This window comes from Marmota monax, unplaced genomic scaffold (genome assembly GCF_021218885.2).
Source record: "Marmota monax isolate L192 unplaced genomic scaffold, Marmota_monax_Labrador192_F-V1.1 WCK01_AAM20220418_F8-fsc00022, whole genome shotgun sequence".
In the NCBI taxonomy this organism is placed as follows: domain Eukaryota; kingdom Metazoa; phylum Chordata; class Mammalia; order Rodentia; family Sciuridae; genus Marmota; species Marmota monax.
Window position 1 is genome coordinate 104,493 of NW_026695215.1, and position 72,089 is coordinate 176,581.

General features: G+C 44.8%; 2 long non-coding RNA genes across 2 annotated transcripts; both read left to right on the forward strand.

The window, feature by feature from the left end:
* Positions 1-14,731: 14,731 nt before the first annotated feature.
* On the forward strand, positions 14,732-16,821 carry LOC124084603 (uncharacterized). Its single transcript, XR_006849155.1, has 2 exons — positions 14,732-14,866; positions 15,897-16,821. It is a non-coding gene; the product is annotated as an uncharacterized LOC124084603 (long non-coding RNA).
* A 7,594-nt stretch (positions 16,822-24,415) lies between these two features.
* LOC124084616 (uncharacterized) lies at positions 24,416-39,598 on the forward strand. Its single transcript, XR_006849162.2, has 2 exons — positions 24,416-24,577; positions 39,117-39,598. It is a non-coding gene; the product is annotated as an uncharacterized LOC124084616 (long non-coding RNA).
* The last annotated feature ends 32,491 nt before the right edge of the window (positions 39,599-72,089 follow it).

The window sequence follows — 72,089 nt, forward strand, 5'->3', positions numbered from 1 at the left end:
ACCATGGCAGCCCTAGTTTGCTGTTGATATAGGTGCATTCATCCTTTTGTGAGATAAGGGATTAAAAATAACTACTTCAAGGATCATGGTGAAGTTTGAAATACGCAGGTTTGGGAGCACTCTTTGTAAAACATGAGCATAGCATAAAGACAAGATGATCCACATCTTGAGCACACACCCCTGGGCTGCAGGGCGCCGAGTCTCACGCCAGCACTTCTTACTGCTCTCTTGGGCCAAGACCATCTCACCTACTAAATTCTTCATCACAGAGCAGATCTTTCTGTTTAAGGTGAGTTGAGCCAAACCTCATCCAGTGTCAGCCTGGGGGGTGGGGGATCTGTTGAAGCAAAGTCAGCCTAATTAAACTTGAGAAAAGTGAATCCTGCTTTCCCACTGATGGAGGGCTTTGTCACTCTTCAGAGCCCCAGATGGGTGCCGTCCCTACCTGCAGTTCTCCATTGAGAAGACATTCCCTCCTTCCTCTGGCCCTGACAGCACACTCAGACCTCCTGGAGCTGAGGAGTAATTCTTATTGCAAAACATCTGAGATGCTGAGAAGTGTCACTGCCTGTCCTCTTGACCAGCATGGGCCACATGCTGATTGTGCAGATGCCTGACCCAGTGTAAGGCCCCCAGGGTCCCAAGGCCCCTCCTGTCTGAAGCAGCTGGCTCCTTCCTGGCTTGACGCCTCCTGCCCATCTTTATAGCCCTCCATTACCCACTCCCCAACTTTTTTTTCTTAGTACTTGGTAAATACGTAGGGCAATTTACAGAGTTAAATATTTCTAAGAATCTTGCTTTTATACGGTTATTAGAAAGGAGTTCTTTCTTCTACCTTTCCTATTTTTTTTTTCTTCTCCCTTTTCTCCACTCTTGAAAGACCACAAGATAAGTCTTTAAAGCCACTTTGATTAGACAAAGAGGTCTCTGTCTCCTTTGGCATGGGAAAGATTGTGAGTGTGGTGGCAGTGGTCAGAAAAGTCAAAATAAAAAGGAATAAGCAAGTGTAAACAGTTTCAGCAGCCTTTTCCAGTAGATTTAAATAGCCACAAATAATATATGTAAGAAAAAAAGAAGTTGATTCTTACAAACAGTTTATTCCAACAACAGAAATAAAATGCTAAATGCATTTCACTTGGTAGTATATTCTCCATTTACTGTTTCTTTTCACAAAAGCTTTTTTTCTTTTTCTCTTTCTTCCATTTCTCTCATATCACTATGGTACATAGAGAATATTTAACTTGAGGCTGAATCTATTTTCTCAATTTTTTGTCAATATTCTCTAGAGAAATATTATTAAAAGCAGACCTTTACAAAATTGGCTTTAATGGTAATTGTTTTCTTTGAATATGAGAAGGATATTTTGATTTCCCAAATGCACGTTCACTGAATTTTTTAACTGAATCCTTTCATGACTTTTTTTTTCTTTCTTTCTTTTTTCTTTCCTTAAAAGAAAACTTACATTGTCTCCCAAAGAACACTAAAGCTTGAGACTCCATGATGTGTGTCTTGCATGGAATAAAAGTGGAGGCAATATCCACATGGTTCTTGCATTCTGCTCCAGCTCCCACAGGTCACCAGTCTCCAGCTGGGAGGGTGTGAGGAGCATCATTTTGCCAAGCCCTGTGAGCCCACTCCTTACACAGAATGCAAGCCGACAAAGTTTCATGAAGGGCCCATGAGAGTGACCACAGGCCCTGGCCTCAGAAACCTTACAGCACAAAGTAAGAGTGTCCAGACAGAAGAACTTCTGGAATTTTTAAATTTTTTTTTAACTTTCCTAGCAATAAATATCATTTGACTCTGCTAACCAATATTTATCAGAGCCAACTTTGACATTTGTTGCAGTGCTATAAGTGTTTTAGGTTTCTTTAGCCCTGCCTGGGAAGGACTTCTCAGATATATATTGGATTTCATTGTATTATATATAAATCTGAGCATTGGTTAATAAGAGAAAGAGATTAAAGCTGATACTGGTTCATGAAGACACTGGATAAAGCATAAGAAAATCTCACAAGGCAAGAAGGAAGATAGCCTTTGGACTGGTCTCCCTTGTTCGAGTATTAACAGTAAGTCATGAGTGATCGAAGAAGACTCACAAACTACATGGTCCCCGCCAACAGGACCCAACACAGCCTCGTCAGGGAGGCTAGTTCAGTTGCTAGGAGTCCTGTGTTTCTTCTAGCAGTTATACAAACAGAAGAGCTTGCTTTTTCCAAAGGCTGAGGAAGAGGGAGAGTTGCCAACACAATTACCAAAATATTAATGAAAACCCAGCCCAGTTAGCCACAGGACTGAGCTGTTGGGAGTTGTTGCCCCAGGCACCAGGAAAGGGCTCCTCAAGGCCCCTCCACCAAGGAGGGAGAAGGCCTCTCCACCAAGGAGGGAGAAGGCCTCAACAGCCACACCCCTGAACACTGCTGAGACTAAAGGTCACTTCCCTCCAGGCCAGAAGACAAGATAGGGGCCCTGTCTGCTTTATGCCCCCAGAAACTCCCAGGAGGCCTGGGGCCCGGGAGCTGGGTAAACAGTGCTATCAGATTTTGGGAGCCTAAAATGCTACCTCCACTCACCTTAGATGTGAGGGACCAAACAGAGATGGAAATGTTTGGGAGAGACATAGGAACTGTATGACCAAGTCCCTATTTCATTCTCACCAATCTGTTAACAAAAAATAACCTTAAACATTTAAAGGTTTCAGATATGATATGAAAGTAGAGAGAAGGACAGAACATTTCCTTTGCACCCATCAATCGGCTTCAACAATGAGCTGCTCATGGACCATCTTCTTCACTGTTTTGAAGCAAATCTCAGACAGGTTTTAGAGAATCATTTTTTACGTTATAAAATTATTTTCCACTTTTCAGAGGTCAGGGAATCCAAATGAAAAAAAAGAAAAAAGAAAAACGAAAACTTCAGTAAAAATCCTTCCTGTGGTAGAGATGAATCATATAAACTTGCTGTAACCCAAGCAAAATATTCATTAAGTCCTCAAAATTGATGTTACTTTTCATCCAACAATTTCTTTTTAGTGTCCCTTAGATGAAAAGGAGGCCCCATGATTCTTACAGAGCAACCCCTGCCCAGCTAGGAAGCACAAGATTGACAGGACCTGCATTCCTGAGGAGACTAGATAAACTAAATACTGGGATAGCTATGGGCCATATTACCTTTCAAACTGCCATTTAAAACATAATCTAGCAGCCCATCTTTTCAAACTACAGTGAGGCTCAAAAACAAAACAAAACAAACAAACTGCTTAAGGACAAACATCCTCTTACCTAAAGAAATTGACTTTTCTTTCCTTTAAGTCAAAATTCTATTTTTTGACTAATTGAAGATTCCCTCTGTCTGTAAGGCTGGCCTTAGGCCTGAGCCTAAGCAACTCCATTTTAAAACTCTAGTTTGAAACACCTACGGAGCCATCCAGTGTGGCCCTCAGGCACAAACAAGTCACTTCTCCCCACCCTGACAAGCTCAGAGTGAGGTCTCTGGCGTGTTGTCCTCCCCCCATAAGGAGAAAGGCAAGAAAATCAGGGTGGGGACCACCAGACCAGATGCTTTAACTCCAGGGTAAATGATGTCACTGATACACCCAGTGGCAGCTGATAGGGATTGAAAGGTGGTCAGAAGCCCCCAAATTGAGTATAAATGAAGGAGCAAATGAACAGACATTCAGCCAGCTGACACTGATGCCCTCATGCCTGATGATGCCTGATGAGGACCTGGACTGACATCCCAACACTTCTGCTGATCCTCTGTGTCTTCCTCACCACTCCCAAACTCTACAGCCACATCTAGACCCAGTGAGAGCCACAACTTCTCCCTAAGGACTCTCTCCTCAGCCAGCCATCAGCTCCACCCCAGGAGAAGCCTGCCTTGGTTCTGATTACCACTGTCTGAGTGAGTGGGCATCTGCTGGACTCAGAGCCTAAGGCTTGAGACTTTTGATCTGACACTTGAGCTGAGCATGCAGAGGGAATGTCTGTCACGAGCCTGTCACAATTGTGTTTGCAGTGCTTAGAATTAAGCCAAAACTCTTTGCTGTGAACTGATTATGTCTATTGCAGTGCCTAGCATTAAGAATTGTTATTTTCTTGGGCTGGGGATGTGGCTCAAGCGGTAGCGCGCTTGCCTGGCATGCATGCGGCCCGGGTTCGATCCTCAGCACCACATACAAAACAAAGATGTTGTGTCTGCCGATAACTAAAAAAATATATATATTAAAATTCTCTCTCTCACTCTCTCTTTTAAAAAAAAAGAATTGTCATTTTCTTGATTAAGAACCTATAGAGTGGAATTATATTGAGTGTTTTGAGTAAATAAAGCATTGAAAAGGGCAGAAACGCGTGGACACTCTTTATTTCTCCCCCTTGTCTACATAAGCCACACCTTTTGCCATCACGACACTGTCCCAACTTAATTCATCAAAAGTATGCATTTCTGGGCCTCAATTAGACCCAGATCCTCACAGGAGCAAAGCCCAAGAGTGGGACAAGATAGTTCACTCTCTCTGGGCCTCAGGGCCAGACCTGTGCTAAATCCTTTCTGATGTCTTCAAATCTTTGAGTGTTTGCACACTTATTAAAAAGATTGAATGTGTTTCAGGTGCACGACTTGACACTTTCCTATCTAAATACATGTGACATGGTTACTAGAGTCAAGCGAGGTAACACCTCTGTCACCTCATATAGGTACTTTTTGTGGGGTGGAAGTATCTACAATCTACTCTCAGAAAACACCCAGAAATGCATATTTTTGAAGGATTAGGTTGGGAGTTTTCTGAGAGTGGATTGTGGGACGGTCCAGTCTTGACTGGAGCCCCATGTTGTACACTAGTTCTCTGTGCCTCCTTGTCCCACTTAACTACAACTTCACCGCCTGTGACTGCATGTTCCCATCTCCCCATCCCTTCACTCCAGTGACACTACTTTCTAAGCACTGTCTTTTTTAAGTTCCATATAGCAATGAGGTGACTCGGTGTTCGTCTGCCAGTGTCTGGCTTCCTTCACTTAGCCCCAAGTCCTCTGCCAACGTTCACTCATGTTGTCACAAATGAGAGAAGCCCTTTCTCCTTTCCAGGGTGAATGATATTCCATTGAGTGTATTCACCACAACTTCCTCCTCGGCTCTGCCTTTGATGGACACAGGTTGCTTCCGCATTGCGGTTATTATGAACAGGGCTTCAATGAACATGGGAACATGGTTATCTTTACGAGGTGGTGACTTCATTTCCTTTGGGCATATGCCCAGAAGAGAGATTGCTGGGTCCCATGCTGGTTCTATTTTTAATTACTTGGGAACCTTTATACCACCTTCCAGCAGCTACACCATGCTATGTTCTAACCCACAGTGTACAAGGTCCACCTTTCGCCACATCCTTGCCAACAGCTGTTATCTCTTGTCTTTCTGATAAAAGCCTGCACATAGTTTCATTTTATGGAGAGGCTGTATTAACCACTAAAGCTCTCTAATTCACAACCAGGCACACTTCCCATGTCCATTCACTGAGGCAGTTGTAGAAATTAAACCCTGTAGAGGAAGACTAGCCACCTTTTCATTATCTTCCAATGTCTTAAACACAAACTAATGATTTGCTACATGATGCCTTGTGGCCTTGAGTGAAATATTGTTAAAACTTGTTATGTTGAGAAAAATTGACTAAAGGGAACTCAAATCAAGAGGAAAGAAATGTTTCTAGAACTTTCCATGAGCTAGTATTCTTCAACTTGAAAAATATATATATAAATAAATACTTCTTTCATTTCTTTATAGATGTTTTTCTTTGAAAAAGGACGACCTCTACAATTACTTGTATCATGAAGAGATCTCAGTACCATCTTTTCTGATAATTATGGGGCTATATTCCATGCCCACCTCCAATATTAACAGACCATGACATGTAATCCTATAGAGCCAAGAGGTGCTCAGAGGCCCCCAAACAGAAGGCCTGAAAATCAAAGAGAAACAAACTCTTCAGCATATTTTAATGATAAAATAACACCCATTCACAGACCCTCTAGGGGCTTAAAATCCAAAATGCCTGTTTATAAATGACAAAATTTCAGTCCAAGGCACCATGTCAATACCCCAAAGTTTTCAGTGGAAAGAACCATTTGCTTACTTCAATAAACACACACTGAACATCTACTCTGTAGCTGGCAATGAAAGATGTTTTGGAATAAATCGAGGAGACAGCTCCTGTCCTAGCAGAGCTGTTCCCAGTGCAGCAGGGGTGACCAGAGTAAGCAGACCTGGGAAGGTCAGAGCCCAGGGAGCAGGAAACTGGGAAGGACCTCCCCGGGTGGGTCTCCAGGAAGGGGAAGGGGCTGGTCTGGTCAGAGAAGGAAAGAGCCTGTTCCCTAGGTCTATCACATGAGGTAGCCTACTATTAAGATATTTGGGTTTGAGTTCTGTCCCCACTTCCCCTGTGGAAGATCCTTTCGCTAGGTCAGGACCTGGTACTGCAGAGGGAAAGCCGGACCGGCCTCCTTGAAATGCCTCACGCCGACCACAAGGGGGCGCGGGTGAGAGGCGGCCGAACCGGGCAAATCCCTGCTCGCTGGGGCGACGCTTGCGGAGTCCCCGTTGTTCCGCGTGTGTTCTCTTTAACAAGTAGGTAGAAAATAGAAAAATATGGAAAACACGGACCCATTTTTCTCAAGGATCTATTGAGCTCCTATGTTTACCATGTAGATTTCTAAGTAACACTGCTGTCATACTTCCTGGTCTGGTTTGCACCTTGGTATTTTTCTCACTCATCCAGTTCTGTAGCCAAGCTCCGACTTGCAGGTACCCACTGTCTGGAAAGAGTTAAGGACAAGAGTGCCCAGGGCAGGGCAGATGGCATTCAGCTGACCACAGGGGATCGTCTTCAGGACAGGCGTGTAGAGGACTCAGGGTCTGTTTTCAATGCACGCATCGCGTCCTGGAGCGCAGGGCGGCCAGAAGCACAGAGCTGGGGGAGGGTGGTCGGAGCTCAACCCCTCCTGCGGAGTCTGGTGGCCACTGTGCATTAGGGGAAGAGACCAGCCTGGAGTCAGGACCAGGCTAGAGCTTTGGCCTGGCTGCTAAAGGCCCGGGTATGCTGGACAACTGACTTAGTCCACCTAGGTCTACATTCTCTCTGCAGGAAATAACCATAGCTAGTATTGGTTGAGCACCTACAATGAACGCAGCCACTGTCCTAAGACATTTACCAGAGGCGAGAGAGTAGATCTGTGTTGTTGTTGTTGTTGTTGTTTTTTAACTTTGTTTATGTGAAACAGAACCATTTGACAAAACAAAGCCTCAGGGGGCTACCAGTACATAGAGCAGATTGAATGGCAGACCTCTTTTCAAGTTGAGATGTATAACATTTCCCCAGGAGAGCATTGAAGAAACCCCCCCCCCCCATTTCCACTGCATCACATTTTAGTCTATCACACATGTGAGTAGTAAGAATTTTCTTGTTACTCGGGATTGAACTCAGTGCCACTTGACCACTGAGCCACATCCCCAGCCTATTCTGTATTTTATTTAGAGATCAGGGTCTCACTGAGTTGCTTAGCACCTTTGCTGAGGCAGGCTTGGAACTCATGATCCTTCTTCCTCAGCCTCCTGAGCCACTGAGATTACAGGCATGCACCACTGCGCCTGGCTAGCTTGGCTTTTAAAATAGCAAATTCAATCAAATATTTGTGGTCCTGTAAATGACTTCTGTGGGTCCTTGGTTTCCAGAGAACACAGTTAAAAGCCACTGGATGAGTGTGTCTCTGAAGTCCCTTCTGAACCTGATGCCCTCTCTACTTCTGAACCTGGCTCCAATGGCAGCATCACTGCCAAGAACATGCAAGGCTGATCTCTTTCCTCCCCATGAAGAAAGATGGCTCCATGTCTCCTTCCCAGCAGGATGAATGCCTGATGCTAGAACCATCACCATCCTGGGTCCTGAGTCAATCTCTATTTCAACAAGCATTTCTGGCCAAAGGTATTGCAACATCTGTGACAGTCATAAACTACTATGATTTTTAGCCTGGACTCCCAGTGTGTAAATATGGATGTTTCCAGAAGCACCACGTCAAGCTCAATAAACTATTGGATATCAGCAGGCCTGAAGTCCGGTGAATAGGACACCTGGAATGCCATCACTCCCATCATGAATTTCAACAATGCTGCCTGCCTGGTCACTACATACTCAGGTGACCCCACCCAGTCACTGCATTTAGAGGCCCTGTTTCTTAACCAGAGATAAAGTCTGTGTCCCTTCCAGCCAAAGCCTCCTTTTACCTGCAGGTAGCTAACATTCCCCTGTGACCAGCTGCACTGTCCTGTGTTTCCCCCACTTCCCATTCGTCAGGAAGCCTTTGCAGACACACGTCCTGTGCACAAAGCTGCTCTGATGCTGTGCTGCTGTCATCTTGAAATCTTCATCAGCTGGTGTTTGAACTTGTGCTCGTAAGTGGAGCCCAGTGGGAAATGCACTGTGCATATGAGCAGAGAGATACGTGCAGGGTATGTCCACCACTGCTTCTTGCCACCCATTTGCGTAGCGCTCAGTATGCCATGGGCAAGGCTCTCAATGGACCCATAATGCAAGGGAGCTCGGCAGGACCCAAAGCCAGGCTAAGGACGTGTGTATGTATGGCTGCGCACACAGAGGTGCGGACACTCTGGGAGGCCCCGCTTTCTACTGAGACCAGAACTTGGTTCACACACAGAAGGGGGAGAGGGCTAAGAAACATGTGTCATTGCTCAGGCTATTTCGCTCTGTCAGCAAGCCACCTAAGCTGAAGATGATAGCACAGAGGGAAAAGAAAAGTCAGGGCCTCGCGTCTCTTTCTTCCAATCATTCCTTACTTAGGAGGCTGAAAGTAGGGTGTAGGCGGACACTGCAGGTATCAAGAAGTAAAATAAACGAACACACAGTTGAACTAAGTTGGTAGAGCTTCTTCCTCGTCCTGGCAAGAACAAAATATGACTGCACACATAAGCTGCAAAGCAGAAATTATATCATTTTGGTGATTCTATGTATGAGTTGAATGTTCTCATATTTTCAATTAAACCAGAATTGCATGCTATAAAGTTACTAATAGAATTCATAATAAATGTTTAAGTTTTATTTATTCAGAACAGTACTAAATAACAAAAAAATTTAGAACATGAGATAAAATATTTATATATAACTCTTATCAAAATGTGTATAAGAAGGGCTGGGGTTGTAGCTCAGCGGTAGAGCACTCGCCTAGCACATGTGAGGCTCTGGGTTCCATCCTCAGCACCACATAAAAACAAATAAATAAAACAAAGTTATTGTGTCCAACTACAACTTTAAAAAAAATTTAAAAATGTGTGTAAGATCTCATGTGCATATGAAGAAAACTAAAAAACTGTAATGAGAGAAATAAAAGTCAATCTAAATAAGTGGAGAGATATTTCATGTTTGTGGATGTGACTCGATATTGTTAAGATGTCAGCTCTTCCGGAGGCCGTCTGCAGATTCACTGCCTTCCCAGTCACAATCCAACTCAGTTACATGTAACCCCAACAACTGGCTCTGCAGTGCTCTGAAGAGGCAGAAGACAGGCCAACAAAACTCTGGAGAACAGTCAGAGGGCTGCACTCGTCCAGATCCCCAGTCTCAGGATAACAGGGCAACGGCAAGAGAGCAGACATTGGGACAATGGAGCAGAATTGAGAAAATCCCCGCATAAGCAGGCTTGACTGACCAAGGCAAAGTGGAAGAGTCTTTTCCATAAATGCACTGGAACAGTGGATGGCCACATGCAAAATCCAGGCAAAATTACAGTGTGACCTTGTACCTTATACAGAAGTTAACTTTGAGTGGATCGTGGGCCTAAGCGTAAAATGCAAAGCTACGAAACCACTAAATAAACACACAGGAGGACATCTAGGTGACTTCAGCTTGACAATGGCTTCTTAGATAGGACATCCAAAGCGCAGTCCGTGAAGGTAAAACTGACAAGTTGGATTTCATTAAAATCACAAACCTCTGCTTTGTGAAAAACACCATTAAGAGAAAGAAAAAATAAGCCACAGACTGAGCGAAAATATTTGCAAAAGAAGTATCCAAGAAAGGACAGTCATCCAAAATACACAAGAGATTCTTAAAGCTACAGTAAGAAAGTAAAGAACCCAAGTAAAATATGGGCCCAAGATCCAAACAGACATCTCACCAAAGAAGACAAACAGATGGCAAGTAACATATGAAAAGACTCTCAGCGTCACACGACATTGGAAAAGACACTAGCATCACATAACATTGGAAAATCGTGAGTTAAAAGAATGCAGTGCTACTGCACATCTACTAGAATGATGAAAACCCCAAACACCAACCAGGTAGAGTGCTGGCCAGAAGAAACAGCAGCAGGAACCCTCACCCTCAGCTCAAGGGAATGCAAAATGTCTCAGCCCTTTTGAAGGACAGCTCGGCAGTTCTTACAAAGCTACAGTCTCGTAGTACAATCCAGCAGTGACACACTTAGTTATCCAAAAGAGTTGCAGATTGATGTACACACCACACACACACACACACACACACACACACACTGCCTAGGAATGTTAATAGCAACTTTATTCAAAGTTGCCCCAAACTGGAAGCTACAAAGGTGCCCTTCAGTAAGCAAGTGAACAAAGAAGCTACAAGAGCTCATCCACGAGGGGAATTCAGCAGCGAAGGAAATGAGCACTCAAGCCACGAAAAATCACAAGGAGGAAACTTTAATGCATATTGCTAATTAAAACAAGCCAATCTGAAAAAAAACTGTATACTGTATGATTCCAACTCTGTGACACTTGAGAAAAGCCCAACACAGGGATAATGAAAATATCAGGGGTTGCCAGTTTGGGGGGAAAGTGTGGAAGGGAACAGAAAGCAGGACACAGGGGACTTTTTGAGCCAGGAAGTACTCTGCGTGGTACTTTAGTGTGGACACATGACATTAGGCATTTCTCAAAACCCAGAGAACCACGTGACACTAGGAGTGAACCCTGATGTGAACCATGGACTTCTGTTAATAATTTATGCCTCAACGTTGGTTTGCTAGATATAATAAATGCACTACACCAACACAAGATGTCAGAAGAGGGGAAATGGGGGGCGAAGGGTGAGGGGAAGACCATACTTGTGCTTGATTTTTCTGTAAATCTCAAACTGCTTTAATATATAAAGTTCATTAATTAAAAACAATACCACCATGTTGAGCTGAGAAAGCATGAAAGACAAAAAAAAGCTTTATATTTTAGTTTAACAGCTTTTTGAACAAAGAATTTCACATTTTCACTTTTCCACAAGGCTTAAACAGTATGCAGCCAGTCCTGTTTATCACTGTGTACAAATAATACTAGCCCATGTTTATTGAGCATATGCAATGCACCAGCTATTGTGCCAAGGGCTTGCTGTTCATTCATTATTTCATTAAAATTCACAATGACCCTAAGAGAGGTAATATGTTTATGTCATTTTGTAATAAGAATATCAAGACTTAAAAGAGTTGAGTGTCTCAATCAAAGATGAGCTGGTATGAGCTGGTACAAGAGTCAGATTTGAACCAAGGGCCTAACTCCCAGCTCCACCACCACCTAAACCACTGCCATCTTAGATCTCAAAATTTCCGAGGTACTTCTTCAGAGGTACTGCTGATGGCCAAATGCCAATCTCACTGACAGCAATGCTCAGGCATTTGCCAAATGGACAGTCCTGGGAATTTTACTCATCGCATCTGTAATGTGGAATATTTCCAACCAGCAGATACTTTTAATAAAACCCCTCAAATTCTTCAGATGATGCAAGTATGTGAATGTGTGAGAGTCTTATGAACGTGGTGGACAGACTCCTTTAGAGACCTATAAATAAGTCAGGAAGGAATTTATTCTTCAAGAAAATATGCAATACAGATATATTTTATAAAACAGACCTGGACAATCTTGATTTTGACCTAAGATACACTCTAGATTCAACAACAAAAAATCAAAATGAATATCCTGAGCTTATCCAGGAAGCTGTTCTTCCAGACTTTACCCTTTTTGACTTGCTCAGTACAGAGCCACAGGGTTAAAAGAAGGACACCTTTTCATTGGCGTGGGCTTTGAGGCGCAGTTATCTGTACAGAGTTCAGGGCTGTCTGCCAGCCCCGCAGCTCGGCTCTGCAGCACAGAGGGGTGCCTCAACTTCCCGATAAGCTCATCTCTGGGGACCATTTTCCCTTGTGCCAAGAACCTATCTTGGAAGGACTCTGACACGGACACCTCCAGTAGTGCCCGCTCTGCCCTTGTGACTGAAACCACAGACCATGGGGTGGCTGAGCCTGCAGCAAGGGCCTCAGCCCTTGGAATCTACAGTGGCCAATTCATCTTGCTGTGACAACGTCAGGCAGCCCGTGCATCTCTGTGTCTTGGGTGCGTGATTGAAGCACAGGGTATGTTATGGTAAAAATCCCAATTATGCCTTCCGCCATCTGTTAATAGCATGTGTCAGTGGACTTGTTGCCAGGAAATGCTGAGAACAAAGGGGTGAGAGGCCCTGCTCCAGAGAGGGGCTCAGGCTCCCACTGTGGCCCGGTGGCCTGGTTACAGATGTGGCCGCATCTTGGGCATCCAACCCCATGGTGCACAGAGGGCCGAGGCCTCAGGGAATTGGGATGTGTCCAGATCTGTTTGGGAAGATGGACTCGGTGGAAAGAAACATTGATGTTTTTCTTACAAATTCTCAAAAGTAAAATTAAAACAGAGAGAGATGGGGAACCAACTAGCTCCTACTTTGCATACCTAGGTGAGACTGGCTGACAGTTCAAGTCATTTAAAAAATACTGAGCTTCTTGAGGAAAAGGACACATATGGCATATCTTGAATCAAGTTTTGTAAAAATATCAAAATTTTAAGTTTAAAGTTTAAATACGTGAGTTGGAATCATTGTACCTTATTATATCAGAGAATTCATTTCCTTCCAGATGATGAGATTGTGGAAATCAGCAGCAACTTTGTATAGATAACGAGAAACCACGTACAAACCCGCACACTGGACATTAGGTTCTGCCTCTTTCTAACTAAGTGAGGATCAGAGTCAACAACTCTCTACAATAGAATGAAAATTCTATTGTAATTTTAAGGTTTATTTTGTGATGTGAAAATGGAAAAGAATTCAGACCTATAAGAGGTGTGCTTAGAGCTTAGAAGATGAAATGCCTTGAATTCCAGAATACTGACATTCTATGCGAGGTGATCGTTGGTTTTCTCGTTACAACACATGATCGGGGCCTTATCTGCAGACTGCATTCAGAAGTTGTCAACAGAAGTTAAAAATATGTCTCTGAGATACATTTTCTGTATCAATGTATAAAGTAAAATAAAACCAGGACATGTCCCCTCACATCCCTTTGACAATGCATTTGAGTTTTTTTATTAAGACGGTTTTCTTCTAGTGCTGCCACTGAAAGACCTGCTTCTCCACCACCTCATCAAGGTGCACCCCCAGCAAGCCTTCTGAGTCCCTGTGGAGGACAGGGCTTGCCAGCTGAGAGTGAGCTGTGGGGTCCCCCCTCCGCCCTAGGGAGGAAGGTCACGTGGAACATCTAGATTAGAGCGAAACTCGTGCATCTTGTCGAGGGGCCTGCTTGATGTGGGGTGAAGAGGGTGATGCTCCAACAGTGGAATGACGTGAGGCGCTTCTCAGGTTGCTGCTAGGAAGAGAAGTTAGTGTTCCTTCCTCCCGGGCTGCCGCTCTCTGTCCACTTGTCTTTCCACCTCTGTGCTCACTCCCTTCCCGACCCCAGCAGAGTTCATCCTGGTCATTCCTGGGCCTCTTCACAGGAGGGTTGGGTGAGGAGCAGAAAGTGCCTCTTCCTACACCCCTTCCCTCTGTCACCCCTGCTCACAAATAAGCAAGGTTAACGCCTAGGGGTGCCAGCTTTTAAATACATTTTAAATTAAGAAAGGAACATCTACTTCTTGTAAAAAAAAAATAGAAAGATACAATTTTAATTAATAAAACTAAAATCACCTATAAATTCACAACCAAAAGACAACCCCTGAGAAAATGGATCTATTAATTTTTTTCAAAATGTAGCTGCATATTTCAACATTCTTGGGAGTCTACTGGAGACACAGCTGGTTTGTTTTTTATTTTCTTGTGTCACTAAAAATTATTTAAAAGCATAACTGTAATGGTTGCAAAAAAACATAATGGTTGGCTTCTATTATATGCTCCATATGGAAAGGATTTTGCCTAACTATTAATTGTCTTGATAGTGTGCTGGTAAACTGGCTCTCTAAAACAAAAACAAAACAACAACAACAACAAAAACAGCCTTAATTTGTAATATTTGCCAATTTCTATGGTGTAAATATTCCTATCAAGGCGGATATCAAAAGTTGGCTCACAAAAATTCCAAAAAAATTTAACAATCAGGCCTTGTAAACTGGTTTGGGCCAGTTCCTGGCCACCTCTGACTGTGTGGAGTGTTGTAAAGGGAGGGGTTCCCGCCGTGGACCGTGTGTTAGATATTGTGGCATAGTTCGGCTACTAACTGTGTTAAACACTGTAAAGGTGACCTATTTCTGCCCTCAGAAGCCAACACCTACGCAGGTAGCAAGAGGTTCTTGGGAACAAGGACGTGTCCTTGGATCCCACAGTTGCCTTCACTCTCCTTGACATTTCCCCCAGATGCACTCCCAGCTGACCGCCTACTCCCCTGAGTGACCCGTCCCTACCAAGGACCTCAGAAGGAGCCTGGAGAAAACGCAGCGCGGCCTTCTCTACCTCTCTCCACACCCCTCAGCCTGGCCTCCCTGTGACTTCCCTGGGATTATGCTTCCTGCTCTTCACCCCTATCCAGTCCTGATAGGTTCCAGCTGCGTGACCTCCACTTAGGTACAGTTACAGTTAAGTATGTTTGGAACATGGAAGGGGACAGTTAATCTGGAAAAGAAAAAGAAGAAAACCACCACTAACCAGTGCATGACTGCTTTGTGGGCAGGGGAGGAGATTTCTCTTTACAGACTGCTGACAGTCCTTTTAAAAAAAATCTGCAGACTGTGACATTAAGATTAAATGCAGAACCTTTTTGAAAGTTTGATTGTCTGCAGTGAGATTAGAAAGACCACCAGTAAGTGGTGGATAAGTAAGTAAGGTGGATAAGTAAATAAGTAAGACACCACTTATGTTTTTAAAATAAGTGTATCATTTGAATTTGTTGTTTCCTGTACCATCACATTATTAGAACCCAGGACTTCGTAGTTAAGTAGAGTTATGCAGAAATTTCAGATGCCTCCTGAATTCATCTCGATTCCCCACGAAGGTCAAGGCAGTGTTCCCAAGTGGTGGGAATCATCAATAAGCTTTTATTGAATTAACAAAGACTGGCGGGTACACAGCACACCACAGTGGGGAAAGGGCTAGCTATTTGGGGGATTAATCCTATCTTAAAGAAAGCTTGGGAATCAGAAGGTCCTGAGCCGACTCCCAGCTCCCCACTTGCTCTGTGAACTTGAGCTAGTCTTCTGAACTCCTGCGTTCTCTGAGCAGGTGAGAGCAGTCCCTTCTCTGGTAGGGTGGCTGTGAGTTATTTCAGTCCTCTGTATAGCACACTACCTGAGACTCAGTGCCTAAAAACAGCCGCTCATCTTGCTCTTCTGGCGGTGGGACAGGGATCTGGGGAGGAATCTGGGGCAGGGTGTCTCTGACCCACAGGCATGGCTGGGGCTGGCTGGGCTGGAGGTCCTGGCTGTAGCAAATTCAAGCATCTATAGGGGGAGGCTTGGTCTTCCTGTTCTCTCCTCTTACCCTCTATGCCTGTCATTCCTTATTGAGTAAGGGTGGATTTGTTTTTGTACTGGAGATTGAACCCAGGGGTGTTCAACCACTGAGCCTCATACACAGCCCTCTTTATTTTCTTATTTAGAGACAGGGTCTTTCTAAGTTGCTGAGGCTGGCCTTGAACTTGCCATCTTCCTGCCTCAGTCTCCAAGTCACTGGGACTACAGGTGTGCACCACCACACGAAGCACACAACAAATCTCCTATAAAGAGCCACAAAGTAAATACTTCAGGTTTTGAGGATCCTGTTCATGACTATTACCTATGGTCCCACAGCATAAAAGCAACCACAGACAATATGTAAATAAACGTGATTCTGTTTCAATAAATTTTTTTTTTACAAAATTGAAATTTAATTCACATTTCACAGAATATTAGTCTTTTAATTCCCGCCCACAACCACTGAAAGCTATCCTTAGCTCAAGGATATTCCACTGGGCAGAGAAGGAGATGGCTCTCAGGCTGACCCCTGCTGTGAGGCTGACCCTGGCTTCTCAGGCCTTGGCCTGGTGGCCCTGGAGTGGCCACACCTCCAACAGCAGGGATCCCTAGAGGCGGGAGTGGAAGGACCTGAGGTCTTCAGCTGGAGCGTGGAAGTGGCCAAGCATCCCTCTTGTCAAAGCAGTCCAAGGGCCACCCAGCTTGGCAAGTTGAGAGCAAACCTTCGTCGCAGGAGATGGCTGGGTCACATGCGGAGGAGCATGCGGAAGGCAGACACTGCATGGCTAGCTTGGGACCTGCCCTGTGAGGCTCAGCAATGGGGCTTGCAAAGTCCCTGTTCAAGGTGCACTCAAGGACAAGGCTACAGTGGTGTCCTCACTACACTTGAGAGGGGAGCACACAGCCCTGAGATTCACAGGAGTTTTCTAGAGGAGAAGCCAGTGCAACTGTCAAAACAGGTTTTTTAGACACTGACCTGTTTCCTCAGGTGCAGGAATGAGGCTCCTAAGGGCACCTACCTTTCAGCATTGTTCTGAGAAGTTAATAAAATGAAACATGAAGAGTGCCTCAGTGGAGGAGTCGTGGTGTGCATGCTCAGCTTAGTGATGACTGTGATCATGGGATTTTATGTCATGGGTTGGAAATCATTCTTTGTTTGCAGTTTTCACTGGGGTTTTACTAAAAATTATTTGAAATCACATGTAATAAAATGACCAACATAAAAATATATATCCAGTTGTATATACAGCGCAATCAAATTTGGAAATATTCCATCTGATTTACATTTTTAACTACTAACAAAAATTTTAGGTACAATTTGCAGAGATAAAGTGATAGATAAATATAAAATATTAGACAGTGGCAATTGCATAACAAAAATAATAAAAGCCGATTCAGAATTGTAAATAGGGAGCAACCCAATATCTTTGGGTTTTGCTGATGGATATTGGTTTCAACTGGTGAGTTTCTAAAATAAGGCAGCACATGGATAAAAGGATCAAGACCCAAATAAAAGCTCCAAACAACTGCAAATAAACTAGATTCCCCAGTAATAAATCTTGAATCTTGCTGTTTGATCACCCTTATCAGGCAGCAGCCTGAGAAGTTAGAAGTGCTCTCCATCCTGCCCAGAAGGTCAAGGACCCTCTCGGCCTCATCAGCTCCGCATTCCTACGGGGAGGACCCTCTGTGGAGAATGCAAAGAATGGAAGCTTCTTGGCCTGAATAAAACCACAGCTCCACTGCTGGTGGGGCCGCATTTCCCCAAGGCCACCAGAGACAGCTTGCAGGAGTTTCAGAATTACACACTTTGATGCTCCTCAGCCATTAAACAATGTTTGTGGACATGAGAAAATGACCTTAACATGCTGTTAAGTGAGAAAAGCAGGCACAAGACTGTAAGGATGATGTGAAATAATTTTTACCAAGCAATGTAAGATAAATATATACGGAAAAAGCATCACGAGTTCTTGCCAAGTGTAATGGAAGCTGCCTCGGTGTGGCAGGATTTAAAAGGACTTACTGACCTGTTTCCTTTGACTTTTTCTTTGTTTTCCAAGTTTTCTGCTATACATATTAGTTCTAAAATAGAAGACAATTATTTTAAAGCATAACCAAAACCGAGATAAGCCAATAATAAAGAGATAATAAAAAGAACATAATTGATTTCATTTGATGGTACTTGCTACATAAATCAGTGCCCAATCTCAGAACTTCATATCTCAAAACAACCACGGCAGGCTATGCTAAAGATTCCGTGTAATTTTTTATATGAGGTACAGTGGGAAGATATTAGGAACATATTATAAAGATATTAGGTATTGTTATATTTCATTAATCAAAATTTTTTAAAAAAATGTTCACAAAACTATGGTTTCCAACATATAAAATTCTAGCAAACTTGAATCTTGTGGTTTACTTTATTTCAGGGTCTTTTTTTAAAATATCATCATAACGAAGACTATGATGTCATTGAATTGGATCCAGGAGGTGGATTCAAAGAGGCAGTACTGGGATGGGGGGTGGCCCGGCAGCAGGAAATCAATTAACTCAACCAATACGAAGTGAGCTACCCTTTCAGCCCCCAGGGCCTGGGTTTCTCAGCCTTCCGGCAGCTCTGGCATCATGAAGCCCCAGCTTGGCAGGACAGCCACTACATCCTTGATGTCTCTGTCTCTGGCACCTTGTGCTGACTGCCTGGTATTTCCCGGTAAATATTTGGGCAAAGAAGAGAGCCAAAGCCTTTCTCACAGGCAGCGAATGTGCTAAAATAATCCCAAGGTCTAGGATGCAGAAGCACTTGAGTTAGATTTGCACCCACACGCAGCCCATTAATTACCATTAAACAGATACAGTGATCACTATTGATAAGAAACAAGCGTCACTTTCTTACCTGTGCCCTGTGTTTGCTTAGCCACTGACCTACCATTCATGGGCCATATATGCCAGAAGGAAAAGTGGACCCCGTTTCACGGGCAATGCTACAAATTCTCCAACAATCCCTGTGTCAAGAACAGTTGTGTCTTGTAAGTGCTAGTCCCTGTGGATCCCCCAGGATAGAAAACTGGCCCTATTGATCCAACATGAAAAGCAAATCCAGGAAGAAGGAACCTTCCTGTGCATGGAGAGGCACCTGCCAGCCACTCGGGGTCCCTTGTGCATTGATTCCACAAACACTCAGAGGCCAGCAGTAAGCAGCTCTGCACCAGGTTCTCTGCAGATCAGGTTGTAAAAGACAGGCCCCTAACCCTCGATAAGCTCACCCCATGTGCCAGGGTGCTTACCCCATGTGCCAGTGTGCAGTCCTGTTAGTGCAGGCAAGTCCTCTTTCAAATAAATAATATAAAAAGGAACAATTCCACCCCAAGAAGTGGCCTACCTACTTCAAGAAATAGTTTAAGCAGTTTAATTTCTTTGTGATTTTTTTTTAAAAGCAATGTAACTCTACAGAGTTCCACAGGGAAGATTTAAATTGTTAAGCTTGGGCACAAGGTAGAGTTCCAGTGCTCTTCCTCAATACGCTAGGTATTCAGAAGAGGGACAGGTTTCTGAAGAGGACACAGGACCCATGCGGGCAGTGTAAAGGGGCTGCTTGACAGTGAACAGCAGCTCATTGAGGTGCCGGATGCTGGACCCCAGCGCAGCTCCAAGGGGACTCGAGACACAGACGGCTTGCATACCGAACCCCGGGGACGCTCTGGGTCCTCTCTGGGTCTGGATTCCCTAGCCCTCCCCATGGCGCCCCCTCCTCTGCCCCATGGCAGTGCTGTCAGTTGTTCTCTGACAGTTTGGCAGCATGGGCAGATTTCCATCAGACACCAGTAAGGCCCTGAAATGGCCCCTATTCCAGACACCCTGTCACCAGGGCAGAAAAGCCACTTGCAGAGGATCCAGGCAGGGGAGCTCTGCCAGCCCCCCAGCCCAGGGAAGAGCGAGCCCTGGGGAAACCAAGTAACAGTGTCTAGGCCCAGCCCATCCCTTATTCTCTATTGTTTTCTATCCTCTAATTATTCAGATTAGGCTTCAACCCCATGGTGGATCTTCAGACTCCTAGCAGGATAAGATCTGTGGCAAGAACAGAGAGGTCCTAGACTGGAGGATCCAAAAAGATGCCACAGGCGGGGCGTGTCCACATTCGCGTGTGCTCTCGTTTCTTAAAAGAGAGAAACAGTTCTCAGAGATATGGAGAATATCCTGACACACACACACACACACACACACACAGCCAGATAAAGGTGACGAGCACTAAAACTGCGAGCAGAAGGCCCACAGAAATAGGCCCAAAAGTGAACGTGGAAAATGAGGTGCGATGAACTGTGAAAGGCATCGGGGGAACACAGAGAAAAGCAGAGAAGTAGGATCGTAAAATCCACATAGAAACAGGCAGACATGAGGAGAGGGTCTGCAGCTTGGAAATGCAGGGACTTAGAAGATGGGAGGAGAGACGGCTGGAGAGAATTAGAAAGAAAACTAAAGGGGAGCTTCACGTAGTGCCTAAGATAATCCTCAATTTCACTCCCCCCAAAACCATGAAGAAAAAGGAGAAGAAATAGCCCTTGGCCTAGAAGAGTGACTGCAGGGGACGTCTCGGAGCTGCACCTTCAGGTGTCAGGACCCTCAGGGAGCTGCTCCTCTCCTTCACTGAAATCCCACAGAAAAGCTCTACCTCTAACCCGTCTTGGGGTGAGGCTCTGGTGGTGTCTGCATCTGAATCAGGAAGCCCAGGAGTCTCTGTTTCAGGGTGAGACAAGCTATTCCCGGCTGCCTGGAATGTGGCAGAGTGAGGTCCCCAGCCAGGCCCAGCATATGTCAACCCTCCGTCCACTCCATCAGTCCTTCATCCTGTGACAAGGGCCACTCTGGGTCATCTGTTTGGGGACCTGGTGTCGCTGGGGTAATGAGGCTGGGGTCGCTGGTGCTGCTTGGATGGTGTGTCTGAGGTCTGAAGTCTGTGGCAGCAGGACAGACTCTGGGAAAAGCCAGGCTCTGTAGAGCTTAGGTGAGGACAGCAGAGTGCAGAGCCAGGAGGTGGCCTGCAGGGACCCCAGGCCAAAGCCTGCCCTCCCCCCACCCCAACTTCAGGATGGGGACGTGGGCTCAGGACTGCATAAGCCATGGAATGACGAGTGAGACTGCACCCAACCCCAAAGGGAGGCCGTCACCCGCTCTAATGACATTCCAGCCACCGGGGCAGGATCCACGAAGGCCACAGCCTAAAGACGGTGGCCTTTGACATCAGCGCCCCTTCACCCATCGCTGTCTCTCACTATTTGAGGAAAGCATCTGCAGGGCAGGGGGCGTGGGCGCGTCCCTTGAAGGCAGCATTGTCCTGTGAGGGCAGCTCCAGCCCACAGCAGTGTCCAGCCGAAGTTCCAGGGGCTGACTGCTCTTGTGTGTTCCATCCCCCGCCATCAAAGTCCTGCCAGAGGAGCAGTCAGTGGACATCGAGGAGCCTGTGTTGACACACGGATGGCACCAGGAGTCCAAGGTTTCCTTGGGGTTCCTTGGTGTCCAACATGCTGGGGGTTTGGGCAAGGATGTGTGGCAGCGTCCCCCACGCCACACGGCATTCCACTGCCCGAAACCCCGTCCTCTGCTTGCCGCCCCTCCCCCTCCAAACTCTGGCTCGCTGGTGCTGCCCACCTCCAAGCTCTGCCCTTCCTGGCACCTTGGGCAGTCGGAGGCTTCCCTCTGGAGCATTCAGGTGGCCGCGCTCTCCCTGCAGCAGGCACCGTGCTCTCTCCTCTCCTGGGAGCACCGGGTGCCTGCTCACTGTTTGCTACCCCAGTTCATTCACCCTCTCGCCTGCAGGAAGTCATCTTGCTGGTTGCTTCAAGCTTCTGGCAATTGTGAATAAAAACTCTGTGAATGCTCATGATCTGTGTGGCCATAAAGTGCTTTTCGGGTGCAGGTTCACAGGTAGACCTGAATTTCTTGGATAAATACCAAGTAGGTCAATTGCTGGATCATATGGGCAGAGTCTGTTTGGTTTTGTAGGGTGTTTTGTGTGTGTGTGTGTGGGGGGGGGATTGAACCCAGGGCCTTGTGCATGCGAGGCAAGCACTCTACCAACTGAGCTACATCCCCAGCATCTCTGGTTTTGTAAGAAACTGCCAAATTGTCTTTCAAAGTAGCTGTATCATTTAGCATTCCCAGAAACAACAAAGGAGAGTTCCTTGCTCCACACCCTTACCAGAATTTGGTGCTATCAGTGTTTAGGATGTTGGACCTTTGAATCAGTATGTAGAGGCATGTTGTTTTTAATTTGCGATTCCCTAACGACATACAATGTGGAGCATATTTTTATGTGCGTATCTGCCATCTCTAGATCTTCTATGGTGAATCCCTCTTCTCGATCCACTAACACAGTTCACAGCCCACATGTGACCATGAACAATATCAGCAAACATTGGCAAATGTCCCCTGGCATTAAAAATAGCCTCGGTTGAGAACTTCCAAAGAAATAAATCAGTAATGGTGAAATTTAAGTCAAGAGTGAGGAAAGAGAGGTGTAGAAATAGTTTGTTTCGAAGTCCTTCCCAGTGCTCCAGAGCCACAATAATAGGTTTTAGACTGATATGATCCTGCCGGGTATGGAATCGACATGTCTACACTCGTGGTCCCAGAAAGGTATTGACTGTCCCCTTTTGTTCTCCAACACGTCCGGCTTACACAATGCTCTCCACCTCCGCCAGTCGCCCCGCTGAGCATGGAGGCCTGGCTTGGCCTCTGTGGATGCTCTCTGGCCTGGGGCACCTGGGGTGCTATCTGCTGAGGTGCAGCTGCAGACCTGGCCATTGTGTGTGTTACACTCACGTGTTCTCAGGAGAAAGTATGGGAGCAGGAGCTTTCCCAGAAGGCCTTGCTGGGTGCTTTAGGCACTGGAGTGTCAGGCAAGAGAAGGGAGGTGGGAGCAAGCGCTCCGTGCATGTGTAGCTGACCCATCAGGGTCTAGGGGCTGCTTGTCCTCCTTGTGCACTAGCGGCAAATTCACCACGGTGTAACTCGACAGTTGCTGTGTAATTGTAACAGCTGCTGAAATCTGTACCATCAGACCACACTTCATGCAGTTTATGTCAGAAGGATGCAATGCAGGTCAAAGTCAAGGCAGGAACAAAGTGACCCAAAGAGACCCTGTTTATTTCAGGTACATTTGCAAGCAGTAATAGTCCTCCTTCGGTTTTCATTTTGGAGAGAATACAAACACCAGACAATAACACTTAAAAATGCTCTTTAACATCAGCCTTCTTTTTTGGAGGACAGAGGATAAAGAGTCATTATTTAGCTATTACCATTAAACTCAGGATTGCTACTGCAGCTAAACAAAAACCCCGACTTCCTGCTAGCCAAAGCAAAGAATAAAATAAGAATTAAAAGCCAATCATTCATCTGCACTTACTATATTTAAATTTAAGGAAGTCTCACATCAGGAGAAACAGCTGTTTTTCTAGCTGAAGCAATTGAACAGGAATTTAGGGAAGTGTGCTTTCTGTAAGTGAAACTGAAAGGCAAAATAAGCAGTATCTGTACAAGTGCTGGGACAATGATGGCCAAGTATCTTCTTGTGACAGTGATTTCTCCTACTGGTCCCCACGTGTGCCAAGGGCGGTGTGTGAAGCCCTGCTGGCAGCAGCTGGTGCCCTGAGCACTGACGTGGGCCCTGTTATGACCAACTGACCAGGAGGCAGGAGAATGCACATGCAGGGAGCTACTGCAAACCTGTGTGGCCGGCACTGCTGCAGGCACCTGAGTGACTGCAGAACCTGCGGTGTGGCTTCCTGGTGACGCTGCCGCAGGGTCAGAGCTTGCTGATGCTAGAAAAAATGCCTTGTGAGTGCACACCACAGACGCCGCGGTGGATGCTCCCCTCAGGATGCTCTTAGATACTGCAGTGTCAGCAGAGCACTCAAGGCAGCTCTGTCCACCTAAATGGCCATGTCCAACTGGACTGACTTCCTTCCTTCCTCCCTCTCTCTCTCTCCTGCAGTAACAGGTATTGAACCCAGGGATGCTCTGCCACTAACTGCATCCCCAGTCTCATTTTTTTTTTAAGACAGGGCCTCGCTAAATTGCTGAGGCTGGCCTAGAACTTGCGATCCTCCTGCCTCAGTCTCCCAAGTTGCTGGGATGGCAGGCGTGCACCACTGCTCCCGGTTCATTCGTACTTTCAACATAGTCATAGAAAACATTGACTGACTTCAGAGGCAGAATTCTGGAGGCTTATGAGATGCATGCATGTCAGGAAGGCTGTTTGGACACTGCACTGCCCTTTTGAAAGAGGACCTCTTAAATTGAGTGTAAATGATGCAGAAACACAAAGATTACATTTCCTTTGAAGAGCAAGTGTTGGAAACTCCGAAGAAAAAAAAAACATGCTAGTCACGCCTTGCTCCTGAGACCAGGTTCGTTTGGGTTCTGGTTTAGCGGGCACAAAGGGGGCTCAGTGAGGTTTCAGGACACAGGGCTAATAAAAGGGAACAAGGAGGGACCAAGATGAAGTCACGCAAAGTGGTGCCATTCGATGCCAGGCTGGATGGAGTAAGCCAGGTCAATCCAGGGGATGGCAACAGCCCTCTGGGGGATGGGTTGGGCTGTTAAGTGCTAAGCCCTAGAGGAGGCTAGGAGGGAAAGGGCAGCTCCCTCCCTCTGCTGGAGCACGTGGGAAACGGGCTCATTTTTGGCTGCACTACTTTTCTGTTTATCTTCCTGATTAGTTGTGAATTCTTCTTCCAACTCCGAGTCTTCCTAGCCTGTGGGTTCCGCTTGTCTTCTTGGATTAGATTCTCTTCAAGACCAGGACCCCTGGAATCCCAGCTCCATTCCCAAGGTAATTTCTGCAGGAAAGCAAGTTTGGCACATTGGATTCACAGGCCGCGGCCATGGTGGGAGCAGGAGGGGGAGAGGGCAGCCCACTGGCCTGGGACGGGCACCTGGAACTTCTGGTGGTAATGTTTTGAAACTTACTCATTATCCAGACATGGGACAAACTCCAGTGAATCACTAACACTCCATGCAATGAACTTGGGAAGACCTCTAACCACAGGGTCTCCTGCACAGGAGGATCTCCGTGGTGTTCCTGTATTCAGGGATTAGTAGGTGGGAAGAGGCCATATGTGCGCTGTAAGCCTTGCGGTCCTCTTCCTCTTCCCTAGAGTCACTGAAGGAAGCCTTGGGCAGGCAGAGGCACTGCAGTGGAGAGATCCTGGCACAGGGTGGCAAGGACACCAGGGACACTCAAGACAACCTCTAACTCCTAAACCACAGATGGTTAAAGACAGGATGGAGCGCTGACCCAGCTTGCCAAAGGGAAGCCTGGCCCCAGGCAGCACCCAGACTGGGTCTGGCCTTTCTCCAGGGAAGCTCTCAGAGTGAGGTGGGGGCAGCCTCCGGTGGATCCAGGAAGCAGAAGGCACAGGCACTGCAGTGGCTGACCCTCCCAAGGCCTTGGGGACATTTACTCAGGTGGGAAGGGCTGGCGTGGTGTTATCAGAGCTTTGTTTGACCGGCGGTCGGTCCAGGCAGTCATAATTCTCCTGACGTCATGGGATCTTCATGGGCAGCTTGTTGGAAAAGGCCAGGGGATCCCGCCACCCTGTGTTTGAGAACTTCTTTAAGGGTCACCTCGCAGCTGTGTAAATACACTATCAGGAAAACGTCCTTGTGTACCCTTTGTGCTACTGGTAAAGCATGAAAAGCAGGATTATTCTCAGTAAAAATTAAACCCTCGTGACTGACTATGGCAGTTCTCAGGTGACTTGATTTGTTTCTCAACTTCCATTATTTGCAGAAAATTTTTTCCAGCTTACATGTCACATGTTACTTTTATTTCACATACAGTTCTGTAAGATTTAACAAATGGGTGAAGTCCATTTGTAACCACCACCACCATCAGAGTCCATGGTGACGTTCTCCTCCCATGCCCCTGATGTTTCCTCCTCCAGAGTCAAACCTGCCACCCTCATCCAGCCACTTGCAATTCCATCCTGGGGCTTTTCCAGAATGCCACTTAAACTGAATTCTAGGTGACAAAGCCTTTGAGTCTGACTTCTTTCGTTTAGCGGAAAGCATTGGAAGACCATTAGTGTTGCTGTAAGGGTCAGTAGTCCCTTCTTGATATATGTGAGTACTATTCCATTTTTAGGGGCCATAGTTTGTTTATCCATCCACCCAGGGAAGGGTATGTTGGTAGGTAGAGTCCAGTTGTTGGCTATTATGTATAGCTATAAATATTTGGGTACAAGTTTTTATGTAAATTTGAATTTTTATTTCTCTGGAATAAATACCTAGGAGAGGGATCACTGAGTCACATGATATGTGTGGATTTAATTGCAAAATAAACTGCCAGATTTCCCAGAGTGGCTATAGCATTTTGCATTCCTACCAGAAAAGAGTGGAGTCCAGTTGCTCCTCACCATAGTCAGCCCTTGGAAATTTCAGTGTTGCTTTTGTTTCTCGTCATTCTAATGAGTGTGTGGTAATATTTAATTGTGGTTGGAATTTCATTCTCCAATGACTAATGCACACATGAGCATTTGTCATGAACTACTTTGCTATTATATATGATATATATAATAATATGATATATATATGGTATCTGTTCAAATGTTTTGCTTCGTTTCATTAGGTTATTTTCTTTTGCTAAATTTTACAGGTGATTTACATTTATTTTCTAGGTATAAATTCTTTTTAGATGTATGATTTCTGAAAGATGTATCCAAGTCTATAACTTGTTTTTAAGTGCATCGTTTTCAAAGCAAAATTTTAATGTTCTTAAAGACAAATATATCAAGTATTATTTGTGGATCATGCTTTTGGTGGTTTTATTTAAGAACTCCTTGTCTAGCCCAAAGTCATGAAGATTTTATCTTCTGTTTTCTTCTAAACTCTGTAGAGGACAGATACAGTGGTACATACCTATAATTCCAGCAACTCAGGAGGCTGAGGCAGGAGGATCACATGTTCAAGGACAGTCTGAGCAACTTAGTGAGACTCTGTCTCAAAATAAAAAATATAAAAAGCTGGGCATGTATCTCAGTGATCGAGGATCCCTGGGTTCAATCCCTGTACCACAAAAGTAAATAAATAAACAAATATAGTTTTATTTTTTATATATTGATCCATATCCCATTTTGTCTTAAAACTTTTGAAAGAATTTTTAGACGATGTTACTTGTTCATTGAAACCAGCATGACCATTTATTTACCTTTGGTCCTGTTAGATGAGCTTAGCCCTTAGTTCTATCAGACGATTCATGCTCTTAATCAATCAACAGTATTGATGACATGGCATTTCACATTCATTACTGCCTCTGAGCAGTTGAGAACCACCCTGGTTGGATACCCTGTGTTCCCAGCTCATGTTCCTAATCTCACTGTCTTTAGTTATTTCCATGGATCTGCAGTTATTTTCTTTAAAAAAAAGCACTCAATTTTTAAAATATTTTTTAATTGTAGATGGACACAAGACCTTTATGTCATTTACTTATATGTGGTGCTGAGGATCGAACCCAGTGCCTCACACATGCCAGGCAAGTGCTCCATCACTGAGCCCGAACCTCAGCCCTACAGTAATTTTCATTAGCAGAATGTCATCAAGGCGTTTAGAGTCTAAAAGGGTGGGGGGATAACTGTCTTATATCTTTTCTCAGTAAAATTCCATTTTTTTTCCTTTTTGACATGTGTATATATATTAAATATATATACACATATATTTAATCTGAACAAAATGAAGAACAAAAATGGAAGCATTTTTTTGCATAATTTAAATTTACAAAGTTCTCCAGTCCTCTACATCTTGACCTTACAGATGTCAGAGTTTTACTTAGAGCTAAGAAGAGCTTCGAGGTCACTCTTTAGTCCACTTTATCAAGTCCACAGATATTTTTCCTGAGCACCACCTGTGAGCCAGGGACTTTGGACAGTCCCGATGAGAAAATCAACTTCCGGGCACGTGAAGGTAGCTGTCAGTAACCCGTGGCTTATCCAGGCGCCTGCGGTTGCAGTCCTCAGAGTTCTGTCCTCCCCACCTCCTCAGAGTTCTGTCCTCCCCACCTGCCTCCACATGCTTGCCAGGTCACTGCTCTCTTCCCTGCCTGCCCCTGCAGCAGTCCCTGCCCCATGGGAATGACAGGGCACACATGGTTCCCAGGAGGAGACTTAGCTCAGGGAAGTGACATGTGGGAGGGAAATGTGCTGGAAGTGAGTTTATAGAGTTTTGAAAAGAAGATTGGAGGTTGGAGAAAAACCCCAGGGCTGCATCTGGGATGAGAGTTTTAAGAAGAGAAGCTGTGATTTGGGGTTTTTGAAAGGGAGGTTTATAGTTACCAGGAGGTAATAGGGAAGACATTAGAGGTTTGAGAGCAAGTTAAAAGAAAAGCTAGGAGAAAGAAGAGGGGTTTTGGAAGTGGCCTGAGGATCTGGGCTAAGATGTCTTTGTCTTGGACTCCAGTTCATAGATCAGAAAGTCACATTTTTAAAACATACTTAAAAGAACAAAGGTACAGTTTTGAATATTATGCAGTGTTTTTTTAAAAATATTTTTGTTTTAATTAGTTGTACATGACAGTAGAATGCATTTATGCACTTTGATATATATCATATGGGATGTAATTCTCAGTTTTCTGAGTGCACATGTTGCAGAATTATATTGGTCATGCAGTCACATATATACATACAGTAATAATGTCTGTTTCATTCTACTGTCTTTCCTATCCCCTCCCTGCCCCTCCCTTCACTTCCCTCTTCCTAATCTATGGTAATGACATTCTTCTCTAGTGCGCCCCACCTTGCCTTATTGTGAATTAGCATTCACATATTAGAGAAAACTTTCTGCCTTTGGTTTTTCAGGATCGGCTATTTTACTGAACATGATATTCTCCAACTTCATTCATTTACTGGAAAATGTCATAATTTCATTCTTTTTTGAAGCTGAGAAATATTCCATTAAATATATATACCACATTTTCTTTATCCATTCATTTATTGAGGGACATCTAGGTTGGCTCCATAGTTTAGCTATTGTGAATTTAGCTGCTATAAACATTGACATGCCTGCATTACTGTAGTATGCTGATTTTAAGTCCTTTGGGTATAAACTGAGGAGTGGGATAGCTGGGACAAATAGTGGTTCCATTCCAAGTTTTCTGAGGAATCTCCATACTTCTTGCACCAATTTGCAGTCCCACTAGCAACGTATGAGTGTACCTCGCCAACATTTATTGTTGACTATATTCTTGATGATTGCCATTCTGATAGGAGATGAAATCTTAGTGTAGTTTGATTTGCATTTCTCTAATTGCTAGAGATGATGGTCAGTTTTTCATATGTTTGTTGATCAATTTCTTCTTCTGTGAAGTGTCTATTTAGTTCCTTAGCCCATTTATTGATTGGGTTATTTGCTGTTTTGGTGTTAAGTTTTTTGAGTTCTTTATATATTCTAGAGATTAATGCTTCATAAGAGGTGCATGTGGAAAAGATTTTCTCCCAATCTGTAGGCTCACTCCTTTGCTGAGAAGAAGCTTTTTAATTTGAATCCATCCCATTCATTGATTCTTGAGCTTTAGGAGTCTTGTTAAGGAAGTCAGACCCTAAGCCAACATGGTGAAGACTTGAGCCTATTTTTTCTTCTATTAGGCACAAGGTCTCTGTTCTAGTGCCTGAGTCTTTGATCCATTTTGAGTTGAGTTTTGTGCAGAATGAGAGATAAATTTTGCTACATATGGATTTCCATGTTTGCCAGCACCATTTGTTGAATAGACTATCTTTTCTCTATTGAATGTTTTTGGCACCCTTGTCTAGTATGCGATAATCATATTTATGTGGGTTTGTCTCTGTGTCCTCTATTCTGTACCATTGGTCTACAAGTCTATTTTGGTGCCAATAAAATGCTGTTTTTGTTACTATAGCTCTGTAGTATAAAGTCTAGTATTGTGATGCCTCCTGCTTTACTTTTCTTGCTAAGGATTGCATAGCTATTTTGGGTCTCTTATGTTTTCAAATAAATTTTTTGATTGCTTTTTCTATTTCTATGAAGAATGACATTGGGATTTGAATAGGAATTGCATTAAATCTGCATAATGCTTGGTGGTATGGCCATTTTGACAAACTAATTCTGCCTATCCAGGAGCATGGGAGATCTTCTGAGGTTTTCTTCAATTTCTTTCTTTAGTGTTCTGTAGTTTTCATTGTAGAGGTCATTCACCTCTTTTGTTAGATTGATTCCCAGGTATCTTATTTTATTTTTTGAGGCTACTGTGAATGGGTAGTTTTCCTAATTTCTCTTTTGGTGAATTCATCACTGATGTATAGGAATGCATTTGATTTATGGGTGTTGATTTTATATCCTGCGACTTTGCTGAATTCATTTATTAGTTATTGTATTCCAGAAGTTTTCTGGTAGAATTTTTTGGATCTTCTAGATATAAAATCATGTCATCCACAAATAGTGATAGTTTGAGTTCTTCTTTACCTATTTGTATCCCTTTAATTTCTTTCTTTTGTCTAATTGCTCTGGCTAGAGTTTCAAGGATGATGTTGAATAGAAGTGGTGAAAGAAGACATCCTTGTCTTGTTCCAGTTTTCAGAGAGAATGCTTTCAATTTTTCTCCATTTAGAATGATTCTGGCCTTGGGTTTAGCATAGATAGCTTTTACAATGTTGAGGTATGTTCCTACTATCCCTAGTTTTGTCTGGTGTTTTGAACATGAAAGTGTACTGTATCTTGTCAAATGCTTTTTCTGCATCTATTGAGATGATCATATGATTCTTGGTTTTAAGTCTATTAATATGATGAATTACATTTATTGATTTCTGTATGTTGAACCAACCCTGTATCTCTGGGATGAACCCAACTGATTGTGGTGCACTGTATTTTTAATGGTTTTGTATGTGATTTGCCAGAATTTTATTGAGAATTTTTGTATCTATGTTCATCAGGGATATTGGTCTGAAGTTTTCTTTCCTTCATGTGTCTTTGTCTGGTTTTGGTATCAGGGTAATTTTAGCCTCATAGAATGAGTTTGGAAGGGTTCCCTCCTTTTCTATTTCATGGAATACTTTGAGGAGTATAGGTGTTAATTCTTCTTTGAAAGTCTTATAGAACTCGGCTGAGAATCCATCTGGTCCTGGGTTTTTCTTGGTTGGTAGGCTTTTGATGGTGTTTTCTATTTCATTACTTGAAATTGATCTGTTTAAACCATGTATGGCCTCCTCATTCAGTTTGGGTAGGTCACATGTCTCCAGAAATTTGTTGATGTCTTTGATATTTTCTATTTTGTTGAAATATGAATTTTCAAAATAGTTTCTAAATGTCTTCTGTATTTCAGACATGTCCATTGTGATATTTCCTTCTTCATCTTGTATTTTAGTAATTTGAGTTTTCTTTCTTTTCATTAGCATGGCCAGGGGTTTATCTATTTTATTTATTTTTTTCAAAGAACCAACTTTTTGTTTTGTCAATTTTTTTAATTGTTTCAATTTCATTGATTTTAGCTCTGGTTTTAATTATTTCCTGCCTTCTACTGCTGTTGGTGTTGATTTGTTCTTCTTTTTCTAGGGTTTTGAGATGTAGTGTTAGGTCATTTATTTGTTGACTTTTTATTCTTTTAATTACTGTGCTCAATGCAATAAACTTTCCTCTTAGCACTGCCTTCATAGTGTCTCAGAGATTTTGACATGTTGTATCAGTGTACTCATTTATCTCTAAGAATTTTTTAAATTTCATCCTTGATTAGTTCTACTATCTATTCATCATTCAATTGTGTATTATTTAGTCTCCATTTGTTATAGTACCTTCTATTTTTTATTTTATCATTGATTTCTAATTGCATTCCATTGTGGTCTGATAGATGCAGGGTATTATCTCTGTGTTTTTTTTTTTAATTTACTGAGTTGCTTCGTGGCATAAGATATGGTCCATTTTAAAGAAGGAGCCATGTGCTGCTGAGAAGAAAGTATATTTGCTCATTGATGGATGAAATATTCTATATATGTCTGTTAAGTCTAAATTATTGATCTTATTATTTAGTTCTGTAGTTTCCTTATTTAGTTTTTGTTTGGAAGATCTGTCTAGTAGTGACAGAGGTGTGTTAATGTCACCCAGTATTATTGTTTTGTGGTCTATTTGACTCTTGAAATTGAGAAGAGTTTGTTTGATGTTCATAGATTCTCCATTGTTTGGGGCATAAATATTTATAATTGTCCTGCTTATATGTACTTCCTTTGAGAAGTATGAAATGTCCTTCTTTGCCTCTTCTGATTAACTTTGGCTTGAAGCCTACTTTATTTGAGATGAGAATAGAAACCCCTGCTTGTTTACACAATCCATATGAGTGATAAGATTTTCCCATCCTTTCACCTTCAGCCTGTGGATGTCCTTGCCCATGAGGTGAGTCTCTTGAAGACAGCATATTGTTGGGTCTTGCTTTTTAATCCAATCTGCCGGTCTGTGTCTCTTGATTGACGTGTTTAGGCTGTTAACATTCAGGGTTATTATTGGAGGTCTTTTCATTCGGCATGGCCTCGGCTACCTCTGACGCTACCTCTGTGGTCTCTGCCACTGACACACGGAGGTCTCCTGTCCAGTCAGTACCTGCCTGCATCAGTACCGCCATTGCTGCTGCCATCCTGAGGTCACCTCGAGGTCTTCTTTCTGGGTGCTGCTGCCACCAAAGTCACTGCTGCCTCCAACGCAACTGATGCCGACACCACAGCTGCCCCCAGAGATCGCCCGGTGATGCTGTCCCCACAGCCTGTTGCAGCCACCACTGACACTGTTTCACTACCAGCTGCTGCTGACCCACTGCCTGGTGCCACAACCACTGCTGCTACCACTTCCTGGAGGACTGCTGAGGGCCGACTCCAGGTTTGGCTGTATATGGCCGCACCCAAGGCCTGGGGCCCGGGGTACCAGCAGGTTGACCACCACAAGAGCCTCTGTCTGGGGACTCCACCTGGGACCTGCAGGCCAGTGTGGGGGTGCCTGCGGATTTGGAGGAGCCTGGAGTCTTCCTGCTGAGAGTGCTGGTGGCCCTTATCTTGCTGCTGCATCTCAGGTTGCCCCTTTGCAGGAGTCTATCCCTGTCTGCAAGTGGGAGCAGCACTGGGATCTTGGGACTGCAGCGTGGCTAAGCCTGAGGAATTGAAGCCCAGATCAATGAGATGGAGACTGGGTTTGCGAGGGCTGATCTGGGTTTGGTGATCCCAAGAGACGGCAGAGACGGGGCTGAGAATCTGTTGAACACTGACAGAGACAGTTCAACTTTCCAGCAAGACTTATTTTATTTTTTGATTCACTAATCTCTCTACCATATTTAGAACAGGATGTTTTTAATGCTTCAGCATGTCGAGGACAATGATATACGAATGGTGTTTTGCATTCTTGTTGTGTTCTTATGTCTTTAATTTTTTTCTCTGTGTTCATATTCTTCTTCTCTCTGGTCTATTTTCTTTCCAACTTTTCTCCAATCAACAGCCCATCTCTGTCAGCTCCTCTTCTGTGAATTTTTACTTCTAGCTTTTCTCTTCCTCATGAATATTGCATACTACACTACCTCTGTTCTCTCACCCACCATTGAAAATTGTAAACCATTTTAACAAATATTCTGTTTGTACTATAGATAGTTATTGAACTCATCATTTTGGTTTAATGTGAGAAAGCAGTAGGCACCTTAGTGGGAGCTATTAGGTTTAAGGCTATATATTGTGTACACTGGGTGCTATTGATATTGATCTCACCAGTAAAGGCGAAGAGCTGGAAACCTTCAGGGACACTGTAGTGTCCTGCCTTAGATCCATACTTTTAGATAGAAAAACACATTAACAACATGAAAAAACAAGGGAATAAAGTGCCCCAAACAAACCAAGATGCTTTTTCAATAGCAGAAGCCACTGATAACACAGTAGAAGAAATGTCCAAGAAGGAGTTTAGATTATATATAGTTAAATTGATGTGAAGTAAAGGATAGTAGAAGGAATGAAATCAAAGAAAAAATACAGGAAGTGAAAGATCACTTCATTACAGTTAGAGATTGTGAAAAAAAATGAGCAGACATCCTTGAAATGAAAGAATAAGTAGACCAAATTATAAATTCAATAGAAAGCATCACCAACAGACTAGACCACTTGGAAGACAGAACCTCAGACAATAAAGACAAAATACATAATCCTAAAAGTAGAGTTGAACATGCAGATAAGATGGTAAGAAACCATGAACAAAACATCCAAGAATTATGGGATAACATGAAAAGACCAAATTTAACAGTTATCATAATATGAAGGAGCAGAGATATAAACTAAAGGAATAAAGGAATGCACAATCTTTTCAATGATATTATAGCAGAAAATTTCTCAAACTTAAAGAATGTAATGAAAAATCAAATACAAGAGGCTTACAGGACCCCAAATATACAAAATTACAGCAGACCCACACTCAGACACATTATAATGAGAATGACTAACAGAGAATAAAGGTAAAATCTTAAAGGTGTGAGAGAAAAATAAATAAATTACATATAGGGAGAAACCAATTTAGATTTCAACTGATTTCTCAGCCCAGACCCTCAAAGCTGGGAGGTCCTGGAATAATATATTTCAAGCTCTGAAAGAAAACAGATGCCAACCAAGAATTTTATATCCAACAAAATTAAGTTTTATATTTGAAGATAAAATTAAAACCTTTTATGATAAACAAAAATTAAAATAATTCACAACTAGGAAGCCTAAACTACAGAGAATTCTCTACAAAATACTCCATGAGGATGGGGTGAAAAAAAAAGTGAAAACCAGCAAAGGGAGGATCCACATTAAGGGGAAATCCAACCAAATGGGACATTAGGACAAACCAAAAACCAGAAGTAGATCAAGATGACAGGGAATACAAATCATACGCAGTGGTTTTAAAAAACAAAGCTTTAAGAGTTTAGGTGACTTTTTGGTCATTGACGATGGTTTAGAAGGCCCAGGGTTTTGAGTTTTTCACCTTCTGACTGTGGCAGTGGAAATTCTGTCCCTGTCAAGATAGGACTGTAAGCCCGTGAGAGTGAGGAGCCTCGTGTGAAATGACATCCAGCTGGGTGCCGACAGGTGTCAGGCTGGGTCTTGTTACTACATGAAATGAGGAGGGAGCCCCTGTTCTGAGGTCAAAAAGCTACCAAGAGGGAGCCCAGAAATGGATCCACCCAGAGCCTGCAGAGAAAACCTCTGTGGGTGCTTGAGGGCTGAGCCCGAGGCAAGCCCTAGGAAGACCTCAAAGAAAACATCTGAACTTCAGTGACTCCAGCAGGTGCTCCCGTGCTCCAGGTGCCTATAAACCAATGTTCTTAACAGCTTTGCTCATAATAGTAAAAAGATGGCAATAACCCAATGTCCAATGAGGACACCAACAAAATGTGGTATATCCATACAGTGGAATATTATTCAGCCATAAAAGGAAAGAAGTTCTGATATATGCCCCAACATGGATGAACCTTACAAACATTGGCTAAGCAAAAGAAGCCAGACACAAAGAGCTATACACTGTATGATCACATTTATTTTAAAAAATCTAAAATGGACAAGACCATTTATATATATGCGCCGTGGGACAGTGTCTCTTTCCATAGTTAAAACAAGCCATCTTCGTTAGTTCTACAGATGACACTTGCCCTGCCCAGGCAGTGGGGGTCTATGATTCTGTGTCCACCCTACACTCCACCCAGGTGGGAGCGTGTCCTGCTGCCAGCTCTTACCATCCACCAGTATCCACTACCCCTCTCTGCCTCTTGAAATCCTAGGCCCCTCCAATGCACTCAGGCCAGGACTGCTTTCCATCCACAAGAAGTCTCCTGTGTACACTTAGACTTTCTGCCTGCCCTCCTGCTGCAGCCCCCAGCCTGCCCCCTATAGGAGGACGGGACATGCGCACAGGCATGGCTGTCAACAGCGACCGTGCATACACCAGTGGCCTAAAATTCTCATGGAGCTCAGGGGTGCTCAATGACCTCATAGCCCCCAGAAATCCAGAAAGCAAGCCGCCAGTCACACGCTGTGGTATGCAGCCTCGAACAAGCCTACCGTGCCACCAGTCCTGAGCGTGGTACATATCATTACACATGTGAATGTTTGGTCATGATGATAAACAACTGTGTTCCTGGGTTATGCATCCACTACACTATGCTTTTTACTGATCTTTTAGAATATAGTTCTTCAATTCATTAAAACAAAACTTACCATAATCTGTGCCACAGGACACCAGCAGCAGCTTCATGCATCTCTCGTTTACTGTAGCACTTGGTGGCATCAGGAGGCCACACCTGGTGACAGACTTATACCATCTAGGTTTGTGTTAAGTGTATCCCGTGAATTTGCACACATAAAATAAAATGCTTATTGAGAATTTTTTATGCCTCAACCATAGTAGCCACTCAATAAATAGTGTTCAAATGAAGAATAGAAGGAAGGAGAAATCCTGCATCTTCCCACCATGGAGGGTATCCATGTTAGTTTTGTGGTTTCTATCCTCTAGTCTTTTTCTGGGACAATTTCGAGTGTTCTGCTGTCTTACAGCTGCTGGGTTTGCTTGGCAACATTTTCCAGGTCACTAGCTATGGCAAGGTCCTCCCTGGGTCAGCTGGGTCAGGTCTAGCTGCATCTTGAATGCTGGTCCCAGGCATCCCAGCCTCGGGGATGAGGACAGAGAATCCCGGGTTAGGCTCCTCTCTACAGAACTGGCTCTATACTGCATTAACACCTTGCTACCCCTCCCCAAAAATATGAAGCTGACAGAAGAAAATCCACAATCCCAGCCCAGGGGAGCAGAAGTCAGGCTCTGAATACAGGACCTCAAAGGTGGGTGTAACCTCTCACCTGTCATGCTCTACCTGTTGGGTGACCTAGCTTTCTTTTTTTAAGCTCCACAAGTTCCTTTAAGCTCTTGGCAATGGGAGGAGTTGATGGCAGCTTGATTGGACTTCTGACAACCACGAGGAAAGAAAAAGAAGAAGCCCTACTCTTGAGTCCCTTATCTCTGGGGCTGAGCCCCATAGATAAACACTGGTGTCCTTCCTCACCATGTGACATGGGTTACACACTCAGCTTCAACTGAATGCAGCAGTGGAGGGAGAACAGTTCTTCCTAGGAGCCCTGAATCTGCTCTGGGTCCTGAAGGAGACCCAGGACCACAGTGTGCCAAGCAGGCTGCTGGCCGCGTCTTCCATGTTCTGCTGTTACTAGGCATGCAGCTCAATGTGTACCATGCGTGCAACTCCTCCGGGATTCAGAAGTAGCTTATTTTTATATGCATAGATAAAATGCCAAAAGGAAACAACATAGGTAAACTGGCCCAGACTGCTCCTGAGTGTATTAAGGGTTAGGATTTCCTGAGGTTTGGGAATGGGAGATAGTGATTCCTTATGGGGGCCAATGTCTGGGTGATGGCCATTTACCAGCTGTGGGAAATTTCTTACTTCATTGCTCAGGTTCCTTAACTACATCATAAAGATGATGCACAGGTGTCTACGCCAGTCCAGACGGGATGTGTCCAAGTGCACACTGCCATGCCCTGAGCACTGAATATGGTGCCCAGTGCCCCTGAGCAACCCCTGAATGTAACTAGTCACTGTCATTAAGAGGAGCTTCTTGTCGTGTATGACATCACATTATGGGTCTTACCACACTCTGTGATTTGACCTTCAGGTGTCTTATAGATAAAAACACAGATGACACTCAGTAAACCAGAGAGAATCGTTCTGCAGACATGTTGTTACCGACACTCATTGTTAAGAAATGAGGTCAGAGAGGGAGAGACTAGTTCCTGTCACGTGTAGTCCTCTTGCCTAAAACGGGAAGCGTTGAAGGGTCATTGAGATCCATCCAATGTTGCTTGTAAACAGACCCAGTTTCGTAGTTGGCTTAGGAAGATGCAGATTCCAAGACCAAACGAAGCTGAAGAACCACCAGTGCTGACTTCACCAGCCTCATCCTTGTCGACGCAGCTGCCCAGAAGGGCTCACCCAAAGCTGCACCAACCTCAGAGTTTGGCAGAAGTCAGTGCCAACCCATCCTCCTCCCTGCTCCACAGGCCGGCACCCACCTGAGGCTTTGCCCTGCCAGGCTGCCCTCGGTCACTGAGCCTGAGACCTTCCTGAGCTCAACGGCTGGGCCAGCTGGATTCAGGGCCACTGTGACTTGGTGTCTTTGTGTTAGTAGGACTGTTATGGTTTGGATGTGAGATGTCCCCCAAAAGCTCACGTGTGAGACAAGGCAAGAAGGCTCAGAGGAGAAATGATAGGGTTATGGGAGTCTTCATCCAATCAGTGAATTAATCCCGTTGGGGTTTAACTGAGTGGTAATTGAAGGCAGGTGTGTGGCTGGAGGAGGTGGGTCCCTAGGGACGCACCTCTGAGATATATATTTTGTATCTGGCAAATGGAGTGTCTCTCTGCCTCCCTGTGCCATGTTCCCAGTGCTCTCCTCCACATCCTTCTACCATGATATTCAGCCTCACCTGGAGCCCTGAGGAATGGAACCAGCTGGACTGAGACCTCAGAAACCATGAGCCCCAAATTAACTTTGCCTCCTCTAATTGCTCTTGTCAGTTCTTTTGGCAGCAGCAAAGGAAAAGCCACCTAAAACAAGATCCAGACTCCCTGCAAGCCTAGGACAGGATCCTCACAGACCTGACGCTGTCAGAGCTGCCATGGGACCCTGAGGGCTGTGGTCCATGCTCATCCCACCCTTACCATCCTGCTTTTTGGACCAAACACACAAAGAAGCAAATTAAAAATAATTCTCCTTATCCTAGTTAGAATAAGATATATTCCATGTCTGAGTAAATATATCAGATTCTACTGTCTTCTGTAACTAAAAAGAACACATTTTAAAATCATAAAAAAAATTTCTCCCTCTTAAATACTGATTCTGACCTTGGGCTGGGGGGTGTAGCCTAGTGGTAGAGCAAGTACTTCCACCCACGAGGCCTGGACTCAATCCAGAGCACTAGAAAAAACAAATGCTGACAGCTACCTTTACTAAAGCCCACCAAGAATAAGCCTGACAACTGTTAGCATTAAGAATTATTTAGTGAAATTTTAGAATCCCTAACAAAGACTGGGTCTCCCTCTCTCCTCCAAAACTTACTTCTTTGCCATCAACAAAAATAAAAAACAAAAACAAAACAATGCCTGCTTTCATGAATTCAGGAGTCTTGTTCATAAAGATATCCCCAAAAAGATGCTCCCATTCTCCTATAACCCCGAGGTAATGCTTTCTTTTAGCACGGATGCTCTTCTCCCTCCTTCCTTCTTTCCTCCCTCCCTTCCATCCTTCCTTCCTTCCTTCCTTGCTTCTTCCTTTCCTTTAGCTCTAACCTAAATATCTCTCATTATTACTTAGGTCCGAGAGACTAAACCATGTCAAGCGTGTTGTGAGACCCCTGCCCAGTGTATGCACACCAAGCCTCAACTCGATGCTTCAGAATTTCTACACTAATTGTTCACTGTTGACTGCTCTTTTTGGCACACCGTGTAGATTCTTGTTTGGACACTATGAGATGTACTGGAAATGTCTCCTTAAATTAGAAGATAACCCACAACTTGGATGACTCACAGTTGAAATTGTTATTAAGTGTGCCCTATTACAGATGAGACGAAATGTCTTGTTTAATATTTATTGTACAGCAATAATATATGTGCTTGAAAATATCTCAATTAGGACTTGGCAAAAAATACTTATAATAGAACCATATCCAACCATGTAATAATTATACCTAGATGAATCCCAGCTCTGTTTTATTTCAATATTTGGCAGTATATACATACGTATTAACTCTTGTGGTTTTCCAAAAATCTCTAAACAATAAGCAAATTATCAAGTTGTCCTGTGTTTTCAGTTATATTCTTTATCTAGTGGATAATTGGGTTCCTTGGCTCACCAGACTTATTTCACTAAACCAAATGCCTAACAGTGGTTGAACTGTACTTAAACTTTACCTCTTGGGGCTGATTGTAAATATAGAATTTCATCATTCTCTTACTATGACAAGCCCCATTGAGGGCTGAACAATCTGTTCAATAGAAAATTTTCAATTATGCATGATCACAGTTTTTCATTATGAAGGCTCAGCTGAGACCCACAGGCATCTCTATAGAGCTTCGAGAAAGAGCTGTTCTCTCCAGGTGCCAGCGTCCAAGCACAGGGCTGGGGAGTGCACAGAACAAATGTCAGGGCTCACGAGCCCCCTTAGTGGGCATCCCCAGCAGCCAACCCAGCTGCCCATGAACAGAAGGCAAGATGCAACGATTCAGGAAGTTACTGACCTTTAGTATGCTCGAACCAGCCTGCATGCCCCGATATGGTATTCTGACATGATCATCCCATGAATTTAGAGAGGAGAGGGTAGGATGGAGTCAGGAGGGTGTGTGGAAGAGTGACACGGAGTTAAATGCCCTCCCTCTGGGAGGAAATCACTTGGGGTGGCACCTCCGCTTATGGCTATGTCAGTCTCACAAGACTTGCTTTTGACTACTTTCTTTAAAATAATTTTCATGCAGATAAAAATCATTAAATCCTTTTAGGATATGGTGTGAAAGTAACTATCAGAAATTTAAATGTATAAATCTTTGACCCAGCAGTTCCATTTTAGAACTCTGTCCTAAGGATACCCTCACACACACTCACGAAGAATGCAGGAGTGCAACACGCTTCCAACCACAGAAGGATCGGAAGCCATGCAAAAAACGTCCCCAGATAGGGTGGATGTAGTTATGCCTGTATTACGTGATACCTCGAAGCTGCTTGTTAAAAATAGTAAGATGATCCTACATATACGATGGTGTGAGGGGGAAGGGAAGGGAAAAAAAAAGAGATAAGTGTCACAGCAGTATGGGTAGACAATAGGGATGGGAGGCGAGGGGAGGGGAGGGGGGGATAGGGAGGGCAGCAGAATACAACTGACACTAGGATTGCTGTATGTATACACATGGATGTATAACCAATGTGGTCCTGCAATCTGTACACGTGGAAAAATGACAATTTATACCCTATTTGAATCAAATGTATGATATGTCAAGATCATTGTATTGTCTTGAACAACTAATAATAAATAAATAAATAAATAAAAGACAATATATCAATAAAGCAAAAAGAGCAAGCTGCAGAATAGCAGAAATCCCAGTGATGCAAGAAAAACGTGCGTGTGCAACCTGTGCGGGCATGCAACCTGCGCAAGTGTACCTGTGCAGACAGCACAGGATGCCTGGGTGGCATCAGGAAGACATATTCCTGAGGCATCGCTTCCCAGAGGGGACAGTTTGGTAGGAATAGAGAGGGAGGGTAGAAAATAGAGCCAAGGGATGACTGGGGGCTTTTACTTTCTGCTCTAGGTGACTCTACAATGTCTACTTAAAAAAAAAAAAAAAAAAAAGCAAGCCAGGCACAGTGACTCACACCTGTAAACCAGCAGCCTGGGAGGCCGGGGCAGGAAGATCACAAGTTCAAAGCCAGCCTCAGCAACTTAGCAAGGCCCTAAGCAACTCAGCGAGACCCTGTCTATAAATTTAAAAATTTTAAAAGGCTGGGGATGTGGCTCAGTAATTAAGTGTCCCTGGGTTCAATCCCTGGGGGAAAAAAAATCCAACAATAAGCATACATGACTTTCGTATGTTGAGAACAATTAAAAAGAATTTTCAAGGACTAAAAATAAAAATTAATCATCATTTGTAATTGAATCACCCAAACAAAAGTATTTTCATTTTTATGTATTACCTTCCAGGCTTTTAATAAGGGTCTAAATATAGAGAAAACATACAAAATTATATAACAAGAATGTTGCTATATGGTTTATAGTGTAATGTGGACTCATAACCATAGTATATGAGTTGCCATTTTGCTGCTAATAATTGTCAAATGGTGTTGATGTAAATACATTCCATTTTTGCTCCAAAATGTAATCAACTATTTTATAATAATGTGGCTGCTTTGGACTTTATACAGTTTTCACAAATAGCGTAGAAAAAATTACTGCATGACATATCATATCATTGGATGTTGTCTCTTTAAGTAAAAGTTTAAATAGGAATATTGTCAAATAAGAATCTAAACATTTTGTGGCTTTTAAAACCCAGTGCAGATTTTCTTTCCGAAAGGATAGCTCTGATCTTATTGCCACAAGAAGTGAGTCAGTTCTACTCCATCCTGATTAGCACTGAGTACTGATTTCTTCAACTATTTGGGCAGAAATAGAACAATATGTATAAATTATAAATGTGAATATATTTCCCTCATGTTAACTTGTTAATTGCAGTGAGTTGTTCAGGTGCTTTTCCATTTATTTAATCTCACGATTTTTAAACAATAATGACATTAGTGTGTGATCCCACCGTTCACCCTCAGCGTACCAAGTGCTGAGCATCACTCGTGTGTGACATTCATATCACACTAACCTCGGAAAATTCCAGTAAGTATTCTGACCATCACCACCTTACAGATGAAGAAACCGCGGCCCAGACACGTTCACAGCATGGAATCCATGAGCTTGTAGGCTCAGCACACTCGGTGGCCTCTTGAGACTGCTGAATGATCAAGGCGTCGTCCCTTCAGCTGTAATATTTGTCAAAAGTTCATCTGTTCTTCTGCTGTTGTTGCAGCTCTGGGGACTGAACACAGGGCCTTGCACTTGCTAGGTAAGCACTCTGGTGCTGACACCCCCACCACCCTGCCCAGAACTTGTGACCCTCCTGCCTCGGCCTCCCAGGTCACTGGAATCACAGGCCCAAGCCACAGCACATTGCTCTGTTAACCTGTCCTCATTAAAAGCATTTTCCCAGTGTGTTGTATTTCTTGTGATCTTGTGTTATTATGTGCAGAACATGTTCTTATAATCAATTCACTTCTATTTTCATAATTTCTGCTATCATTTCTAAGTCTATAAAGTTTGCTCCAGAGATTTGAGAAACTGTTATGTTATTCTTCCCTTTATGAACATGTGGATATATGGGTATATGTGTGTGAATACATGTATGTATTTGTGCGTGTGCGTGTACAGAGACACGTGTGTATACACAAACTCTTTAATCCCGGGGACATTATCTTGGTGCTCCATACACTGCATCTGGGCAGCTTTTCTGGCCTGGACACTATGACTAGACTGATAATTACTCTGCCCAGGTCCAAACGAGATACTGAGCAGCCAGGAATTAAACCTTCAACTTACCTTTGCTCCAAGTGATATGATTAAGCCAAGATTACTTAACCCCAGTCCCAGTGAGTCATTCCCAACCCCTGAATCATTCCAGCAGAGCTGACAAGCTTTCCGCTGAGTTACTGCCCTGGAGGATTCTTTGCATGACTGGCTGATCGCTGGGTGTCTCCAAGCCTATGATTTACAGCCCTTCTCACCTGGGCCCACGTCTGACCCACTGGGCACACCCATTTCATTTCCACAGAGGAGCTCTCTCTGGCATTACACTGGCCAGTCCCAATTGGTCTAGGTTGAAGTCAAAGGAAGAGCGTATAATGCTACCATCTGTGATAGGGAATCCTGTGACTTCTGTGAAGAGAGAAAAGGGTCGATATCACTAAGATGAGGAAATAGACACGAATACGGAGATACGTCGAGTGGTCAGGTGGGGAGTGAGCAGAGGCTAACACTACCCTCTCATAACCTCCGGACTCTGTTTTGTGTGCCAGTGTCCCTATTCACCACACACTTTTTTTTTTAACATCTTCATTTTATTTTTATGTGGTGCTGAGGATTGAACCCAGCCAGGGCCTCGCACGTGCTAGGCAAGCGCTCTATTGCTGAGCCACAACCCCAGCCCTCGCCAAACGTTTTTATCAAAAAAAATCATGAAAGTGAAGTTCAGGAATTTCAGTGATGATGCAGTAATACTTTCTAATCAGCTTATAGAAATAATACAGGTTGATCACATAGGGGCTGTCAGTTCCAAGGTGATTGGGTGACATTTTGCATTTTACAAAGTTCAAACTTTTGGTCACGCGCAGTCCCCTGCAGTGTACCCTCCCAGGCAGCCAGTATTCTGCTAGAGAACCATGTTTTCCAGGATGCTGTGGACTCCGGTCTCCTGCTAGGTGTGGTCAAGGGGAGGCAGGGCACTGGAGTGAGGGGTGGGAAGAGGAAAGGAGGGTGTGATTCTGTCTGTGCCCCTTGTTTTTCCCAGCACCTGTTAGGTCCCCCCTGTGGTCTCCTCGCTCCCACTGGGAAGTCTGTGCTAGGGCTTCGTTCCCACTGGATGGCCATGTTTCTGAGCCACATGCCCCTTGTTGGTCCTCCTGTCGACTTTGGCAGATACTCCTGTTGGTGCCAGTCTCTGGAATTCCTCTCTAGCCTCTGTTTGGCTTCTCAGCTCCTCCATTTCATAGGTAAGCAAGTCTCCATGCCAATCACCTCCATCGGAAAATCCTGGACCGTGTTCTGTTTTTCTGACCTGAGAGTCAGATGGATACACCCCACACTCTGGGTCCTGATTTGGAACACCTTAGCCCGGGATTAGACTCTCAGAGCTCCTCCATATAACACTGTCTTAGATCCAGACCATGGAGCGGTGGACACACAGCTGTAGGATCGCATCTTGCATCCGGCCCTGTATTCCAGGAGCACTATTTTCGGCATCTCCCAGTGCTATAGACGGTTTTTTAAAGGACACTGTGTTTTGCAAGGGCTTGGCCTCACAGCATTGCAACACCTTCAGAACAGAACGCATGGAGCATTACGTGGAAATCCCTCTGGCCGACTCCTGGAGATGCTGGCCTGGGCCCACGTGAGGCCACAGGTGAGCTGTTGGAGGAGGTTCACCCCCTGAATCCCTCTCCGACAAGAACTGTGGTGAAGGGTCTGCACCTTACGGGGGAATGTGGGGTCTCGAGCGCGGACTCACCACTCCAGCTGCTGACTTTGTTTCAAGCTGCTCACATGTTAAGAAATCCAGAGCCCTTTCTCTTGTTCCTAAGGACAATTACGCCGCACCGAGCTAGTGACCTTTATTTCATGATCTCTGTCTACCTCTTGTCACCACAGGATGCTCACTGAAGTTTAACCACCCCAATGATAGGTTCCTGTGGGTCTGCCTACAGATTATTTTAATTCGTTGGAAATTATTGGGTTTTCTCAGTTGATATGTATCCAGGTCATGCTCTGGCCTGGCTCAAGTGTTATCATTCTTCATAATTACAGGCTGGGTCTCACTTGTGGCTTCGGATTGAGGCGTGGCCCCTATGCTACTGCCCTTTTGGACCCCACAGGACCCGCCCCTTCTTGCTGCTCCTGCACCGGGATGTCTTTCCCCATCTGCAGCAGGTGAGAGCCAGCCTCCCTTCTTCCCTGGCCTCTTTCCTGCCACAGGCTTCGTCCTTCACCCCCTCCTTGCCACAAGATGGAACCCTGCAGTTCACCCACGTCAGCCGTAGAATCCGTCCCCAGCCTGACCCTTCACTTTGGACCAGTCCCACTCATCCTCTCCTGATCCTAATGCTATCCCAGATATGCCCTGCCTTCCAACCCAAAAGCCCTCTCCCCGCAGCAACATGCCCTTACCTCAACTGTTAAGGGACAGGGTGACACAGGAACAGCACCCAACTGTGGAACATCCCATTCCTACATTGGCTCTGTCTCGGTCCCTGTGTCTGCCCCCCGCCAGTCCTTCAGCTGCCCCCTGCGTGTCTTCCTTTCCTCTGTGGAAGCTCCTGGCCATCAGTCATGGCCCCTGGCCTGACCCTGTCATAGCTGCAGAGAGGGATTTGGTGGAATGCTAAGGAAGCTTCAGGTTTAGGCGTCCCACTCTGCACAGGCCCCTTCCAAGGTCCCATGTCCAAACTTCATATCCAGACTGTGACTTCTTCCTCTTAAAGAGGCCCTGAGCAATGTGCCCTTCAGGCCACGCAACGCCTGGACCTGCTCCTGCCTTGGCAAGGTCACCCTCGGCTCCCTTGGAATTAGGGAAACGTCCCCACTCATGAATCCACACTGCTGCTAGGAGGATGTGCTCCTGTGACCCCCAGGGGGACGCTGAATGCCCTCAACCTCACCAATGTCATGTAACCTGTGTTTAGTTTTAATTATAAGACCAGTGCTTTGTTTCAGCCTCTTTATAGGCTAAGTAGACTTTTGCTGATTGGCTTTGGAAACCAACCACTTAACAAGTAACTTGTAAACAAACTCCTGGAATGTAAGCCACTTCTAAATTGCAGGCTTTGGGGACTTAACATGACGAAGGCCCATAAACCACAACCTGTGCCCTGTGCCCTGTGCCTTCTATACCCTGTGTAGAAGCCTGTGTGCAAATACTGACATTATTAGCATATGAAGAAAATTCCCAATTAAATTCAGAAACAGTAGTATCCAACTGATTGTGGTTTATGATTGCAGCTTTCAATCGGGATTTTCTGAGGCAGCTGACATTTTAGATATTCTGTATGATCTCTAGGTGTGATTCTCTAGTAGATCGTCATATACCCAGAGAGTAGTATGGTACTCAGCCCACAGTAGGCACTCCAGCAGTTCATGCACTGTGAATGGCAGACTTTGGTGGGCGGCATATCCTCCTTTGGGTCTTGAAGCTATGATCACTGATTATATTTCTGATGGACACATACAAGCAATTTCACAGAACTTTTTTTGGTGTTTAAGTATACATTGGCAATTACGAAAATTCGTGAAACAATCCAAATCTCACTTGCAAAATAAAATGGTTTGGATTTCAATAGAAGATAATAACACAGTCATTAATGTCTCCACACTTACCAAAACAATCCTTTACCACGTGATTATACAACCTCTTTGAGAATTTTGTGTATTTATTTTCTTATTCATGAAGAGGAATGCTTTCATATCCACTTTGGCATGTAAATAGCTTTGCTTTTCAATAATCAGTATAGTCACAGCATTCTAACCTCCCACAGGGTTCTGCTAAGTGCTACAAATATGTTAAACACACTGCAATTTTCAGTCTAAGATCTCATTAACTTTAGTGAGACTATGGAGTCCCTCCAGCAAGTGAACAAGGTGAGTTTGATGAATTAAAAACCTTTGTATGCAAATTATCGGCATGTTTCTAAAAATCCAAAAGGTATAGTTATATAGAGTGATAACCAAGAACTCTGATCTTGGGACTCATATTGCAAACTGGTTCCAATTTCCTCAGCTGCCTCTTATACCACCCCTTTCATCTGTTTGCCCCTTGGGAGAAATGTTAGTAGTCAACTGTTGGTGTTTGGGAAGCATGTTTGGAAAAAATAAGATTTTTTAAAATTTTAGATGGAAAATGAATACTTGATTCTAGAAAAATTTAAGGCATTGGTGCTGGTTTGAGGTCCATTTCTGTATCAGAATACCAGTCATCAGAACATAGATATGGGCTGGGATGTGGCTCAGTGGTGGAGCCCTTGCCTACCATGCATGAGGCCCTGGGTTCAAGCCCCAACACCACAGAAGAGAAAAATAAATTAAGAACACAGATATGTTCTTGCGATACTACTGTCCTTTCTTTCTCTACCTGACCTCCCACCCACCCAAGAACCCTCTGGAAGGAACACTTTTTCTGTCCTCTTTTCTTCACCACAAGTGAATGTGATCTCAGATCACACCAGGGTACACTGGGGAATCCTTGGACTGTGAATTGCAGCGTGTGCACAGATCCCTGTCCATCTTTGACATTTAAGAAATCTCCTCCCACCAAATCCCCTTCCAACTTTCTTCCTTGTCCTCGACCAGTAAGCAGGAGAAAGAGTCACCCCTTCCCCACAGAGCACAATGCCTGTTTTTCCTGGCTGGAAACTCACTCAAATCAGACACTGCATGTGACATGTGTTACCGGTCATTACTTTTGATAAGTACATCAGTGGTGCTAGGAAAGTTGTCCAGAATCTGGAGTATTCAGAATATCTGAAAACCAGATCCCACTTAGCAATTTTCTCTGAGGAAATAAATTTCCAGGAATTTCGAAGGGTGACCTGCTCCTCTGAGCACCAGACAATTGGCGTTCCTCTTGCAAACCAACCTCCACCCTCCCACCCACTCCGCTGACCAGCACCAGGAGTCCTAAGAAGGCTGCTTAAAGCAGTCCCTTCCAGGGAACACAGGCCTCCCGCTTCAAAGGACTTTTGCAGAGTGGCGAACTGTGGCTTCTTCCTGGGCCTCCTCCCCCTGGAAGCTGGGGAGCCGGGGAGGCATTCCCAGTTTCCCATCTTTGCTGCACAGCAGAGTGGGAGGTTTTCTCCCTCCCTGGTTCCCTGAAGCAGCCCAGAGAAGATTCCTTGTCACAAGCACTTGAGGCAAGATTTCATCAGATCCCAGATCCACTACCTTGATTTGTGGTTGTGGGGAAAACACGTGGGAATTGTTAGGGAGGAGATGGAGGCGAATTTGGTGCTTTAAAAAAAAAAAAAGCAGTGCACACAAGGTGAATAGCTCCTTTCCTCCCATTCCCTGGGGCTTGGGGCAGCCTCTTTATGACCTTGGTGTCCAGGTACAAGGAGAACGAAGCAGTTCCATCCAGTTCCATGGAGAAGGCATGAAACTCTGGGCTCACTTGGTTTCAGCAATGTGGGGTTTTTAATGATATCCCCGAGCAGAGAGAGGGGGCACTGAGCAGGTTGCTGGAGCCAGAGCTCTGCAGGCAGGTCCCAGTGCCCAAGGCGTTCGATGGCACTTGATAGACCTCTGACCTTGTTCACAGATCTTTGCTGGGCAGTGCCGTGGAGCAGCTTAACCCACAGAGTGCTGGCCACGTTAACAGATCACCTTGCTGCGCAGCGTTGACGAGAGCAGGGACCCCCCCACCCCCCTACCCCCAGGGAGAGGCGGAAAAGTCTCTGCAACTCCGACTGGAAGACAAGTCTTCCAGAGGCTTCGGAAACCCCTTCCCAACTCTTCTCAGTCCTTCTCTAAACAACAAACACAAGCTCTGTCTCTCCCCCACAGCCATCTGGGGACGTGGCAGGGCACTTTCCCCCTCATATCCCCACAAAGCTTGTGATCTTCACAGTGTTTCCAATGAAAAGAGCCCCTCGGCTAGCTCTGAAGAGAAGTTGGGGTGCTCAGCATCATTAGTCATTAGGAAATGCAAAGCAAAACACACAAGGCAAGGTCTCCGCACATCACCCAGGACAAAAAGGCAATAAGAAGGGGACTGGAGAGGGCGGGCAGAACAGCAGGGCCACTATGGAAAACCATGTGCCAGTTTGTCAAAGGCAAAACAGAATGACTGTACCACTCAGCACGTACCCACCAGAAGGAAAACCCGCCCACCAGTGTGTTCCCAGCAGTGTCATTCATCAAAACTACCAGGCAGAGCCCAAGTGTCCAGCCACTGGGGAGCCAATAAATTCAGCATGGTATACCCATGCCAGGGGAAATTATGTTATTCCATAAAAAACATGAGTATTGCTATGTTGTGGCATGGCAGGCCTTGAAAACCCACTAAGTGAAAGAAGCCAGTCGTAAAAGACCCTGTACTGCAGGATTTCATCAGTAGGACATGTCAGAACACGCCAATCCAGAGAGACAGAAAATAGATTAGTGGCTTCCGGAGGCTGCAGGAAGGCAGAATGTGGGGAGCTGGTAATGGATCCAGGCTTTCTTTGGGGGTGATGAAAATGTTCTGGAATTAGATAGTGTGATGGTCACAACTCTGAGAATACTACTGAATTGTGCACTTCTACGTGTAAATTTTATAGTCCATAAATCCTATCTCAATAAAGCTATTGCCCAAGAAGGAAAGAGAGGAAGGAGAGAAGGAAAGGAGAGAGAGAGAGACAGGGAGCAGACTGCATGCAGTGAACACTGAGCTTCTTGATCTTTTACGTCCTCCTTCTCTCCTTCCCCAATAAGCCCCCAGGAGCCATGGGAGTTAGGGACCCTGTAGTTGCTCCCAGGAAACAAACACTTTACAGGCAGCCCAATGCCACCGTACCCCACCACAGCCACACAGCCCACCTGGGTCCTCCACTGCCCTGAGAACTGGTGGCTAGGGCAGCGCTGACAGGGTGTCAGAGTCTGCTGACACCTCCAGGCCATCAGACTCAGCACTGCTGTGCAGCTGAGAAACATCTCTGTTCCGTCCTGCCATCCCCGGGGGCAGCTGTTCAAACTCTGGCAGCTGTTTCTGTCCAGGGCTGATTAAGAAGGTGAGCTGCTCCTAGGGGAAGCTCCCTTTGCTGGCCTTACCAGGCTTGGCCTTCCTACCCGCCTTCGGATGGCTGTTTTCCCTATGCCTCACGGCTCATAGCCCCAGCCCTCACCGCTGAGCTCGGAATCGCCGGCTCAGCAACATGGACCCAGCATCTCTACATCTCTCCCCAAGTAAGTTCAGGGTGGCTCCTGCTTAAATGCTGAAAGGAGAGCTTCCTGAGCCAGGTGCTTGGTGCATATCGGTCCACTTACTCCTCACAACAGCCCTATAAAGAGCTCATGTCTCAAAAGATGAGGAAACAAGCTCAAAGAGGTAGTCGACCGAAGTCACATGGCTTTGGAGCCCAGATTCCAACACATACCGGCCCAACCTCTCCTGCCTTGAATAAGAATCCCTTCCCTCTGTGGGGTGCGTGTCAGGTCAGGTGGTGTCCCAGGCATGCTAACGATCCTCACAACCCCCACGGAACAGATCCCAACAACAGGCAGGGAATCTGAGGTCAGATGACCACACAACTCTTGGGAAAACAGGTCTTCATCACTGAAAGCCTGGGGGCTTGGGCAGGTGTTTGCTCTTCCTGATAAGGTGAAAGATACACACTGTTCCTCTTCCTCCTTCCTCTCTTCCTGCATTTGGGTTTGTTGTTATTGTTCGTGGTGCTGGGGACTGAGCCCAGGGCCTTGCGTGTGCTAGGCGAGCACTCTACCACTGAGCCATACCCCCAGCCCTTCTCTTCCTGAATTTGGACGTGATGGTTCCAGTTAACAGGACCACGAGGGAAGAGCCAGAACCACAATCAACTGAAGTTCAACAGCCTGGTGAGCAACCTACCTGCTGAACTCTTGCTATCCCAGGAAACTAAGCTCCTATTTCTTTAATCTGCCGTGGGTAGGCTTTCTGTCACTCTACACTAACACCCTAACACACAGAGGAAGGCAGTAGACACACCAGGGCACAGAGGCAGTCGTTCTTTTCCAGAGCTACACAAACAGTAAGTGGCTGTGGGCTGCTGATAACTGTCCCTCCTACCGTCCTCCCAGTGACTGACCTCCCAAGTTACAGCTGGGCACATGGCTGCCCAGAAAAAGGGCACTGTTCCCAGGCTTCCCTGGGGCTTTGTGGGCTGTAGGGTTGTATTCCGGCTAATGGAGTGGGAGTAGAAGGAAGGGGTGGGATCAACTATGAGGTCACGCCCCCCAGTTCCTCCTTCCTTCTTCCCATGGTGGCGATGGTGACCCATCATCTTCAGTCCCAGGGACCAGGGCCAGCAGCCTAGGTTCCTGAGTGTCCTCAGCATTAGAACTGCCCTGAATTCTAGGACCCCCCCCTCCACTTGGATTTTTATGGAAGAGAGAAACAAACTCTTACTTCATTTAAGCCACTGTATTTTGGTCTCTTTTAAAGTTCTTTTTATTTGTTTGTTTTTCAGTTGGTTCTTCTTAGTTACACGGGCAGTAGAATATCTTTTAAGGTTCTATTATCTTAAGCACTACCATGGCCCACCATTTCTAAGCAGGCCTCACTCCAGATCTGAGTAACAAAGGTTTCCTTTCCTTCCTGCCAGACGGAAGTTCCCAGCTTGCCTTCCAACGGGCAGGGCTGAGGGCCCGGTCCGTCTGACAGAGAAAGGTGTGCACAGGGAGGAACGCTATCCAGGCCTGGTTCCTGAGGTCCTCACCCAGCTGCACACGCCCATTCCACCAACTGAAGTACAGAAGACACCAGGGAGAACTTAGGAGCCACCAACTGAAGTACAGAAGACACCAGGGAGAACTTAGGAGCCATGGAATGAACAGCAGAGTCAGAAGAGAAGTCGGGGTCCCTGGGTCACCACCTGGAAAAGAGATGGCTAAATCATATGGACTGTGGATTTGGGTCCTGGTAAGAAGCAATGTGGCTGACCCTGTAGGAACGCTGCCCAGTAGTACCAAGTCTTTTGGCTTTCTTTCTTTCTTTCCTTCTTTCTTTCCCCCTTTTTTTTAAGATAAGACAGAAATTCTGAATATTATAAGAAAACTATTGATTTTCAGCATCCGCCAATACTGTAAAGGTCAAACAATTGATCTTTTGATCCAGACCTGTCCTAGGAAAGACAGTGTGCCACCTCAGCTTCTGTGTGACCCTGGCCCTGAGACTTCCACCAGCCTCCCTCACAGGTCCCAGAGCCAGCCAAGCGGATTCAGTTACCCTTGGAAGTGATTAAGGCTCCCTAGGCTTTCCTGTGGGCCACGCAGCTTGTCTAGCTCAAGCCCAAGGCCTCTGGACAGCACCAAGGAGTGAGGAGCACCTGCCGTCCATGGCTGTCCATCATTGGATGGAAGTAGCATCACCAAGCACCTCCACCCTGTGTTCTCACATCAGAGCTGCTAATGTCCACGCGCATCTGCGTCCACCAAAGCAAACCTGCTCCTAAAGCTCTCACTATGTTCTTACCCACTACATGTTTCCACTTATCAAATCCCAAGGCAAAGGCTGCCTCCTCCATGGGGTCTTTTCCACAAAGGTCTGTTCCTCTTCCTCATCTCTCCTCGCTGAAGGAGCATGAAGAGCATGTTCCCCTTCTCTGGCGTGGAATCTCAGAGACCAGAGTAGTGTCCTTCTCACAGGACCCGTTCTGGGTGTGAGGCCCTGCTCACAAATGCCCACCACGAGGCTCAGCCAGTCAATCGGGGTCTGGTTGTCACTTTATTGTTCTGTTCTACACACCTCAGTCAATGGTCCATCATACCCTGGCCTTGCACCACCTGTCGGGAAGGTGGGAGCCCAGCAGTGTCTATAGCAGTGGACCTGAGGGAGGTCAGACACCTTGGCCAGGTAGGAGAGCAGACACTGGAGCCAGACTGCTCAGGTTCGTTTGCATTTAAGCCTCCCGGACCTCAAGTTCCTCACATGTTAATGGGAGAAACCATAAATTAGTATTATTAAATAAGTGTGCAAGAGTGTTGTGACTTACGCCCCAGAAACCTACTGTCTGGAGGCTGAAGTCTGAGTGGAGGTGCAGGCAGGGTGGTCCCTCCTGGGGGCTGTGAGGAAAGCACCTGCCCAGGTCTCTCTCCTGGGCTTGTAGGTGGTGTCTTCTCCCTGAGTAAGTCTGTATCTGTGTCCAGATTTCCTCTCTTTCTAAGGACACTAGCTATTAGGGCCACCTTAATGGCCTTATTGTAACTTAATTACCCCTAGAGAGGCTGTCTCTGCAGACAAGGTGACATTCTGAGGTTCTGGGGGTTAGGACTCCAACATATCTCTTGGGGGGGCATACTTTTACCCACAACACCTATTGGACTTGACCACAGGCTGTTGTAAGGAGGAAATGAGTTCATACATGTGAAGTGTTTGCACGGTGCCCGACACGCTGTGAGCACTCAAACACAGGTGGCATTAGGATGCTCTCCAAAACCTGTTATGCCAAGATGGTAAGGTGACACCCTTAAAAACTAGTCAGTAGAAAGTATGCTGTTGGTGGAGATGTTTAGAGGGAGGGCTGGGAATAGTGGGGGGTTTCAGGTCCTAATCTCCTAATACAGCAAATTAGAGAAGCTTCAGTTCTTTCTTTTTTTTCTTTTCATTTTTATAATATTTATTTACAGTTACAGCTGAGACTAGAAAGAAAGGAAAAGGTACATTTTTTTAAAAGTTTGGAGTGAATCTATATAATTTTATTATAGATTCAAGATGGTTGAAATCTTTAAGGAGATGTACATTATCAAGATAAGTATTTTAATGAGCAGATTCTTTAAAAAAATTGATATTTTTCAATGCTTTTCTTACATTTATTGAGATTATCATATACTTTTCTACTTTAATATGGCCAATAATATAAAAGAAGGTGGGATAAGTGGTGGCAAAGCACAGTACCAATCTCAAGCTTAAAAATGACTCTGTTTGAGTGGTATGTCATATATTGAGAGGCACACTGGAGTTAGCATTTGTCCTTCGATTTGTGATTAGGTGTTATTAATTCATTTTTAGCAACAATCACTAAATAAAATGTACAATAAAAGATTGTGGTTTGAACTTTGCAATTCTGAAATTCGACCTCTCTTAAAGTTGGGGATTAGTTTTAAAGTCTTCTTTAATACTCCAGACTTAGAAAGTTAAAATAAGTCTCTAAGGCCAGTTGATCATTGTGTGACTCAAACAGTCTAAAATAAAGCCCAATAAGCCACTGGATATTTATAAGGATACCTGTTTCCCAAAAACGCCCATGGATGCAAATCCCTGAATCATGGGTTTGCTAATTCTTCATTGCTGTGACAAAATGCCCGAGAAAACCAACTTAAGGAAGGAAAGGTTTGTTCTGCTCATGGTTTCCGAGTTTCAGTCCAGGGCCACTTGGCCTCATGGCTTTGAGCCTTTGGTGAGGCGGGCATCCGGCCACGGGAGTAAGGGCGGAGCAGAGCCGCTACCCTCATGCACCAGGAGGCCGAGGGACTGGGGACGAGACACACCATTCCAGGGCAGCCTCCCACTGGCCTACTTCCTCCGCTGGCCTGCCTCCTTTTGTCCCCCACCTCCCCCTCCCCATTCAGGTGAGGACCCCTGAACCCCATGGATTATTCCGCTGGTGAGGCCAGAGCCCTGGTGATCCAAGCACCCCCAGGTCCTGCCTCCAAACGTGGCTGCACTGGGGACAAAAGGCCACTCCACACCTGACTGTACCGGGGACTTCACCGAGAACTGTCCCTTGGGCGCTACCTTCGTGCCTTCGCGTTGCACGTTCTCTTGAGAGCGAGGGAGTCCAAGTCCCTCGCGGGTCTTGCAGGTGGCTGGCTGCTGTGCTCCATGCGCTGCTTTCATCTGCAGAGCCTGACCACCTGCAGGACTGCAGATGGGTGTGTCCTCGCGAGGGGAGGCGGTTCCTCCCAAAGGCCTGCTCCCAGCAGCGGCCCTTGGGGGGCCTGAGGACTGCTGGCCGTGGGGGAGGCCCGTGCCCCCCAACCTGTGACCGGCTCTGAGTAACGCTGGCCATTGGTCATGGAGGCACGTGACCCTGATGCCCTCCAGAGCTGAGAAGGCAGGAGAGGCCGGCAGAGGCCCGTCCCACTCCTGGCCTCCCTGCCTCCTCTCGCCCACCCCCTCCCTTCCCATTGCTTACTTGGTGCTCTCAACCTCAGAGTCGTCATCTGTTCCTCTTAGGTGATATATTTGGTGCTCTCGATTTGAAATTCTTGTTTTAATTTATTTTACTTGTGATTTTTGCTACTTTCAATATAATAAATGAAGATTCAGAAAAAAAGCTTTATAGATACACTTTAACAATAAATCATTACTGCGTAAGTAATCATGTTCACTGTAAAAATATTTAGAAATGAAGATATGTGTTTTTTAAAATACCTTTATTTTATTTATTTACTTTTATGTGGTGCTGAGGATTGAAGAACCCAGTGCCTCACGCGTGCGAGGCAAGCATTCTGCCACTGAGCTACAACCCCAGCCCCAAGATAGGTACTTTTTAATAAAAGGAAAGAGAACACTTCATATCCAGAAGCCAGAAACAAGCACGGGTAGCATCTCTGTGCAGGTTCCCAATCGGCATAACTAGTCATCTAGAGAAATGCAGATGCTGAGAGCATGCCACCAGTTAGTGGGGCTCTTCTCCCTCCCCACCCACCGCCCACAGCCCACATCCAGGCTCTCTCTGAGAGCCCAGAGGTTTCTAAACACTTGCAGGGCTTCTGACCTGCCTGCTCAGTGGGCCCATTTGGGCTCTAGTCACACATTATCTTAGCACAGGTCACTTGGCCTCAGATCATCAACTAACTCACAGAATATAAATATGCAATAAAAGAAAGGCCCTACCAAATTTTTGAAAGAAGAGAAAAAAACTTTCACTACAACTAATTCAATGCGGCAGCTGATCAGTGAAGAACTGCATATTTTGCACACATGGACTCCATATTTTGAAAACTCAGCTCATATAGAAAATAGTTGCACTCTACCAAGAAGAAAAAGAATGTCTTTTGTAGATTTTAAAACTGCCAGCACTTGAGAAATATATGTCCATGGACATGTCCACAGTTGTTCTCTATGAAAAATAAACACAAACTTACACATTTTTAAAATGCATACTAGAAAATGACATTTTAACATCAGCATTCTCAGAGGGAATCTTTTTTAAATATGAAGATTATTTATGAGTCACCACAAAGTGCATCACGAAATGGTGAAATTTCAGAATATCAAAGGTTTTCTTTAAATCCAGAAAGGGTTCAAATGGAGAAAAAAATAAATTATCTTTAAAAAATCATATTGTACCCAAATTCTCTTCATGCATAGTTTGTGCTAGAAGACAATGGAACACTAGCTTCAAATTTCTGAGGGAGAAAGTTTAAATGAAAAATTCAAAACTCAAATTATCGATGAAATTAAACAGTACAATAATTACTCTAAGTCATGGAAAGACTTAGTAAATTCCCCACTTATATGCTCTGTATGAATGATTCAAGAATGTGTTTCAGCAAAACAGGAGAGTAAACCAAAAAAGAGAAAAATGTAGAGTTCAGGGAAAAAAATTAAGCTCATCAGGAGAAACCATGGAATAATTACCTACTCCAATAACTTGTCACCAGGTCTAAAGAGCACAGTTCAGTTTGGAGTTGGTAGAATAAAAGCTTCAAAGTCAGGTGTCTGGGAAGAGAACAAACATGCATAAAAAAGAGTCTACACATTTGATACTAAGAAGCTGGATTATCAAGATGCAAAAAAAAAAAAGCACCAATAAAAGAAGTGGGATGGAGAAGGGGAGACAATCAAAAATTCTAAGAAAAAGACTGTGAAAAAGAGATCTGTAATCACATCTTTACAATGTGACCATCTTTACCCAGCAGCTGGTCACCTTTCAGGTCTTAGCACCACCGTCAGACCAGGCAAAAGAAAAAACATGGGTCTGGTGGCAGAACAAGGTGTTCTTTCTTGACAACATATGTTAAAATTAGTCATTTGATAAGGATAAGGAAAATAGAGAAAAGGGTTAGGACATTCATACTTTCACAAACAGGAGGATCAAGAGGCACTGCCGGGGTTGGCGGAATTGTGCGTTAAGAATACGAGTGGGTTGTATAGACTTACAGTGTAAGTTACAGAAGAGGTCTGGAAATAGTCCTAAAAAGTTATGGGGACATGGAGGAAAGGAAGATGAGGGTTGGAAGATGAAAATAAGTGAGCTAAATCCATATCCAACATCAGAGAAATCAACAGATAATGTCTAAAATTATTAAATAGAGAAATAATAAAATAATGTACTGAGGGATTTAAATCAGGTAAAAGCAAAGGCTAGGGAAAAACGGAGGTGTGCTGGAGAGTCTCACACTCCACACAGAGTGGCAGGAAGAGTGTGGTAAGTTCAAGAGGCCTGCGGTACTTCCGCACTCCATCAAACAGGGTCGGGTAGGATTTACCAGCCTGCCTGACACAGCTTAAACCCCAGGTAGATACGAAACAAAGGCACTCAGACTCTGCACATGGGCAACAGAGAACGATAATCACTGAGAGAGGGAAGAGAAAGAAATACAGATCCACAGAAACACTTTTATCCAAACATCCATGGCGATTTCATTTGTAATAGTCCCTGCTGGAAATAGCCCTAATGTCCATCAAAAGGTGAGTGGCTCAGGGCATTCACAACCACCCCTGCTCCAGGGTGCTGCCTGGTGCTAGAATCACAAGTAAAGCCAAATAAGATCTGAAAATCAGACAGGAAAAGGTGAATTGATCAGCAAATTGTGCTAACTCTTCTGCAGCGGAATGCACGACCTAGCAGTAAAAGAGAATGGGCTCTCTAGAGCCACAAAACTGTGGACGAATCGCAAATCAACTACCCCAAGTTAAAGAAGTCAGAAAAAGAGTAGGCACTTTATACATATACTTATCCAACTAACATATTGATAAGATATGTATTACAAGTATTATGTGTGTTACTAGTATATCCTAATACGTTACTGGGGTATTATCATGTTTGTTGTTACATAGTATCATCTATATTAGTACACTTATATGAAAGTCTAGGGAAGTGAAAGCTAATCTGTGGTGACAGAAAACAGATCAGGGAGCGTGTGGAGGTAGAAAGGGGCATGATAAAGGGGTGTGAGGAAACGAGGAGGGGTATGCCATCATGATTGTGGTGACAGTTTCACGGGGCACATAATGTCAGAGCTTGTCATGCTGTTTGCAGTCTATTCTATGTCAGTTGTCTCTCCATGGCTAAAGAGGAAAGATATGACATAAACATGTGGCAGTAAATGGCCAAGATGTTTCTTGTACTTACATATGTATGCATGTGGTGAAGTATAATGACAACTAACAATTTGAATAATAAAATATAAACAACTGGCATCAACACATTGTTTTGGGGACACGGATGTCCATGAGAGAACTGGAGAGGGGGCATCCAGGCGGGGCTGGGACGGGGGCTTCTTAACAAAGCTTCTTGGAGGTTCACTGTGAGCAGTGGGCGCAGGTACACTCAGATGCCCAGAGAAGCAGCTGCTGACAGGGGAACTGCGAGGCCAGGCACTGCTGGGGCCAAGCCGGGGAAAGGTGAAGACTGAGGGAGCTGGAGCCGGCAGGGCAGGGATCGTGTGGGTCAGCTCTGCCACCTGTGTCCAGAGGGAGGGCAGGAAAGTACCACTAGGAAGACCCTCAGAACCCAGAGCAGCCCTGCAAAGGCTGCGTGACTAGAGGGAGCGTCCCCAGGGAGGATGCCCGTCAGGGCGTCCAGCCAGGCGGGCTGGGCCTAGCCTCCTCCCATTGTTCAGTCGCTGGCCCGGAGCAGCCCCAAGGCACAAGGCTCATCAAGGACAGCATAGAGGGTCCAGAGCACATGCCACAGCTGGGACCATCACTCTGCAGCACACCCACAGAGGGGCACTCCAAGGGACATCCACACAGTGCATCCCGACAGCTGAGCAGGCAGGGATGTCACCCAATATTTCAAAAAGCACTTAAAAAGAACAGACTCTTCTGATTAACGGGCAAAATGAGCACACCTTCAGAGTACAGCGCCATCTTTCAGAGTTGGCTGGTTATCCCCTGCTTCGTACCATGTATTTTTCATTCCTTTTTTGTTCAGAGGTGTTGAGTTCATTAAGTTAAATTTATTTGGGTCTTCCTTAATTGAGGAATTGCAGAGGACAACTGGAAGAACAGCCATTTTCTTCTAAAAGTGTCCTACAGTGGATGGACTAGGTTCTGGGAGCACAAGAGGTGGTCTCTCCTCTGGATCCTGATGAAGCAGCCCAGACAGTTATATACAACCAGCTGGAACACACTGAGCAACTTCGAATCCTCTAATTCTGTACTTTTAAGGCTCTGAAATTCCCACTAACTTGATGAATGAGACTAGCAAATAACAAATAATGTTCATTGTATAGAGCTGAGGAAGTTGCAATTTTTTGCAATTTGGAGACCAAGAAGTATCTCCAGGTTTTAGATCCTGAAACTTACATAACTTTTTAGGCACTGTTAAGAAAAAGAATACAGTGCTTCTGGTATAACTGCATGGTCAGGAATTGTAGATAGAAACCTGAGTTGTTAAAGGGGCGGAGGAGGGCCCTTCCCCACACCCTGGGATGGAAGATGAAAGGAAGATGCACAGAGGACAACTGCTGGTTGGAATAAATCACCGTCCATGTGTCTGGCTCCTCGGGCACTGGTCACTCCCTGCCAGGGCCTGGCTTCAACCCCAGGTACTCCTCAGACCTCTGCAGACTCAGAACACAGTTGCTTCTGACTTCTCTGAGGACTGTCACTCTGAGCAGAGCCCAGTGGCCAGGACAAGCAGGGTATGTTAGTGGCTTTGTTATTTTTTAAAAGCTGGATTTGGTTGGATGAACACATGGTGGACAGTGCATGGTCACAGCCTCTTGACAAACATCCTGAAAGAAATAAAGGGAAGTACTTCAGGTGTTAGATTCATAGGTGTTTTTGAATCTTCCCTTAAATACATATGTGTGGCCTTTAAAATGGAAACTGAACTTCCAAAAGCATTTAGGAAAGTACCCACTAATTTTTTATCTATTTGTATACAGGATATACGTCAATGAACACATGCCCTGTGCGAGGACCTAGGGAGATTTCAACTTCCCAAGCCTCCAGAAAGAACATTACACATGATGACAGAATCCATGAGTCTGAGTTTTGAAAGTCCCTTCTATTAGTTATCTATTGTCACATCACAAGTCACCCCAAAACTGAGAAGCTTCACACAACATACTGTTATTACTTCACACAATTTCTGTGGGCTGGGAGGCTGGCGGGCCTTAGCTGAGGGACTCAGGTTAGGGGTTGAGCCCTGGGCTCATCATCTGATGGCTGGTGTGGGCTGAAGAGGTGCTTCCAGGGGCATTCACAATGCTGTGGGCAGGGAGAAAACTACAATGCCTTTCATGATCCAGCCTAGAAAAGACACCACCACGTCTGCCCTGCACTTTGGTCACTTGGACTCATCCTGAGATGGTGTGGCTGTCCCAATGGTACAGGCATAAAATATCCAGGGGTAGGGCTCATTCATTGGAGGCCCCTAAAAATCATGTCCAGTCCCCATGGACTCATGAGAACAAATTTTTCCATAAAGCAAGAAATGTGTGATTATTACTCAAAATAGTCTTCATCTTTGGAGGAAGTAGATATTTGAATCCTCTTTCATATTCTTTTTGATCAGAAGTGGCTTTTGTGAAAACTGAACCTATTACAGATTGTAAGTGTAGAGTGACTTTTTCCAAAGTTTCTGTTGTGCATTATAATTAGACATGATGATGGGATTCATTGTCACATACTTGTACATGCACATGCTATAAGAATGTAATTTGGCCAATATCATTCCCCAGTAGGTAACATGATTTTTTAATTGGTTAATTGGTTTTCATGTCTTGGGAAACTAATAGATTTTCCCCCCTTCCTTCAGAGAGGATTAAGTAGTAAAACAGAGATTTTATTTTTTAAAACACTTATAATTTGGTTGAACAACTGCCAGTGATGCCTTTATAGGCAAAAATAAACAAAACATTTTTGTGGTTGTTTTCTTTGTACTAACTAGATGTCTAGTGGATCAAAATAAAAATCCTCCATCTCTCTCAACAGGTCAAATATCTTTCTAATACTATCCATGGATTCCAGCCCATGGAAAAGAAGGGTCATGCAAGTGATATAGAAACCATATTTTTTAAAAAACATCAGTCAAAACAGAAGGTCTTTCCACCTGGGATTTTCTTTCCTAATGAATGAATTCAGGTTAAAAAAAACTTATAAATAATATCAGAATTCAATGCACTTTTAGACACTTAATGAATTGCCTTTATTAAAAAGGGTAAAACTGTGTGAAATGAGAAATGTCTTTACATTAGAGACAAAGATTACAGAAACATGAAACCATGCATTACTTCTTCAGAGCTGATAGTCCTCCTAACAATAGGAATGGAAGTCAGTCAATATTTGACTTTACCTCTGTAGTCTGAGAGTGGCGTTGTCCTGTGGCCAGCAGAGCACCAGGCAGAGAGAGGTCATGGACTGACTGAGCAGGGAGAGGAGCCATGGATGTCTGGGGAAATGGCACCACCACAGGGCCAGCTCACCCTGAGTCCTATCCCAGCCATCACTCCCAACACACATGCTCCCAGCATCCCCTGACTTCAGAGAGAGTCCCCAGGAAGAGAATGGCGGTGGCCTCAGTACATCCCCAGACTCCCTGGCTGCTCTTTCCAGTTCCTCCCCTCTCAGCACTGATGTGCCGAATTCTTCTCATTTGCAGCATCTGTTGCACTATCTCATCAACATCATTTTCTCCCTCCCCAGGCAAAAACTAAGCGTGAATTCCTATCTCCTGCCCTTGGTCCAGCTGGGAAGCTACCTGCGGTGCTTCAGAATTTCTGGGCCTCCCCCAGAAATCTGCACTCTTGCTCTTAAACTTCCCAGCAAGTTCAACGGGGCTCTCATCCCCAAGACCTGCCAGTTAACTTGTGGCTGCTACGTAGCATTGCCTTTGATAACTGAGCCCCTCTCAGAGGCAGATTTTTCTACATCTCAGGATAAAATAAGGTTTTATCAAGCTGTCAAAGCCTTGGCTTTTGGCACTGATTCCAAAGGGTGTTAAAACATTCCCCAAGGATGAACCCTCTTCAACTAAGGAATCTCAGAGGAAAAGGAATGCAGGCAGGCCTGACGGGATTGGCAGCTTTCCCCTGATTGATGGCACCTTGCTTTATATGGACTAAATGCTCATTCCAGTAAGTTTAGTAAGGATGAGACACTCTCTAGGGACGCAGGATTTCACCATATGCTGTGGGTCATACTTACCAAAAATTCAGGTGTGCTCATCATTTAATTAATGATCTCGCTGTTCACTGCTCTCAGGATGTCTATCTCAGCACGTACTGTGCTGCTCCAAGATTTTTCTTTTAGGGCAGAGATATTATCAGAAGCAATGATAGTTTCTGATAAGCTATTGCGTGTTTAAAGCATATATTTTTTACAAGTCAGAGGTTTGTATCTCCAAGTACAGGGTGATCCAGGATAAATCAAACCCATTAAAAATACAAAACTACAGTTTGTCTTTTTGTTATTGTTGTTTGAAAAAATTCTCCCAAATTATAGGAAGAATGAAAACAGAAAAAAGAAAAATATAACAAATAATTCCAGGCTATTCCTTTGGCATGCTTCCTTTTAGTCTCTTTCTAAAAACATAAAATTTGGGGGTGGCTCAGCGGTAGAGTGCTCGCCTCACATGTGCGAGGTGCTGGGTTCGATCCTGAGCACCTCAAAAAATAAATAAATAAAAATAAAGGTATTGTGTCCAACTGTAACAAAAAATTTTTTTTGAATTTTTTTTCTTTGAACTTCTAACAAGCATTTTGTCACTGTTTTGCTTCAAAGCCTGGTTTAGAACTGCAACTTTCAGAGAGCTGTTGTGTTTGGACAGGACAGGTTTCTGTGAGCAACATTAGATGAGAATTACTTCAAAGAGAAAAGAAATTCAGGTCAACACACATTTTTTATTAAATTATTTTTTATCATCAAGTTATTTTTCATATCACTTGAAAGTATTGCTGTTACTCCAGAATATACTGTATGCAATTGAGAGGAAATTCCAGACTTTTCTCAAGTTGCTTTTCAACCAGATGTCAATGACACTTTCATCTTTTTTTCTTAAATATTAAAGAATCTAGTCACATCAAGGAATGCAAACTTCTAGCATTCTGAGCTTTATAGGAAACCAGAAGTTTGAGTCAGTTCCCCGAGGTAAGAATGTCTTGCATGCCCAATACAAGGCGAAATGGGCTCATGAGAATCAGAGATAGTGCAGTTCCTACAGCCCCTGGAAGTTCAAATGCACTCTTCCATTTTCCTGGCTTCAAAAGGTAATAAAGAAAAATAAGATGGTGGATTGGAAGATTCTAGCAATGGAGCAAAACTGAAAGGGCAGCAGTGCGTGTTCCTCTGTCTTTACACTTGAGATCCTCCCCACTGGAGGCAGGGAGAAAATATGTAAGAGTTTGGAGGACAATGTTTTTAATAAAATCTTGGCTGCTTTTCTGTAGGAATTGATGCAAGTAATTTTATCTCTTTGGGAGTCATTTTCAAAGCAAAAGGAAGAAACCAATGAATGGGATCCTGTTAGGTGCTTGGGAAACACACTCTGTGCTTTATTTAACTCAGCTGGGGCTGTGGGGGGACTAGGTGAAAAAGCACTGTCTCCCTCAGATCTAGTTCTGCGTCTCCCTCAGATCTAGTTCTGCTTCATATTATTTTTCTCTTAAGAAAAGCAGAAAGGCTCTCCAAACTCCGTTTCCTGTATCAGACCATTTACAGTTGATTCTTTAAAAGGTAGTAACATATTTCAGTATTTTTTCCAACTGAAATTTGATTACCTGTACAAATCTGGATCGAGGCTCATTTAGTGAGAGAAAGAATGATACCCATATTTTTCTGACATAATATAAAAACAGGTCAGCAGAAAGCCCCTGCTGTCAGGCCGGGCTGCCATTCGAGGCCGAGGAAGGAGCTCCTTGGACAGACTGTGCTTTACAGCACGGCGCTCGCAACCCAGCTGCGCCTCCTTCTCACATGCATGTTTGCCTTGTGTGTCATAATAACCAGCAGACCTTGCCCTCGGAGGGCATATTGGGAAGATTAAGCTGAGAATGTACTTGAGCCACATTCTCTCCCAGGGCGGCTGCAAGGCAAGCTGCCATAGAAACGGAAACAGGGCACATCGAACTCATTCTGGGTTTTCTCCTGAAGGCAGGATGTAGACCAGGCTTCCTGCAAGGGTCACTGGAGTTTGCAGAACTTTCTCTGCCCCTGGCTGATGGAGGGAGCCAGGCCAGCTCATACCTTGGATTGAAAATCATGTGAAATTTATTTATGCTGTTTTTTTTTTTTTATTTTCTCTTGTTAACTCCCAATCAGATGTGGAACAGAAATTGCATCCAAGTCAGGAGTTGGTTTTCAAGTATACTGGAACTAGAACTCGATCTGGGGTGAGAATCCAGGTGAACCAAAATAAGCATAAACTCTTTGTGAACCAAATCACAGCAGAATACCACTCTTCAAAGCCTGCAGGCTCCAGAGAAGCTCCCACAAATCCGACCAGCATTGAGAGGATTTGCTGCAAGCCTTCTACCAGTAGCTTGCGTCCCATGCACAGATTCAGCTGTCTCTGAAATCTGGAAAGCATTATCTACCTGACCATGCACAAACTACTGTCCCAAGCTGTATTCAATCCAGATGGGTGGCTCTACCACTTTCCCACACGGCTTCTGTTATAAGTGTGGATTTTGCAATAGGGTAACCAGGAGACCAACATCCCAACTGAGTGGGAAGCATCTAGATCTTAGGGAAAGCTTTCCAGCCCAAATAAGGAATGGTGCCCCCTTGTACCCTGAAATGTCTGAAATTTTCATCTCCCCATAATGTCCACTAGGTCAAAATCACCAGAGGGCACATCAGGGTGTACACAGGATCACCCACCACTCTCAGTGAAGCAGCTTGACTGCCACACTTTTTTTTTCCCACCAAAGCAAATTAGGATGCAAATTATTACAGGAAAAGATTTAGTCTATTTTGCAAACACCGGTTCTTTACTATTAGTATCAGTTATTAGTAACAGTCGGCAGTCACACTGATCCACTCAGACCAACACCACTCCTGCAAGTAACTCCACGAGGGCATTATCAGTCATACGTCCCTATGTCTCTCACCTCCTCGGGGGCAGAGAGTTGGTTCTAACCTCATATAAACCAATGCCCAGACTATTGCAGAGATTCACAGAACAGTTGTGAAGACCAAAGGAAAGGGGCATGTATGCCTAGAGTAGTTCTAGAAGGATCCCCAAGAAAGGGCTCTCAGTGAAGCTAAGGGACTGAAGAGACTAAGTTGGGATTCACTTTTTGGTAATTTTTACTAATTGAACTTTTACCCAGCGTTTTGTATTTAAATGAGCAGGTGGAAGAGCCATATTCAGAAGCACAAGAGTTGAAACCCAAACCCCTTCAGCTATATTGACTCAAGAGCAGGGGCTTCTGGTGTGGTGGCACACACCTGTGGTCCCCAGTCAGGAAGCTGAGGCAGCTGGGCAACTTAGGGAGACACCGTCTCAAAGTAAGAAAGGGCTGGGACCATCAAACCTCTGGGTTCAATCCTCAGTACTCCTAAACACATAAACAATAAACAAAATAAAGAGAGCAGCAGCTCTGTCCAATTCTGGTTTCAGATTCTTCCAATGAGGTGTGTCAGGTTGTGTGCCAGGTCAAGAGGGCACTGACCCTCTGACTCACTGTGTCCAGGCATTCTTGGTCAAGGTGGAGACAAAGAATCATCACACTGGATAGACTCCATTGGTCCAGCTTCAATTCATTCACAAGAAATGGAAATGCTCACTGTTTCTCGGGGTTAAATGTCTTATCTTGTCTTCGAAGAGCAGCTATGGTTATCTCTTTAAGATAAAGTGCTATCCAAGATCAAGGAAAGTGGTCACTCTTTAGGGGAAAACAATCCATTGATTTCACGTCCATCCGCAGAGAGGCAGTTCAGTTCAGAGAAGCTAAGAGCCTGGCGCAGGGTCAGGGCAAAACCTTCTGCCGCTCTGAGCTACGGAATCCACAGTTGTGCATACCCAGGGAACTGAAGGCTCCTGTTAGGCGTAAATTTAAAAATATACTCAAACTCTCTGGTGGAGGGAGGGATTGAGAGGAGCACCCATGAACATTCAATGACAGTTAGACAGTGTGCAATCACATTGGGAGGGTGACTCCAGGGAGCCATTCTGTACTGTGTGTTTCAGAAAGCTACAAGAACAGATTTTGAATGTTGTTATCATCAAGAAATGATAGCTGTTTCGGGAGATAGACATGTTTAGCCTGATTTAAACATCACACATACTTCTACATTTTTATGTATCAATTAAAATAAATTTAAATTTAAAAAATTATTTCAAAGGAGAAGATTACATGAATTTTTTTAAAGACCCCTAGAACACAGGGCTCAAAAAGTAGCCACTATTATTTTTATTATAAGGTAGTATCAGGGTCCCCTTCACCCTTCAAGCTGGCAAAGAATCAGTACCAGTCTCTGTGTGAAGCCAGCTTCAGGCCTCGCCTTTGATGGACAGCTACGCCGTGAGCTTCAGGCTGCTGTGTTCCCTCCTGTGATGAATACCTGACAGAGTCGTCATTCTTGATGTGTTACTGCTTTTTCCTAAGTGTCAAGATCAGCAATGAGCTTGCAATGCCCAGGACTCCAGGTCCCCCGCCTGCCTGCGCTATCCTCTGCCCTCACCCTCATGGCAGCACTGTTTGTCCATCCAGCTTAGGCTTACATACTTTGGTGGCTGCCCCAGTGCTTCTGGGGACTTGTTAGCCCTGACATTTGACAGCATGTTCAAAAGACATAAGCAGTACAATCAGACTTTCAGCAGTCTCTCCTGTCTAAGGAAGAGAGATGGTTTCTTGTCATTGTCATTGTGGTTGGAGTTGGGAGATGAAGGGGAAAGAAATTGGACTTTTTAGAACCATGGTCCCCAAACACTCCTAAATGTCTGGCAACCTTGCCAAAGGTGTAAGCTGCCTGCTACTCGCCTGGCTGCTGCCGCAGCCTAGCCATCCGATGACTTGATGGGCCTCCAGGGGCCCTGCCTTTCCCAGCATGGAAGTGTGTGACTCTCCCCGCACTCCTGCTCCAAACAATGCCAAGAATCAGAAACAAGGGCCGGGAGTGTTCACAGGCCCCGCGTGAGTGGCAGCTCAGAGGGCCTGCATTGTGCTTGGTGCACCGAGAGCAGATTGCTATTCTGCAGGCATGAATTGGAGCCTGGGCAGAAGGCGCCAAGCTCCTGCCCTGGCGAGGCTTTGCTGCTGCTGGGGAGTGGAGAGGCCTGTGGTTGTGCAGAACTTGTGGGCCCCATTCCAAGAACGGGCCTGAGAGGATCCATCGGAAGGGGAAAATATTTGTTTTCTAAATTCTTAACACTCTCAAATTCCATTAGTGTATTATTTCTCCCCTACCTCCCCCGCTTCTCCTGCTGTCAAGTGGCTTCAATTCATTAATTCTGTGCAAGTATGATTATATTCTCATTACTTCAATTTTTCATCACTTAAAAATTTATACTTTTTGCCTAAGTCACTCTTAAGTAAAGATCTAAGTTGGAAGCGATTATCCCCACTGTCTGTTCAATTGCCATTCAGAAAATACTCCCTGGAGATCTGGCTGCTCTAGATGTGGCCCCGCTGCTGAGAGACTGAGGATGTGTTCTTATAGACCTGCTTCGACGCCGAGGCTCCCAGGCATCCACCCAGGTGTGGGAAGCCCGTCTCTCCATGCTTTTCAATGCCATGAATTTGGAACAACCAGATTTGCTTGTGTAAATGATCTGAACTTCAGAAACTGCTACAAAGGCTCACGAAACCAGCCACGGCACTGCAACGTTGAACGAAATGAAGGCACATGAGCAAACAGCAGCAGGAAGTGGCCACCAACGAGAGCCACAGAGACAAGAGTTTCCAAAGGTCTCAACAGGCCCATAGCACCTCCCCTACCTCAGCCTTCCTCCCCTCTCAGTACCTGCTCTTGCCCCCCACAGATTTTCTAGCCTGTGACCCTCACTCTCGTGCTTGCCTGGCCTCCGTTCCATTCTGAGCCTGGAGTGTCAAAGGCACCCCAGGTGCTGGGGTTCTGCTCAGGCCCACCCCTCCAGCCTCACGTTGCTGGGTGGGGATGACTGGGAACCACGCATGAATGTCTCTGAGCCACTTTTCTGGTTCAAGCAAAAGGTGAAGGAAGCGAAGGAATGTGTCTGACACACAGAAGGCAGGCGGGGCCGCTGCTCCAAGACGTGTGCCCACAAGCAGGCTCTCACGCTCTGAGGCATCCAGGGCTCAATGAAGAACCTTCCAACAACACTCACCACACTTCCAGCCACCGGACTGGAGCACACAATGAGAACTGGTGGGGAGCCCTGTGGGGGAGAGCAGAGGGCGCCGTGTGAGCGCGCTGCCCGGCTATGGGACACATACAGGTGGAAACAAGCACCCTGCAACCATCCCTGGGAGATATCACCATCACTCACATTGTATTTTTAAAAAAAGGGAGCTAGGGAAACGTAGAGACCATGGGCTCTCGGACTCTCAGTGGGTATATATAGTACAGAGTATTCTCACTGCCTGCAGAGCCAATGAATGAATAAATGATCTCCATAACCTCTGTTCCCCACTCTTGTGCACCAGTGGGGCCCCATATTTTAGAGCAGCATTGACCATCAGTGTCAAAGGGAATGTCATCTCAAGGCTGAAATAGATTCTATTCTGCCTTTTTTTTATTATTATTAACTCGGTACAAGAAAAAAATAATTAAAAAACAGGGAGAAAAAAAACAAACCTGCTTTGAGTAGCTTTTGCTCAGAGTCTGATGTCTGTGCTGATGACCTTCCCTCCCGTGTACGGTGGATGAAGTTGGACTTGTTTTGAGAACACTCACTCACCAAAGCTCTGGTGTTTGTGCTTATGAAAGGAGATCGCTATCCGAGTCAGAGAGGGCAGAAGAATTCCGCGGGGCCACCACAGAGCTCCAAAGCGGCCTTGCTCTTGTGCCAGTCTGGAATCCAGTCTAGACCAACACACTCTGGCCTGGCCTGCAGCATCTTCGCTTCAAAACTGAGAAACTGAATTTTAAAAGCAAGTGAACTCATCAAAAGTGGATTGTGCTTATCTGCTTCCAAACTAAGAGACAGCTATTGCTCTCCCAGAAGGCATTTGAAAATTGTGTACAATTAAAAAGACCACTTGCCATTTTTGCACTTTACCGAAGAGTCAACACCAGAAGGGATTAGATCTGAGAGCAATGACCATCACTGTTTTATCCTGGTCTCTGCACACTCAACATTTTACTGGCTGGAAGTAGCATGGTTCCTACCTGGAAAGGGTTTGTCTGATCAGAAGATATATGTTTTATCTGCTGCTAGGTGTGTGATTGACTGTGGTGACTCAGTTTCTATTCTGAGCCTCGTCATCCTGCTCCGGATAGCCCTAGGCCAAAGCTGAAATCTCCCATGCCACAGCTTTCTCACCTGCAAAACAGAGCTGAGAACACCAGTCCTCCTCAGCTAGCCAGCGAGGATTAATGAATGTTTGAGGTGTTCTAATGAAAGGCTCTCTGAATGTGCAAGAGTGCTATTACACAAACAATAAAACTGCATTTGTACACAGCTGGGCATGAGTCACGTGGGAAGGGACAGATTCCTGTAAACTGTGCATCCTGCCAAGACCAGGAAGTGCATCTACCTTCTGATGAAGCAATCTTAGACTGCTCCCACAGAAATATAATTCAACCCACGTCCGGAATTTTAAACTTTTAAGTTGCCAGTTTCAAAGGGTAAGAGAACTGGGTTGGGGCTGGGGCTCAGTGGTAGAGCACTCGCTTGGCACATGTGAAGCACTGGGTTGGATCCTCCCCACGCCACATAAAAATAAAGAGGTATTGTGTCCTTCTACTAAAAGAAAATACTTAAAATAGAAGTAAGAGAACATATAGATTTAATCTTAATAACATAGTTGAATTATCCTAATATATTCAAAAAAATTACCTTAGCTAATTAATAAGCTAGTGTGAATATTTTACAGTTTAAGCTCTTTGAAATCCAGTGAACATTTCCACATGGACCAGCCAAATCTCAAGCACTCATTGGCCACTTGTGGCTGGTGCCCCGATACTGGAAAGCCGCAAGAACCACCCATTGATCCAAATGTCTCTGCATGCTCTTGGGAAGACAGGCAGGCAGAGACAAGTGTACAACATTGCCATCCTCCATGCTGTGGGGCCAAAGAGGGGATGACGCTAGGAAGTCCTTGCTGTTTGTAGCAGAATAGTGTTTGTTGTTCTGTTTCAGTTTGTTTTGGGGGCACAACTGCCATTGTTGAGTTTTTAATGTGTTTTTTTATGGTTTTCTTGTTGATTGGTTGTGTTTTTGTGGCTTTGTTGCTCATTGTTGTTTGTGTGATTTTTTTCTTTGTTTATTGGTTGGTTACGTGTGTGTTTGTGTGTATGGGCACATGCTGACAATTGCCTCGAATTATTAGGGACATGAACCACTGTTGATTTTAACTTCACACTCTTTCGCTTTAGATAGATCCTAATTCAAAACCCCCAAGGTTTAAAGTCAATTTGCAAGAGCCAGGCCACCCGCAGCCTTCTGTGATGGCCGCAGGGCACGAACGCTCAGGAAAGAATACTCTCTACTGGAGACGTGTTGGCTTCACTCTTCCTACTGATCATTGAGAACCTCAGTCTTTCTTGCTGCTCTCCAAATGTCACATTGAAAACAACCCGTTGTTTCCACCAGAACCACAGCCATGAATGAGCTTGTCCATGGGTCCTGCCCAGTGCCCTGCTCTAAGCTCACTATCGGGGACTTCTCCACAAGTTGCTGCAGGATCTTGAGTTGCTCCCAGCTGGCCTCAATGCCTCTGATGTTTGTTGGGCTCCTTGGGTGGAGCCCGGTGCAGGGCGCTGCAGGAGGCGCCAACTGAGTGCCAGGGCCTGTGTTTGGAGGGGATAGTAGGAAACACACCCTAACACAGAGAGTGAAAGAGGGAGCCCCACCCCAGGAGAAACAGAATCCTTTATACGGATGTGTATTAGTCAGCTCAGGCTGCTGTAACAAAATACTGCAGAACAGATGGCTTGTCAACAGATATCAATTTTCTCACAATCCTGAGGATCCAGCTCCTGCAGGGTCAGTTTCTAGTAAAGACTCTCTCTTCCTGACTTGTGGCCGCCCACCTTCTCCCTGTGTGCTCAGGTGGCCTTTCTTGTGTGTACCTGTATAGAGGGCAGTGTCTCTTCTTACAAGGGCAGTGATCCCACCAGACCAGAGCCCTACCCTCCAGACCTCACTTAACCCTAATCACCCTCCCAAGGCCCCAGCTGGCTTAGTCTTCATCACTGTGAATTCAGAGGAGAGACGAACATCACTCGGCCCATAACAAAGGGCCTCAGGGCCCAGAGACCCCACTTGGTTGGGTTGATGAGTGGAAGTTTGATGGTGGAGATGGCACCTCAGCCAACCATTAAGGTCCCCTCCTGCAGAACACTGATGGAAGGTGTTCATCAGGGCCACATGGATGAGGTGACTTTCCCACGTCAATATGAGTACAGCCGTTATTTCTGGTCAGTGTCTCACCCTAGCATTTAGTATGTGTGGCCTTCACCTGTCTTTCCTGAGCTGCAGGCCTGCGTGCTGATCTGCCTGCTGACCGTCTCCAAGTACCTAAAGCTCATCATGTCCCAGACAGAATCCATTCTCTTCCATCAATTAACCTGTCCTGCTCCTGATTTCCCAGACTTTTCTGGAACCAGAATCACCCACTCAATCATCCAAGCTAGAAATCTTCCTTGCTCCTGAATCTAATCCCCTAAGACACTGTCAGATCCCTTCTCTCTTTCCCATTCCCAGGCCCTCTGCACAGTGTCTGCCACTTCCACCTGAGTTTGGGCCGTCATCAACTTCTCTTGGCCTTCTGGAATACCACAGCCATCACAGCTAGCACGATGGAGAGCTGTCCGCGGGGCTCGCTCAGGCTTGAACATTTTATGTGCGCTATTTGTTCTCATTCTCACAGCTATTATTATCTGCATTTACAGCTGAGGAAACCAGGTCAGGCGAGGGGACTTGCCCAGGCACACAGCTGCTAAATGCCAGGCGCCCTGTTGGATCCCAGCACCATGCATCCAGAGCTTGTCC